Genomic DNA, 70,485 nt, shown 5'->3' on the forward strand with positions numbered 1-70,485 from the left:
AAATATTTGGCAAATCCCACTTCATTCTAACACATCTTATGCAAATGTAGGATGAATCAAACCTTGACAAAATATATATATTGTAATTTACTAGGCGATTATGGACCATCCATTAGGATGGACTTATAATACAATTGGCAAAATCAATAATACCACAACCTTGAACAATTAACTGTATTGGTGAATATTGTGGAAAATTAAGACACTTCCTTAAATGCTAGGCAAATTGGGTCCTCATGCAAATTGAACTGTTGATGGCTATTGGTGAATATGGTGGTGAATTAAGGTACACCTCCGAAATTGTAGGAAATATTAAATAGAACATTGTAAAAACATAGGCTCTATTGGCAAAACATTTAAATGGTTACAAAAAATTAATAAAAATGAAGGCGAGTTGAAATGCATTTGACTGAAAATTGATAATTGGGGCGATCTGGCCACCCCGTTCAGTCCAACTTATTTGCCAATTTTGAAATGGCTGATACAAAATATTCACTAATTGGCGAATATTCGCCACTAAAGTTTTCATTGAAGAAGATTCTAATGATTGTTCATTGGGTGGATACTTCAATTGTCCCAAATCCTTCTTCATTAACCTCGGGTCCTTCATCTCCTGCTTCATGAATTTCCAACTTAGAAAAGGCTCTTCATGGTCGGGTTAGGCTATTTTAGTTTGTCTTTCTTTCTCTGTATAAGTTTACTAAAGTTCTATGGTTATTTGTCGGACTCTTTGTTTTGAGGAAAGTTTTTTGGTTTAGGCCCCTATTGATTTCTGGGCAATTCTTGTATATTTTAATTTGGGCACGTTTTAGCAAACTACTTTATAACTTTTATTATGTATATTCTGCTTATTCTAATATAATATTTCCGACCTCTACTCTTTGTTAATCAAAAAAATAAAATAAATAAATAATTGCATGCATCTATATCTCAACTTGTTAGTGTAGAATATATTCTACCTAGAATATTCCTTTAGATGAATTTGCTAGTTGTTAAGAGATAGGATTATGAATGGTTAGTTGTGCAATCTTGCATGGAGATTTTTAATCTTACATAAAGAGCTAGAAGCCTTTTTCTAGTTGGTTGTTGCCATTTTAGACGGATCTTCTTCTACTTTATATATTGTAGTTTATACTCATTCCTAAGTGAATCAAGCAGTTATTCACAATTTTTTACTTCTTCTCAATTATGCAATTATGTAATTTGCAGCTCTACCACTATTATTGGTTTTCACAAGTTCAACAAATATTTTTACATGGTATCAGAGCTTAGTTTGGTATGAGTGCAAATAGTTTTACATGGTATCAAAGCACACAGGTGCTAGAAAGAAGAAGCACTAACAATCTTTTGCAGTCTTTGAAAATTAGAGTTGTTTTAGAATGGGATTTTTCATTGTCTTGGGAGTTGTTTATTAATTTTGTTTATGTATTCATAAACTGAAATAAAGTTCCAAAAGGGGGTAATTTAAGTCTAGGATGGGAATTAAATATCATCCATCTGTCATCACTTTTGAAGAAGGAAACTACAAGTCTTGGTGTGATGGAATCTTAAAGCATTGTCAATGGATTCATCTATTGCCACATTTGTATGGACTTATTCCTGAACCAAGTACGTGTTGGAAAAAATATTCTTGGGAAAATATAAATGATCATGTGTTAGGATTAATTGGTTTAAGTGTTGGGGACCACAAATCATGGGCTCTATCACACATCAAGTGCCCTCGCACTCTTTGGGCCACTTTATGGGAAATGTATGGAGATCCCATTGAACCTCCATTCCCAGATGATCTGACTATAGACATGCTTCTCTCCCTTGATAATGATGATGATCCTATGTATGATGATGAAACTGAAGAGGAAATTGCTTATTGGAAGAGCCTTGATTGTCTTGATTACACAGAGACATCTCCTTTTGATTCTCCTCTTTCTACACCTCTAGTATTGGCAGTGATTCAACCACCTCCACCTACCAGTTTGATAGAGATTTTGGCTTCTCCAAATGCTCCCTCAGATTCTCTTCTGTAGGTTCATTCTTGCCCTACTGATGAGAGAGATATCGGGTCAGTGCAAGAAGATGAGTCCACTTTTTGGCCAAAAAGTGGAAGTGTTTTCCCTGTTTTTCAGATTTTGTCTCACTTGAGCTTAAATTTTGAAACACTTAGAGATTGAATCTTGAAAAAAGTCAGTACTATAAAAGATAGCTCTCTGAGTGTACTTTTCAAATATGTAATTTATTTTAATACCCACATAATAAAAAATAACTTTTTGAATGAAGTTCTAAAAACTATGTTTTAAAAATGCCTGTTTCAGGACCATACCATGCATGTGTATGACCCACACTTTTTGACACAATTAAAATTATTTTCTCAAACCATTTTGGGAAATGGTTTGTAACACACTCAAGATTGATGAGCATATTTTTCTGTATTTTTTTTTCAAATATTTTTTTTTTAATTAATTTTTTAATGACCGTAATTATCTTTTTAAAAATTTGACGTGTACGACCCACATAATTTGACGTAAACTTAGTATTTTTTGAATTTTTTTTTTTTAAATTGAAAAGAATTTTGTGTAGATTGATGACATATAATTTTTTTTTCAAAATTCATTAAAATAAATAAGTTATTAAATTAAGAAAACTAGTTAATATTTCAAATTTATGACCCTGATTTAGTATAAATTAAATGAAAAATATTTAAAATAATCAATTTTTAAATTAATTTACATATTTAGAATCTAGACAGTATAATCTGAAATGGGTTTCAATTTCGTATAAAAATTCTTTGATTAAAGGCACGTAAACTATTTCATTTCATCATATTTGTGCTTTCATTCATGGAGCTTTGAATTTGCAGGTTCATGTCTCAGGTGTGGCCATCCCAGGCCTATCCCGGGCCTAATCCCGAGGTAAGTGGCGGGTTGTGAATTCAAATTTTACATAACGGGCCCCCGTTTTATAAACGGGGGCCCGTTTCATTTTCTGCCCGTTGGATTTAACAACGGGCCCCCGTTTTAATAACGGGCCCCCGTTATTTAAATAACCGTTGCTGTAAAAAAAAAAGATTGCATAGATTTACTAAAATATCATTGAAATCCGTACTGACAAAGATTTTTTACATCATTTGGCAGTACTTTTTAATATTTTTTACGCGATTTTTTGAAGACAAGTTTGTAAAAATAGGTTCTAAGCAACGTCAAAAGAAAAAAAAGAAGACAATGACAGTGGACGAAATTCAAGCACAAAGAGAGGAGGCAAAACGCCAAAGAGATCGAAGATCACAACAACGGCAATTGAATAACACTTTTGAAGCATCTAGTTCAGTGCCCGTTGTAGATGAGACCATTGAAGACATCATGATGGATGCAAAAAATATAGAACCACACACGGGTATGACTGTTGATGCAAATGTTGATGTGGATGTGAATCCTGGTATGTTTTTAAATCCTGATGACTATGATGCCAATCAAATTGCTGATTTAAATGAAGCTGGATATAAATTTCATACACCAATACGAAAAGAAATAAAAATTGAAAATATTACACCACCATCTCTAAAAGAAAATGAATGTAATTTGTTTACTATTGATAGCAATGTGCTAGATAATCTTAATGGGTTAGTTTCTTGGAGACAAATCAGAACACATGCAAACAGATTATATAAACAATTTTTCTATAATAAAAAGTTAGGATTCCAATGTCAATTAATGCTACAATTAATAAAAATGTTAAAAATGCGTAAAGTCATGAAAAAAATAGGTATTTATGCAAAACCAAAAAGAAAAGATGAATCATATAAGTAATTTGTATCTACTGTTGCCAGTGCCATCGATTCTATAGGAAAAACAAGTCGATCTAAAGATAAGAATGCAGCACGTAGAGTTATAACGACTGCTATAGTTGACAAAATGATTGTTAATAAAAGAATGTTAAGTGATATAAGTGGCTATTTGAACTTACATCGTAGAACCTTGTCAAGAGCGGCCAAAAGAAGAGACACAATTGAAATTGATCCACTAAACCATTGTTGGAGTTTTAGTGGTAGACTTCAAAGGTCAGACATGAAATTAAATGATGAAACTAAACAATTAATTACAAAATTTTGGCATGATAACACTAGAGTTTCATCAAATGTTAGAGATGTTTTAAAGTTAAGGGTGGGATCAAAAATTCGTGATCCTCATCCAAAACATCTTCTTGACATGACTCAAACTGAATTCTTTAAAAATTTTAGTGATGAATCTGTGTTAATGAATTTACGAATTAGTCAAAGATCATTTGAAAAATGCAAACCCTGGTATGTTAAAATCAATAAACAAAGAATATCTTGTTGTTGTAAAACTCATGTCCAGTTTCGTTACTATTATGATGTTTTTCGATATATTCGTTGTATGTTGCATGGTAATGATCTTGTGCAGGATTGTGGTGTTTATGTTCCACCTGAAACTATAAAAGATTTTATTGGAAGTTTATTTTGTAAACCACCTAATGAACAATTATTTCTTTCCAGTTCATGCATTTATGGTCTTTGCAATTTATGTGGGAACTATTCTTCGATAGGTGAATGTTTGCATGAACATGTTTCATCTGAGTTTGGACAAAAAATGGTTGATGTTAGGAGATTTAAAAATATAGAATACCCTCTAAAGGATGGAAAGATGGGGAAATGTTTAGAATTGATTACAGAACAGAATAGTGTGAATGCATTTATTAGTGAGTTTAAAACTCATATTGTTCCAAAATATGTGAAACATTCCCAACATGCCCGATGACTTGATGGACAGTTTCGCATATGCAAGAACACATTTCCAATTGGAACAATAGTATCAGTTGTGGATTTTGCAGAAAATTATACTCTAAAACCACAAGAGGAAACTCAATCACAATACTACAACTCAGTGCAAGTGGCCATATTTGTGCACATTATATATAGACATGACCATGACAGTACAGAAGATAACAGAAAATTTTTGAGGGAGTATCATTTCTATGTTAGTGATAATCGATTACACTCTTCAGAGTTTGTCCAACATTGTTTCGAGGTATTTTATGATAATCTTAAGGAAAGAGAAATTGACATGAAACAACATATTATATGGTCAGATAACTGCACTGGACAATTCAAAAATGCAAGAATGTTTTATTGGCTATGCAAAGTTCACAAGATAACCAATGTCCAACATTTATGGAGTTTTTTTGAAGCGGGACATGGTAAGGGGGAACACGATGGAGCCGGTGCCTGTATAAAAAGAGCTCTTGCTAGAGAACAATTGAAATTCGAGGATGCAGTGAAATTCAGAGATGCTCGTGCAGTTGTAGATTGGTGCAATTCAAAGTTGTCAAAAGGATCAACTGAAAAATCTGCAATTCGACGTTTCTTCTGGTTGATAGAGGAAGATAGTATTCCTATTCGGCATGATTGTAATACCATCATTGGATCAGCTAAATGGCATTCATTTAAGAGTTCTAATTCAAACACATGGACTATATTCACAAGGCAACTTGCTTGCTTTTGTCAGTTTTGTGTTTCCGGAGATTGGGAATTTTGTGAGAATAAAGAATGGGTTGAAGAATGGCAACAAAGATCATTGACACCCATAGATGCAAATGATCCGCATGAAAGAACTGATGAAGATATGGATCAAATGTTTGCATCAAATGACTATGATCGCATTTCAGATCTTATACAACAAGGTAAAATTATTTTTGAAATTTGTTTTGATTTATTAAATAGTACATAAATTTATGAAATCTTACAGTGTATATTTTTGTTTTTATTTCTCATTAAATATTAAAATAAAATTGTTTTGTGCACAGGACATGTCTATGCTGTTGTTGCATCAGAGGACAATGAAGAGGGGACAGAGTATTGGTTGGCTCGATGTGTAGAGCCAAAACATAAGCTAACTACTCCTCGAGTAGATGATGATGGTTATGACTATCCAACAGGATCTGTGGTTGTTGTTGGCACTTGGCTACGCAAATATCTAACAAGAAAGAATGGATTGCCCGCATTTGAAGATTATGAATTAGAGAAAAAGATTATACATTACTCACATTTGGTAGTGGCAACTAATATAAAATTGGATAGATATCGTGGCAGGCCTGCTAATAAACAATTATGGACTCTCTCTATGGAAGAGCACGAGACAATTATAGATGCTTTGCAAAAGAGAGAGGATGCAGATGGTATAATAGAATGAATATCAAGTAAGTTATAATTTGAACCCTTAATCCACCTCCCTTTTAAAAGTCGCGATGCATATTATATATAGTATTTTAAATCATGAATCATAATTACAAAATCTAATCTACTAAAATTTTGTTTCAGGTCTACCACAAGTAGAAGGCATCAATGAAAACAAAGTTATTTGTGCATACTTTATGTTTCATTTTGAATAATTACAAGTAAGTTAAATTTTTGTACCCTTAAGGCAAATCCATTTGTATTTTAAATTCAATGTATTCTGATTATAAAAACTAATCATATGTATTTACTTTTTCTAGGTCTCTCAGAGTAGACTTGGCCTCAATGACTACTATATTGTTTGTGCATACTTTATGTTGTATTTTAAATTCAATGCATCCTGATTATAAAAACTAATCATATGTATTTTTTTTTCTATGTCTCTCAGAGTAGACTTGCCCTCAATGACTACTATTGTTTGTGCATACTTTATGTTGTATTTTGAGAGATATAAATCCTTATTATTATAATTTAAATAGACTGTTTATTTTATTTTAGATATGTCTTCTTGATTACATTTTGTGTACAATATACATAAATGAGAGACTACTGGTCAAATTTATGAATGAGATAATTATGTTTTAATCAAGTTCTATTCATTATATTTGTTAAATGATACTTTTTGATTTAGAATATGTTATAATTATAAGATATGTTTCGATACTTAGTTCATGATGTATGCACATGTAGTTTATCTAATCACAAGAACTATTTAAATAAAATTCCAAAAATAAAATTACAAGTCCACATAATGCCTATAAAGTTGTTTAAGCACAACTTCCATAAATAAAATTTCAAGTCCACATAATATATAAAGTATGCGCAAAATTTCAAGTCCACATAATTTCAAGTCAATATATATGATCTAATGTGCACATAATTTCAAGTCCACATAATATCTAATGCGCACAATACACATAAAGTATGCACATAATATATATGATCTAATCCTATTATGAAACTATCCATATATATAAAGTATGTGTGTGCACGTGTAAACAAATATGTAAAGCCCGTAAAATAGTACATATCAGAGCCAAATAAATAGTAAAATTTCAAGTCCACATAATCCATATAATATCTAATCCATATATATGTCTAGATGGTAACATGATGTTCACTCCACATAATATCTAATGTGCACAAAATATATAAAGTATGCACAAAATATATATGATCTAATCCTATTATGCAACTATCCATATATATAAAGTATGTGCACGTGTAAACAAATGTGTAAAGTCCATAAAAAAGTACATATCAAAGCCAAATAAATAGTAAAATATAAGTGCTATCATCAATAACATCTCGTGGTCTCTTGTCCCCAGGACGTGGTCCAGATCCACCTGTCTCATGCTGTACAATAAAAAAATAATATTAAAATATTACTTGAAATTAACTATTAAAAGAATCATTTATCAAATATAGTAGAATTCGTAAATTAAGTTACAAACTTACCATATGCTCATCAGATCCTGTAGCAGTATCTCTCTTGTCCCCAGGACATGGTCCAGATCCACCTGTCTCATGCTGTACAATAAAAAAATAATATTAAAATATTACTTGAAATTAACTATTAAAAGAATCATTTATCAAATATAGTAGAATTCGTAAATTAAGTTACAAACTTACCATATGCTCATCAGATCCTATAGCAGTATCTCTCTTGTCCCCGGGACGTGGTCCAGATCCACCTGTCTCATGCTGTACAATAAAAAAATAATATTAAAATATTACTTGAAATTAACTATTAATAGAATCATTTATCAAATATAGTAGAATTCATAAATTAAGTTACAAACTTACCATATGCTCATCAGATCCTGTAGCAGTATCTCCTCTAGCAGTATCTTGTGCAGTATCAACACCAAATGCAGTGCTAGCTAACTCCTGTACAAGGTCAAATTCAAAGTGTCCAATTAAATCTTAAATTAAGAGTCAAAATAAGATCAAATTAAGTATTACATATTAATACCTCAAAGGATGTCGATGTGCGTTCAAATTGGCTCTGATCAAAATTATGAGGATAACCTATCCTAATGGTAGTGTCCACCTGCATACATGCATTTAATGAAATCATATTTAGTGAACATATATATGTGTACTAAATAATTTCAAGTAAAGTTACAATATTGTAAGAGTTCATATTTAAGTTAAGAATTATAAGATACATACCATAGATGGTGTCACAATAGTCAGACCCTCTTCTCGATGTGATGTAGAGGGTCCCTCATGACCTGAATCCTGGAGAAAGAAGCATTCAATGTATCAACATGAAAATTTATATAATATACGACGATAGCATATTAACTTAAAAAGATCTAGTACAATGTCTAGATAGAAATTTATACTATACCCCATAAGGTGTGCCGAGTTGTCTTCCAGTAGATGCAATATTAACTCTAATATTAGGCGTAGTCCTTATCTACATAAACAAAATTTATTTAATGAAGTATTAGATTGTATAAAAAAAGAGATGCACTTAGTTTATACCTATATTTAATAAAGTACATAAAAACATTGACATGTACATGTATATTATATATATCTATACCTGGTCAAGATGAACATCCGAGCAAAGAAAATCCATATAAGATGTCATCATACTATCATCTGCTGCATCATGCTCATCTGGAACTGAAGTAGATCCTGCAGCAGTAGTAGGACCTACACACGTCTCATGACAACTCGAACACATATGTGGCATCCATCGAGGAGCAGATGCCATGTGAGCAGCTTGCTCACTCAGGTTCCCTGTGAGGGAAGTCAAAGCATCTAATGTCAAAATGAATGATGTATTTTGGACATCTGCAGGAATCGATGGAGCAACAAGTGGAACTATGGGTGGATCCGGTAGGGGATTATTACTCCGTGCCCCTAATCTATGCTGTGGCATTCCACGACCAACACCCTGGAATGACTTAATATCAAAATAATTTGGTTTTTGGTTCATTACAAACTCACAGTATAATTTCTTCAAAAAATAAAAAGGGACCTCATAATTACGATGTGGTGGATAATCAAAAACCATCCACCATCTATCCCAAAAGTATCTAGCCATTTCTGGATGCACACACCACCTAATTGAAATTCTTTTCTGGTTAGGTTGCATTGGTTCTCTTGTTTTTGGGTTGGTAAAATATGGACATAAATGAGCTTTGGTTATTTTCAAATCTGTGATTTGTCTATAAGTTAAACCATCGGCATAAAAATCACGCAACTCTTGTCGTCGTCTATGAAATTGATCTAATTGAGAATCAACAGATCTAACTGACTCGACAACAGTTTGCATTGATTTTGCAAACTCTACAAGATTGGGTGGCGTGACTTGCTCATTTTGGATAGCAGCAATGTTTTGTTCAATCACTTGTAGGTTTTCATTAATTCGTTCTCTTAAACGAATTTCATCCAATCTAGGGGGTTGTGGTGGTGGTGGTGGTGGTGGAGGAGGAGGAGGAGGAGGAGGGGGTTGTGGTGGGGGATTTTCACCTAATAGTTCATCTATGTCAAAAACATCCATGATGGCAAAGAACTCCTGCATATATAAAGATATACATGAATTATATACAACTCTATGTCAAAGAAGAATCTATTTTACTAAATTAAAAAAAAACATTTATAAATAGTAACATTTCTATGTTGTTGAATGAGATACACATGAAATATATAATATAATATTGAACTTAAAAAAATATACATGTACATACTATTGAATCTTGAAATATAAAATTTGAGCATAAAACTTAATAAAAACTTTCAATGAAACATCATAAATCTATTAGAATTCAATTACGTAGTTTTGAGATAATTGTCATCAATTCATATTACATTGATTAGTCTTCAAACAATCTTAAAAAAAAACTAATCTCCCATGACTATAAATGACATACTTAAAACATATTATATTCTAAGTGGTTGTCATGTAAAGACAAAACATCAAAACTTTTGAAGAGTTAAGCATATTTCACCATTAAATTTCTCCCATAATCAAATCTACACAAGATTATAATTTACAAAAGGTCTTCAAAAAATATTATTTCCTATAAATCATTTATTATAAAACTCCGCAATCATTTGTTTTCATATATAATCTTTCTATAAAATTTAAGATATCAATCCATACACAAATTCTCTTATAAAGTTGAATAAGAAATGAAGGATAGAGGATTAAATACTAAGATTGTTTTGAGAGATCAATGGAGTAGATTGATTGAAAGGATTGTGTGCATTAGAAGCTTCCAAGTGGCAACTTAAATGTTTGGTGCACATGAGGAGTTCATGATCCAAGAAAGTTTTGAGGAAAAGGTCTTCTTAGGGGCGTATACACCAAGATGTTGTAAAAAAAGGTAGCCAAATGACCAAAAAAAGATAAACACGAGTGCGTTATTGGGAAATTCATTTAACGCATTTGAGGTCTTTTTTGTAGTGTTTTTTTCTTACACTATACTAGGCTTGTTTACACTATCGTAGGTTCATTAGGACTATCCTAGGTTCATTAGGATTGGCCCAAGTTCATTATTGCTTTCTTAGGCTCATTAGGACTTTCTTAGGTTCATTAAGACTGCCCTACATTCATTAGGATCATTTGAGGCTCATTGGGACTTTCAAAGAAATGTTGCTCTCTCATTAGGCAAGGAGGATATAGACCCTTTAGGTTCTCTCATGTTTTATAGACATTTGATAGGTTTTAAATTCGAAATATTCATTAATGGAGTTAGTCTAGTGTTTCTTGGTCAGTGAGGAGGATCAGTAGATGTACATCATTAAAGTTTACATAAGGGTTGCATTCAAGTCTTGAAATATTCCATCTCTTGTTCAAATATATGTAAGAAGGGGAGAACATTGGATATATTACATCATTAGATAGTGGATATAACCATTGAGTTTTAAAATTAATTAGCCTCAATAAAAAAATCTCAATTTCTATATATTTCATAAATGCATAATTAGATAAATTATTACTTATAAATAAATCAATATGCATTTCTTTCAAAGAAACAAGAAACATACAAATAATAATAAGTTGTGATCTATATATCTAAATATGAAAATAATTCCATTAAAACTTTTACCTAGGTTAAGCATAAAAGTGATAATAAAACATAATCACCATGTTTTATTTCAACCTTAAAAGTAAAAGAACTCTACATATCCTAAAATTAGGACTTAATCACATCAAATAATTCTAATATAACTCAAAATACTCCTTCAACATATAAGATGATCTATGCTAGATGGCCATGTCTTACTTTCATTCCATTTATGGATTTCTTACATAGTAATACAAAAAATAACTTTCATCGAAATTAAGCATCTTTAACCATGAGATTATATATATCCTCAATTGTATATTCAAAATACTTCTTGGGAATTATATTTTTCAAATCTTTCAGATGTATATATAATTAGCACCCCATTTAGAAAACTCATTATCAATCAACATTATAAATCAAGAATATTTTTTATTTTGTATTAATGAATTATATATTTGGCATATTAGCTTCCTTTATGAACCTATGTAAACCAAACTCCAATTTTAGTAACTTATCTAGTTTTGCTCTAAAATTGTGTCCATAATTGATCCTTTTATACCATCACATGACATAATAGGACCTTTATGCCATGACATGGCATAAACCTAAGCCTAAACTTTCATATCTTAAATTTGAAAAACTTAATGTTAATTACTTTTAAGGTTATACTAATTTAGTGGTAACTTTTGTATTGCCTAATGAGGATTAAGAACAATTTAGGTACATATGTTCGGTTTTATGTCAATTTCATTTTCGAACATTTTTGTTTTTGTTTCCATTTCATTTTTGGTTTTTTGTTTGTGTCGATTTCATTTTCGAACGTTTTTGTTTTTGTTTCCATTTCATTTTCGGTTTTTTGTTTGTGTTGATTTCATTTTCGAACGTTTTTGTTTTTGTTCCCATTTCATTTTTGGTTTTTTGTTTGTGTCGATTTCATTTTGTTAATTATCTAGGTTTGGTTTTGGTTTCTAAATTTGTTGATTACGGTTTAGGGTTAACTGTTCAAAAATATTTTACATCAAAATCAAGAATTTACAAATATAAAAAATAATTTATTTATATGCTACTATTAAAAAAAACTAAAATAATAAAAAAAAAACTAAATAATACACCAAAAAAAGAGAAAAATATACAAGAAAATTATGAACTGTGAAAATAGGTGACAGAATGTGCACCTAGGATAGTGGTGGAGGTTTGAAGTGGAAACCACAGCACAGGGGCCCGTTTTCGATATCTTCTTGTGCAACAGTAAAATGAAAAATTATCCAAAAAAAAGGGTAAAAATAGCTTTTCAAAACGGGCCCCCGTTTTTTAAAAACGGGCCCCCGTTTTGTTTAAAAACGGGGGCCCGTTTTGTTTACAAACGGGGGCCCGTTTTGTTTACAAACGGGGGCCCGTTTATTAAAAAATGGGGGCCCGTTTTATCTGGCTTCGGCACCCCGTGACCTTTCGGCTCGGGAGCCCGAACCATTAACGGGCCCCCGTTTTTTATAATGGGCCCCCGTTTTTTAAAAACGGGGGCCCGTTTTGCGGAGCGCATTTTCCAACGTGCAGACTTCCGCGAATTTGTGACTCATTAGCTTGCACATACCCTATCATCCTATCAGACATTTATCATTTCTTTGTTGAATCTCTCCTTGATCATGATGACAACATTGAGGACACATACCATCTCCCCAATGTCAACTCACATCAAGATGCACATTCTTTTGGTTTGAATTCTCTTGTTCTCTCTTTGCCACTGCATGCTACTATCTCGACACATCTTGAACCATATATGAATAGATCTCACACTTCAGTGTTCATTGTTATTGAATCTTGTATGGTAGAGTTGTCTTTCAACATTAGATTGGAGAAATATGAGTATTTTTTAGAACCATTCATCTTGATTCCTTCATATATTTCTGCACAATCATATCTTCATGCCTTTAGACTATCAGTTTCTATATTCAAAGACCGTGTACATGTATGTTTATCCATTTGAGCAGTCCAAAATATGTACAACTGCATCTCGTGCAATGGTTTATGCAACTCTAATACAATGTTATTGTAGTGTGGATTCATTTGCAGTTCTGCAATTCTTTATTGGTAGTTGTAGCTTTCTTCTTTAGTTTGAATAAATGGTTAGGAGTTTTCCTCACTTGGGTTTTCTCTATTCCTCTTTGTAATTGGGTTCCTGATCATAGCTTTGTTGATGGGACTCATATCTCTTTATTCAACTAGCTACACTTAAGGGGGGGTGTTAGTGTAGAATATTCTTACTAGAATATTCCTTTAGATAAGTTTGCTAGTTGTTAAGAGATAGGATTATGGTTGCTTAGTCGTGCAATCTTGGATAGAGTTTTTTAATCTTGCATAAAGCTAAAACCCTATTTTTTAGTTGATTGTTGCCATTTTAGATGGATTTTCTCATACTTTATATATTGTACTCATTTTTAAGTCAATCAAACAGAATGATTATGTACTTTGCAGCTCTACCAGTATTCTTGGTTTTTCCAGGTTTAACAAATATTTTTACATCCATCTATATCTCAATTCTATATTATTTATAGCATATATAAAGAATTAACTAAGTAAAACATATAAACCATTTAAATTCAATTGACTTTAATATTATCATTCTTCCCCATAATAACTATTGAGAAGTAGTTAAATGTCTTAATATATTCTGAAAGTATCTACTATTTAATCCTACATTATACAATATGCGAAGTACATTTAACTCCATATCTAGTTAAATTCAAGATTTGATTCCATGGAGCTTCTTCCAGAGATCTGATCCCATAGAGCTTCTCTGGAATCCAACGCAAAGGGCGAAGAATAACAAACTAGCATGCCACTTGAACTACGGCAACAATGGGCATAACCATAAGAGTGCAAGATCGACATCTCTCAGCAAGACATCGAGATAGTGGCCAGCTGGAATAAACAGGTATTGTTTTCCTGCTAGTGACATTGCTCTTATCCCTAAAGGAAGAAAGCACACCATAACCCACACAAGCACAGCCAACCACAAACACTTTGATGCCACAACCAGATGTATTGCTGCGCCAAATGTTATTGATAATGATACCAGTGCTATATATAACGCTTCCAAACTGACCTGAGTCATGAACGGATCTTCAACTTGGGTAACAAAATATGCAAAATTAAGGAGGATTGAAGAACCAATGGAAAAACAAAAAGCCAGCGTGTCAAATATCACAAACACCTTGAAGAGAAAAGTGTTCATTAATAGAGGATAGAGGGATTCCTTGACCTTGTTCTTGAGTGTCAATACCTCCTGGCAATGTGAAAACAACAGCAAAAGCAACTGTTGCAATTAGGGCTGCACTTACAATGACCTCTGGTTTCCACACTATTTTTTTGGCCTTAGTTGTTGAAGTCGTATCAGTTGATGGGGTGGTTGCAGAACTAGAATTTGATGGTCACCTTTATCTGTCATATGAATTTTTTATGATGGTTTAGTCATTTCAATGTCTTTCATTTGATGTATTAAGAGAAATATTAAGTGTCAAAAAATATAAAAGTAGAAGACTGAAGCCACACCAAAATGCAATGCACATCTTTCTTGGAAGAAATGAAAATCATTGTCTTAATGAAAAAATAATGATAAATTAGTAATATATGCAAAAATCTTAAATTTACTAAATAAGTTTCTAATTTATTATATATTAACTTTAAATGATAATCAATTAATAATTACTAATTTAGTAATAATAAACATTAAAATTATATATATTATGACAAGTTTCTATAACAATCTTATTAAATATATTTAAGAAATTAAATTGACTAAGTTTCTAAATTCATAAATAAAAAATAGAATATATTGTAAAAATTCATATTAAAATATTTTATCAATTATATTCTATCATTTCAAATATGACAAGTTTCTAAATTCATATGAAAAAATAGAACTATTTTTTTATATTAATTATAGATTAGTCAAAAAAGGTAAGAAACAGTACGAAGAGTTCACAAGAAGACACCAACTCCGGAGGCAAGCCTCACACGGAGAGAGAGTCACAACCAAAAAGGACCGAGTATAAAAAAAAATATTACATACGGAAACACAATTTACATAGGATCGGTAAACTGTAAGGAATTAATGAGGTAAATCCTCAAACTGCTCAACCCAAGCAGTCCATCCAAGAGGCCCTTCCATCCAAGCGATGCTTTTGTTGGCTTGTATCTGAGCAATCATTTTTATCTGATCATCAGTCGCATTTTTATTTTTGGTAATCTCCTTGTGCAGTTTTTTCACTGTTTTGTTGAAGAGTGCCATGTTGTTCATGTGTCTACGGTAGTCGTACCCGTCCTTCATTTCAAACACGAACATTGTTGAGTGTCCCATTTTGAGGATTCTGCTAAGTTTTCCTCTTTCGAACATCATTGTGATATAAACCTGCGAAGAAATTTTAAGAAGTGTGAGTTTTAAGTACAACTCAGTAAGAGATCTATGCACACCTTGAAATCTTTCTTCGTTTCTACATTTCCAAAGCTACCAAAGAATGTTAGAGGAGATAATGAACCATAACATATTAGCATCATTTTTAAGACCATGTATATATCCAGTAGCAATTTCAAATACATCAATGTATTTAGGGTAAGTAATTCCACATAAGGCCCAAATCTTTTTTGCAAATTTACATTCAAGGAATATGTGTCTAATAGATTCAGGTTTATTACAAATATAACAGAGATCATTAGACATCAAGTACCTGTTTATGGGGAGTCTGTTATTCATCAGAAGCCATTTAAAACATCTGATCTTGGGATCAATAGGATATTTCCAGATTCTATTAAAGATTTTACTCCAATCCATCATCTCCAGATCAGTATACCACAAGTTATTCACATGTTTTATAATATCAGGGTTATAATTCAAGTAGTTATATATATTTTTAGCTTTGACTTTATAAAGTAAGGTACCATCAGTGCACTTGCTATTGCTGTATCTATGTGAGTCAATGAAACATCTGGAAGGGATATTCGAGCAAGCTCTAGTTAACATGCAGTAAGTTTTTTTATGAGCTGCCGGAAGATTGTACTTATTTTTTAACTCTTCCCAACTGACCAGGCAGTCATTTTCAAATAAATCAATGAATGTGGAAATTCCTGCTTCATTCCAGAATTTAGCCGAGCAGCCTTGAGTCAGGGCAAGAGGCTTTCCTTGATGGTACAGATTCCACCATATGGATCTCTCACCATGAAGAAGGTTGTCCGTGTGGAAGGAGTTATCAGAGATACAGTGTCTCGAGGACTCCCAAGCTTTCCATATGGTTTTAAAGACAGCAGAACCATGAACAAATGTTGGTAATTTTCCAAATAAAATATCAGCAAATGGTAATTTTTTCCAAGATTTAGCTTTTTTTGGGTATCCCCTCAAAATGTTGTTTTTGACAAGCACTTTCCAGGGAACATCACCTTCCACACAGTGAGAGACCCATTTGGTGGCAAGTGCAATACCCTGGAGCCTGAGGTCTTTCAGTCCAAGACCTCCATATTTTTTATCAGTGCAGCACCATTCCCATTTAACCGCGTGATGCTTTTTGTTTCCTTTACCGTCAGACCAAAGGAAGTTCCTTATGGTCTTCTGGATTTCCAATATTTGGTAGTTGTTAAACATCCAAGCTGAAGCGTAATATATGTTGTATGAAGATAGTATTTTTTGACATACTTGAAGTCTTCCAGCAAGAGACAATGAACGGTTGTACCAATTATTAAGTTTTTTGGTAATTTTGGTCTTAACCCAAATCCACATATCCTTAATAGAAGGATCAACAGCAAAAGGGATACCCAGATATTTGACAATATAGTTGGGGCCCCCCCATTGGTATCCATATTTCAATAGCCAACCCGGAGGTTGCTCATTCCAGCCAAGACAAATGCATTTGGCTTGCGAGAGCCTAGCACTTGAAATCTTGTAGAAAATTTCTAGCTTTTTGGTAAGATAACTAAAGTTATTATCATCCATTTTGACAAATAAACTAGTATCATCAGCGAATTGGCAGATGTTCAATTCTTCATTGTTAGGTAATGTGATGCCTTTGACAGCCGGGGATATAGTATTGTCAGTAAGAATATAAGATAAGGCTTCTGAGGCTATAACAAAGAGAGCAGGGGCAAGAGGACATCCCTGCCTGATAGATCGGGTCAGAGGAAAAGGATCAGATAGGGATCCATTAATTTCAACTTGAGCCATAGCATCTTTCAGAAGGATCTTTATGTAGTTACAGAAGATGATAGGGAAACCAAAAGCCTTGAGCATAACATCGATGAAACTCCATTCAATTCTATCATATGCTTTCTCAAAGTCTAAGAGAAATGTAGCAGCATTCTGATTGGAAGACTTAGCCCAATGCATTGCTTCCCAGCTGGTTATGAGATTTTCCAAGATATACCTACCTTTAATGAATCCAGTCTGAGTGGATCCAACAAATTTAGGCAATATGCTTTCCAATCTGCGAGCTAATACTTTGGCAAGTATTTTGTAAGAGACATTCAATAAGGTAATTGGTCTCCAATTTTTTATATTTGTCTTGTCTCCCTCTTTAGGGATGAGCTTGATAATACCTCTGTTGATAATACTGCCCAAAGAACCTTTATTAAAGGCTTCATTATAAAGGTCAAGGAGCTCCGAGCTTATCCATCCAATATTTGCTTGATAAAACTCAGCCGGGATCCCGTCAGGACCAGGAGTTTTATCTTTCTTAAGAGAAGAGATAGCATTAATAAGTTCTTGTTTAGTTATATTTTGGCCAAGAATGTTTGAATCGGTCTGTGATAGTTTTTTGGGGATAATGGAACAAATTGTGTTCCTGAGAGCAGAGGATTCTTTGTTATCCTCTGAAGTAAATAAAGTACAGTAATAATTAGAAAAGGTTTTCTTAATATCATTAGGATCAACTAACTCCTTGTTATCAACATAAATGCTAGTAATGTTTTCGTTGATATGTTTTTGTTTTAGGTAGTTAAAAAAGAATTTGGAGCCTTTATCTCTGAATTGAAGCCAATGTGCCCTGCATCTTAATTTGGCACCATTGACAAGTTTTTGTTGATATAAGTGAAGGTGATCCCTAGCGGCCGAAACAATAGGTATCAGATTGTGATTGGAAGGGTTATTCTGCAAAAGAGTTTCAGCATAATTCAGCTTATCAGCGAGATTCTTCTCAGCCATTCTATAATTCTTGGCCTCTTTTTTTCCAAGAGTTTGAAGTAGGGCTTTCCAGGCCAGCATATTTTTTTGCCATCTATCACAGCATGAAAGGGTCGGGTATCCATTCTTGTTGACCGAACTAATGAGTTGGATAGCAATCAAGATGTCATCATCTTTTAGCAGAGAGGTATTGAGGATGTATCTGGTGTTACCATTTCGAGGAGTTTGAGGATTACCAGTGAGTTGGATACTGGCAGATATGGGATGATGATCAGAGAGGGCCGTCGGATGAACTGAAACAACATTTCCAAATTTGTCAGGGACAAAAGAGAAACTATTCGATTGAGCATAGAATCGATCAAGTCTAGCATATATGCGGGAGGAGCCTTGCTGAAAATTACACCATGTGTATCTAATAGTAGGAGAGTTATTACCATTGTTTTTAATAGGATCGAAGAGTTTTTTACAATGGATCATATTATTCCAAGGATCAATTTCAGCCGGCTTCTAGTTAAAGGGTCTGCCACCTGATTTATCAATTGGTGCTTCAACCATGTTGAAGTCACCTCCCACAATCCATGGGATATCAGGAAGGGACTTTAACCAAATCCAAACCTTAGCCCTCTCCATAGGGTCATTAGGTGCATATACAGAACAGATACCAAAGGATACATTATTGATACAGATAGATACCCATACAGCACTATTACATGGTGATCTACCTTTATCAATAATGTATTTGGCCCATTTCGGATTGATAAGCAGAGCAGTGCCACCCCTACCTTTTGAGTGAGTTGTACAAATTTTTAGGGAGTCTTTCCAAATAATGTCAAGACTACAATCAAGCATGAAATCAACTGCTTTGAGTTCTTGTAACATAATGAAGTCTTTGTTCTTAATGGTGTCAACAAAATGCTTAACAATATATTTCCTATTCGGGGATTCAAGTCCCCTTACATTCCATGAGATAAAATTCATTCAAAATTGTTGTTAGTGGGGACGCCTATAAGTTCCATGGACCCCTCTGTCCTGTTAGAAATGTTTGGAGATGATAGTTCTTCAGTCCTGAACCCTCCAAGACTTTTGTTTTTTGAGCCCGACGGTCTACCCCTTCTCTTAGATCTGGGGAAGTCTTTCTGCCATTCTAAGTCATCCTCATCCGCTTCAGAGTTCTTAGAGCAGATATTCGCATTTTCAGACCTAAGCGTCAGAGCAGACATATTATTATCTTTTGCGGGTTCGGTTGGTATAATTATCTTGTTAGTTTTAACGGCTAGCACTATTTCCAGATAATATCCTTCCTCAATTTCTTTGAAGGTTTTAGCTTCAGCGGGGGTAGGATTAATATCAACATGTGTGGGAGGATCATAGGTCGTAGGAGTCACGGGTGGAATATTAGCTTTGTTAGTTATATTACCACGAGCTTCCGAGTTTTCAGTTTTTCTTCTCCTTTTCTTGTCTGATTTCTTTTTTACTTCCTGAAACCCATCTAACATATTAACATCTATAGTAGGTTCGGCTATTTTGGTAGATGTTTGTTCATTTATGAGTGTAACAGGTGTGGGAGAAAGCACAGGAGATACCACATCGGTATTAGCAGGAGGAGCTGTGTTTTTCTTGGTAGCTAATTCACCAGATTTAGGATTAGGGTTGGCCTCATTTTTTTTATTATTATTTTTATTGATAATGGGGCAATCACGGCGGAGATGTCCTTCTTTTTTACATAAAAAACAAGCATTCAGACCCCCAAGGATTTCCAGGGGACAAGAAATGACCTCTCCAAGAATGTTGATCTCAAGAGTCGAAGGTATTTCTATACCAGGTTTAATCGAAACTAAAGCCCTGGCATCCATGTGAGGAACTAACCTAGAAGATTCATCAAATCTAATGACTTTACCAAGTGGTTCGAGGAGTTGAGTAATAAAACGCCAGAGATATGGGGGCAAACTTTTGACAATGATCCATCTTGGTGCTGATAATGCAAGCACCTCTTCATGGATGGCTTCCGGAGTCCATGCCAACGCACGAAAGGTAGTATTACCAACATTCCAATATTGTCGTTTGAGAACAGCTTCCTGTGCTTCTGCCATTTTAAAGAATATGACAAATAAACCCTTCTGCAACTGTCTACAGAAGGATATGCTATGCCCTAATTTTAGATTCCAATAATTGTAAAACCAATGATCAAGAAACTTCCTAGCAGGGCATCTATCGATATCAACAGCAGCAAAGAAAATGGTATAGTTTTTTAATCTGCTTTTTTCCTTCTCAATTTCCCCAAGCATTTCCGGATTAGGCGAAATGGAAAAAGACTTCAAAGTATCCATAGAACCCTTACCTGGTTCGGCGTTTTCATGTTGAAGCGAAAGACAGAACTTAGCCGAAGCCGCGATCGTGGTGTTAGCCACCGCTTCAGAGAAAGTTTTAGCAGATGAAAAAACATTATGTTTACCATTTTCGCTGTTAGTTGGTTTAGATGCAGGGGAGACTACGGATTCATTAATGGGCGTAATGGCAGGAGTAAAGACTTCCGCAGAAGGTAATAAAGGCGGTCCAGACATATTATAATTTTAAAACAACATATGCTAAAAGGAACGTGCACACCTGTAACATTGGGGGAGGAGCGTAGAAGATGTGGATGCCACGATGCACCGCATAGTCAGCCGCAGATCAGATCAATCATAATAAGTATCACTTCAATGAAAAGTTATCAAAATAGAACTATTCTAAAAAAATCATATTAAAATATTATAAAATTAGAAACAACTACATCTTCTATATTCTAAATCCTTCCATTTCAAAATATTTTAAATAAATTTTTATTTTTATAATAAACATTCTAAACTAATATATATATTATCTATTATATTTTTTTACGGTTTATTTATAATTTGAAGTGTCATGTGTATGGTTTTAAAAAAAAATAGTATGTCAATGCATACATTCTACTAATTTTTTAAGCTGTCAAATATGATTCAAAAGTGAAATAAATGTCTTTTAATCTGCAACAAGATCAGTGAGTTTTAAATTGAATCTTGAATAATAATAAACATTTCAAAATATAAATAATATAATAAAAAGTAATAATGAATATATTCTATTTTATAGCTACAAGTGGTTACCACAATTTAAGCACCTATAATAAAGTTGTGGATCTTCATTCTCCTTTTCTTTTGCAATATCCAATGTCGTTCTTCCCTCCTTATAAATGCAATTAATAATTCTTTGAGACGTTACCGATAATATTATACTTCTCACAAGTCTGAAATTTGACGGTCACCTCTGCCTGTTATTTGATTTTTTTATGACCGTTTAGTCATTATAATGCCTTTCATTTTACGTTAATATAAATTCTTTAACTTCACAGAATTAAGTTTTATTGTATTTAAATAATATAAAATTAGAAACAATTATATCTTAATCTGTCATATATTTATAATAAAAATTAAAAAATATATATATATAATATATATTACCTATTATAATTTTTTAAACCTGTGGAATTCCAGACCTGCTTCTCAGACCATATCCAACTCTCTCAAATGTTTGAGCTGCATTATCCATAGCCACATGCAAAGCATTTCTCTCATCGTTGTCTACCATTTCTATAAGCATCTCATCACTTTCTATAAGCATCTCTCCAATCTGGCGAATGCTTGTTCTGGTCTACCATGTAACAAGAAAGCTCATCACTTTCTATAAGCATCTCTCCAATCTGGTGAATTTTCTTGACATCTGGTAGAAAAAAGAAAACCAACACATTTGGAATCAACGCAGCCATATGCGCCAACGGAGTTCTCTGAAATTTATCTACTTGTGTGGCAAGCTCATGTTTGTCGCGTAAAAGGACCTCAATTAAATCTGCACAGCTAAATATTGGGTTTGTTAACGAAAACAAAGACACCCAATCTCTTGCATCCCTTAGTTATTCCTAGTCAATATTGGGAAGAGGTCTCCATGGAATTCATCACGAAATTACAAGATCTAAAGGTAAGAATGTCATCATGGGGTTGTGGATCACCTCACTAAATAAATACATTTATTTGCACTATCACATCCATTTACAACAAGTATAATGGTAAAAAAAAGTTTTAATAATATAAAAAATACAAGGTAAAACTAATATTCTTACAATTAATTTTTGGGTGGATTAATTCTCACATCTAGGTATTCAATTGGCTCATATTACTTTATAACATCCTCAATTAGATGATAAAACTAAAGTTGTTGATAAGTGTCTAAAACTAAAGTTGTTGATAAGTGTTTGGAAGGATATATACATTGTTTCACTTAGATAAGTAGTTTTTAATGGGTAGATTGTCTACCACTAGCACAATGGTGGTATAATAATTATTTCATAGTTTATAAAAAAGATCTCCATTTATGGTACTATATGGATATCATCCTCCTTCCATCACATCATCATTGAGGGTGTCACCAAGAGTTCAAGTCATGGAGGACCACATACTTCATCAACAACAAGTACATTTAGGACTCAAAGAGAACCTGACCATGACATGAAATTGAATAAAGTAGCAAGAAAACCAGAACCCTAGAGAAAGAAGCTTTGAAGTTGGGGAGTATTTTTTCTTGACATTGTAACCTTACAAGCAAATTTCATAAAAGAAACAAAAAAAAGAACAACTTTCTTCTAAAATATTATGACCTATAACAAATCATGCAAAAGATGGGCATTGTCCCTACAAGATTGAGTTGCCATCAACAACAAAGATATGTGCAATTTTAATGTTTCTTGTTTGAAGAAATTAATTGAGTGTAATATCAATACAAAAATAATACTACTAAAGCTCGACGAAGAAGGAAGAATCATATTTGAACCAAAGTTCATTCTTCAAAATACAAAAAAAATTTAAGGAGTAGAACACTCACCAATTATCTCATTCAATGTAAGAATTTATCAATTGAAGATACCTAATGTGAAGATGAAGAGTTAATTTAGAAGCATCCACACTTGATTATCATTGAGGACAATGCTTCTTTGAAAAGGGGGGCATGCTATGCCATTAATCCTAGAGTATAAATAGAGTTATGTGTAGTTAGCTTGTGACTACATTAACTCTTAAATAAGTCATATTATCATTATCATATTGTTCTATAGTTATTTAGGCCGACCTAGGACTTAAATGTGGTCATCTAAGTCAGATTGGGTGATATCTTAGGCATAAATATGGTATATATAGGAGGTACTTGTCTCATTTTATCACCAATTATGAATTGTATTCTTATTCAATATATTTAGCACGTTGTAGGCCCTAAGTTTATTGCTTTTTGTTATTTTACAATTTTAAGTTAATTGATTTTTATAATTTTATATTAATGTGGGTTGGACTTCTTCTATTTATCATTCTTATTAGGCTGAGAGGCATAACACTACAATGACACCCACTCATCTTTTTTATCTTTGTAATTTTAGTGACTAGAAATTTAAAAATATTTTAAAGATTAAAATCTAAATTAAAAAAAAAACTTTCTATTATTATTTATTATGACTAGACAACGGATAATTTAAAAAGAAGGTAAAGACTAAAATCTAAACTAAAAAGCAACTTTCTATTATTATTATTATTTATTAAATACAAAAAAATTATATCTACATTTAAAAGAAACAAATAACAACTTATTATTATTATTTATTAAATGTAAAAAAAAGTTATGTTTTTAAATCTACATTTTAAAAAACTTCTAATTTAAAAAATTATGTTTTTAAATCTAGATTTAAAAGAAACTTCTATTTATTTATGTTTTGTATGGTTAATTTAGAGTAGATGAATGTTAAGGATGAAGAGAGAGAGAGAGATGTGACACTAAGAACAATAGAGGAATAGAGAGATAGAGATAAGTATATATGTTGATTGTGGAGGAAGCCCATTTGATTAAACACATTTCTATAAAAACTACAAGTTTTTATTACATAAAATTTATATTTTATATCAAGTATATGAAAAGTTGTTAGATATGATGAGTTGTATAATATTTATGAGAAGTTATATATATATATATATATAATGTTTAATCTTTAAAAAAACAATTCAACTATATGTTTTTTATTAAAATGTTTTTATAGATATTAAGATCATTTTGCAAAAGGGTTTATGGTGAGTGGTTGGCATCACTATCTTGTACATTCACTCACCGTAGTGTAGTCTACCAAGTAAAGCATATAATTTAATTTCAAAATAATAGATCAATTGTAGTTTTATAACTTTTTATTTGAATCTTTATACATAACGAAAAAACAAGAAAAAAATCAAAATTGCAATTAGATAGTAGGAACCTCTTAAGATTTAGGAAATAAAGAAGTAGTTAAGCATTATAATACTGAAATATAGTTTTGAAGAGTAAATAGTGCATAATAAAAAATTGACAGGGCAAATTTCAATGACTGGGAAAAAAAGCCTAAGGGTGAATCCTACTGAAAGAAGTATATGAAGGAATAAACAACCATGACAGGAAAAAAAAAAACCTAAGAAGTATATGAAAGAAAAAAAAAGTCTAAAAGTGAATCCCAATGATAGGTAAAAAAAAGCCTAAGAGTGAATCCCAATGACAGGTAAAAAGAAAAGCCTAAGAAGTATATGAAACTTTTATTTAAAATGTTGAAAGACTAAACCAGAAGTTGCACATTAGATAGTATTTTTTAAAAAGAAATTGGTTGTCAAGTACAATGACTAATAACTATTTAATCTATAATAAGATTATATTCTAATAAATATTAACCATATGAAATTAATAATCTAATAAATATTAACCATACCTCTATATAAATTTTATTTATAAAATATAAATATGCTAATTAAATAAAAATATATAAATATGCTAAACTTGATGTACCATTTAACTTTATAACTATAATTTTATGAAAGAATTTTTAAAAATAATAATTTTTTAATTAAAATGACAGTGTTATGCTAAACTTAAAAAGTGTAATAATACATTCCAAATTATAAATATATGTGATTTTATAAAAATATATCATACTTTATGATCAACACATGAATAACAAATGGATGTCTCCATCTCCGACCAGCTCTTTCGGTCTTCTCTTTATTAAACTTTGTGCCCACTGCTTTAAATATAATCCTCGCATATTTTTAAGGCAAGTTTGATTTTATTCTCCCTTTAACAAGAGATGACGGGGAATAAACAAAGTAATGTGAAATTTACCTTATTCTTAAGCGTTAAAATCGAAGAGGCTTTTAACTTTGGATCCAATTCTTTTCTTATTAGCTATGGCCATTCACATTCGCATTTATTTTAGGTCCAATTTTCTTTCTTTAATTGAAAAGAATAAAAAGAAAATGAATGATTCAATTAAAGTAATTACTCCAGTTCATACTTTTTGTAAACCAATAGCTTTTGTTCAGATGTTCTGAAACTTCTATTTGACTTAAGCATATTTAGTGTTCCCAGAATTTTATTTTTTCTGTTTGACTGAAGCATATTTAGTGTCCCCATAATTTTTTTTAAATTTTTTTAATTTTTTTTTTAAATTAATGATCTATTTTAAGTCCAACTTTAACTTTATTCTTTCCTTAATTGAAAAGAATAAAAAGAACAATATGTAGTCATGAATGATTCAACTAAAGTAATTGTTCCAGCTCATGCTTTTTGTGAACGAATAACTTCTTGTTGAGATGTTCTGAAACTTCTATTTGACTAAAGCATATTTAGTGTCCCCAGAATTATTTTTTCTGTTTGACTGAAGCATATTTAGTGTCCCCATAATTTTTTTTTTTTAAATGAATGATTTATTTTAAGTCCAATTGTAACTTTATTCTTTCCTTAATTCAAAAGAATAAAAAGAACAATATGTAGTCATGAATAGGGTGGTCTAGAGTGAGCGACTTTAAGTCTGTTTATAGGTGTGGGCAATCGGAGATAAAGCGGTGGAAGGTTCCTAATGAATGGCCCGTTGTTGATATGGAGGAAGACTGTGCTGAGCTTCATGCCATTTTGGCTAGTAGACACTATAGTTCCCTTAAGGATAGGGATAAACTTGCTTGGTCCCCGAATCCTAAGGGTGTTTTTATTGTTGCCAGTGAGTACAAAGAGTTGTTGTTCCGTCGTTTGGAGGGGAGGGAGGTGCACTGGTGGAAATATGTTTTGAACAATTTCTCTTGGCTGAAGTGTAACTATTTTGCTTAGACTTTGGCTTTGAATAGGTGTCTTACCTGTGACAATATTCAAAAGTGTGGGTTCCATGGGCCTTCCATCTATTTTTTGTGTGGTACTGGAGATGAGGACTCCTCTCACCTGTTCTTCAGATGCCATTTCTCGTTGCTTCTCTGGCATTACTAGTGGGGGGTGTGGAAGCACCCTTGTGTTCATGCAGATTCTTTGGTGGAGTTTTGGAGTAGTTTGGGCAGGCCTCATATTTTGTCCTCTTTTCTCTAGACAGTCTAGCACATTGAGCTCATTTTTATACTTTGGCAAATCTAGTTAGAGAGGAATAGGAGGATCTTTAGGGATGTTAGACTGTAGGTTCAACAAGTGTGGAATAGCATCATTGGCATGGTCCAGGAGACGATGGAAGCTAAATGTGAGGTGAATTTTCCTTAGGATAGAGGAGAGGCTGATATTGTGAGTAGGTTGGGTTTACAGAAGATGTCTCCTATCTCATCTTGTGTCAGGAGAGGTAGAGGTGCTAAGCAGAAGGTTCAAAGGGTGGGAACTTGGTTGCCCCCTCAGGATGATTTCATTAAGATTAACACCGATCGCTTCTCTCAGGGTAATCCAGGTCCTGCTAGGATTGGGGGGGTTGGTAGGGATTGTATGGGGGCTGTAGCCTTCTTCTTTTCAGTTCATAAAGGGCAGCAGTCTAATAATTTTATGTAGGTACTTGCAATCAAAAGACAAAAAACCCCAAACTGGCAGCTACAGGAAATTCTAGACAGTATATCAGAAAACTTGGCAAAACTAGAGCAATATGAGGCAAAACATATTTTGAGATAAGCGAACATAGAGGCAGATGCCCTCTCAAAAGCTGCAGCAGAGGGCACTTATATTCATTGGTGCGATCAAGGAGGCATTTAGCAAGGCTAGCTATTTTCAAAGAAGCGAACACAGAGGCAGATACCCTACCAAGAGTCTTTGGGAGGCTTACCAGCAGAGTTAGGAATACCCAGGTAAGTCAAGGGAAGAGACTTGGCCTGGAACCTCAATATATGAGCAATCCTCAACTGAATAGTTCTAGGTGTGTTGAAGAAGATAATGGAATATTTATCCTTATTGATCAACTGGCCAGAAGCCCCAAGATAGACATCCAAGGTTTTACGCAGATTTATAGCTTCTTTGATTCTAGCCAGTCCCATCAAGTTCCTATCATCCACAAACTGCAAATGGGATTGAGGAGGTATGTCATTACCCCAACTCCAACCATTAATAGTACCCAGTCCCACATTATGCTTAATCAATCTCCCTAGACCCTCAGAAAGAATAATGAATAAGTACGAGGAAAGAGGGCCCCCCTGACGAAGGCCCCTGGATGCACCAAACAACTCAATATGATCTCCATTAATTAGCATAGAGAATGAGATAGATGAAATACAACTCATAACCCATTGGATCCATTCATCAGCAAAACCAAAAGCCCTAAGAATCTTCTTGAGAAAGGACCATCAGACTCTATCATAAGCCTTTTCCATGTCCAGCTTGATAAACATAGCTTTTTCCTTGGAAGTTGCCATAGAATGAATGGTCTCAGTAGCGATGAACACTCCAACCAAGATTTGATGGCCCTGCACAAACCCACTCTACTCTTCAGAAATGATCCCCCCAAGCCAATTCTTCAACATTTCTGCTATCAGCTTAGAAATAATCATATAAATCACATTACAAAGAGAAATAGGATGAAATTGGCCTAACTAGTCAGCTCCATCACACTTCGGGATGAGCACAATGAAATTCACATTCAAAGCCCGAAGCATCCACTTACTCCTCTGGGACTCTTGGACCACCTCCAATAAGTCCAATTCGATAATATCCCAGAATTCTTGATAGAACTCATTGAAAACCCATCTGGTCCAGGTGCCTTCCCCTTCTTCATGTGAAAAGAAATCCTCTCAAGTTCGTCCAACAAAGTAGGTCCCATAAGCTGCTCATTCATCTCCCTAGTAACTAGAGAAGGGATGCAAGCAAGAACTTGATTTTCCCCTTTCGATTCCCCCTAAAAATCCTCACTTAAAAGGGATTGGAATATTGCAAAGACTCCATAGTCCATAGAAATCTCCTTGAAGGATAAATACTGCTCACCTCTATCATTAACCAGAATATGGATAGAATTGCCATGCCTTCTTGCTTTCACTGAATTGAAAAAGAACTCAGTATTCTTATCCCCTGCTTGAAGCCAATCAATACGAGCTCTCTATTTCTAGTAGATTTCCTCCCTAAGCTCCCATTCCTCTAAAACCTTGAATACCCTGACTTCCTCCCTAAGCAAGGTTTTTGACAATTCATGCTCTATAATCTCTCTAGTAATTCCATTCAACTCTAATTGAGTGGTTGTTTTGGCATAGAAGATATTACCAAAACACTAATGATTCCACCGCTTAAGTTGGAACTTAACAAATTGCAGTTGCTTGGCAAAAGTGTACATGGTAGTGCCAAAGGCTGACCTCCCTTTCTTCCACCACTCTGCAACATGAACCTGTAAAGAAGAATCTCGCAACCACATAAGATGGAATTTTAATGAAGGAGAGCGAGTGACCCAAGCAGAAGAGGACGCCAACTTGATGGGCCAGTGGTCCGAACCTTTCTAATCTAAAATCTTGGAGCATGTGGACAATCCCCCACAAATCCAAAAACTAGAAACCAGAAAGTGATCTAGCCTCTCCACAATCCAATACTCCCCTAGTCTCTTATTGTTCCAATTGGATAGACCATTATGAGGCTTGATGTCAACCAGATTCAAGGTTGATATACTACCCTGAAGAAGGAAGGAAGAAGGCTCCAACTGCATAACACCACCCTTCTTCTCACTCAACTCTAAGATGGCATTGAAATCACATGCCATAATCCACTGATGAAAAGGAAAAAACCCATGCATAAAAGAAATATGAGACCATAAATTCTGCTTACCTTGAAGATCACTGGGGGCATAAATGTTAGTAAGCAAGATATATTCCCTAGTCTCAAGACTAGAGACAACCTTGGATAAAAATGATTTGAAAGAAACCCACCATATAGGGTGAATCCTCAAGGGGTTCCAAAGACAAGCCACACCTCCAAAGGACCCAAATACCCCAATACACTGACATTCGCCTCTCCCCCATAGCTTAGGCACTAGACCCAACATACTTTCCATGGATAGTTTAGTTTCCTGCAAGAAAAGGCCATCATGAGAATGACTCCTAATCAATTCCCAAATAATTTTGTGTATAGGGCCACTGTTCAAGCCCCTCACATTCCATGAAAGCACAATCATTTCGAGGGATTAGAAAAATGAGAATCTAGAGACTTTACTAACCCTGACTCAACCAAGTTCTTCCCCATCAATTTAATCTTATCCAAGTCCTTTCTGTCAACCTTGGAAATCTTCTTTGTTGCACCTTTCTTGATGTCTTTCTGAAGAAGACCCAAATATAAAGAGATCTTATTACGTTTAACCCCAGCGAAGTCCAATTTTTGTGTTGCAGGAGAAACATCCCCACAAGCTATCTTCATTTTAGAACTAGAGATGGATCCCATCTGAGCCAATACCTGTTGATCCATCTCCATCTATTGACTTCCAACCTCCTGCAAACCCTGGGTAGGATCCAAGTTCACACTATCTGACACCAACCCTACTACACTATGATCCAAAGGAATCATCCTTGGATTCACCTCTTGTTGACTAAGATCATCCAAGGATTCAAATCTATTAAAGGTATCCTCCTCCTGACTTTTCTGCAAAGACCTCTTTTGACCTCGGTTCCTACTCTTTGTCTTAACTGGGACAAAACCATCAACACCCACAACCACACCAAACATGGGAACTTTTCCTTTATCAACCTCATCAAGGTTATGGGATGGTTGTTGAGGCTAATGCACAACTGGTTTAGACCTAGGGCACTTGTGCTGCAAATGACCATACTCAAGACATAGACAACACCGAAATGGTAAAGTTTCATAATCCAACAGTTAGATCTAAGAATAAGAGCCCATACACATATCTATAGCATCTAGAAAAGGCTTACTAAGATCAATTTCAACACAGATACGAGCGAAAGTCATTACCTTTCTCCCCAAGGTTTGCGATGAAGCTCTAATAGGCTTCCCAAGCAATGAAGCGAGCATCTACAACACATCTTCCGGACAACATTCCACCAGAAAATGAAGTAAACAAACCCACACTGGAACCCGATTTAGGAGTTCCTCTGAAGGGTTAAATCTCGCATGCCAAGGTTTGATGAACAACCCCACCTAGTTATAAAAGTATGGGCCTCCTTCAAAGACCCTATTGCGATCCTCCATGAAATTGAATGTAACCTTGAAGTAATTGTTAGCAAGCAACATGATATCCATTTTCCCTTCTGGCACCCAATTCTCCAAAAACTACAATGAGTTCCTCATACCCAAAAACTTTCAATACAAAGAATTCTTCGAATAGTATTCCACATCCTCAACGATCATTTCTAGAGGGATCACCAATCTTGGCCTCTCTTTACACTTCTCCAGACACCCATTAATTTTTGTGACCCTAGCACCACCCGACAAGCCGGCATCCGTATTACCTTCACCCAAAGCAAAAAAACTATTATTTAAAACCTTAGTACTTTGAATAGAGGTCTTCGAACCAACAGTTGTTCGAAAGTCCAGGTTCGGAGAAGCACGAGATGGATCTCCACACGACATGGCCATTTGAGCCCCCACGCCTTGCATGCAGAGCAAAACCCCAAAAGAGATTAAGGGTGAGCACCCCCCTAGCCCCACCCAACCACCACTCACCGATAGCACCAAGCTTGCACTTTGCTCCAAAGAAAACTTTGAGCAACCCCTCAATGTCGCACCCTCCCAAATGGCCAAACATTGCCCCCATAGGCCATAGCACCCACGACCAAGGAGGCGAACAAGGACAGAGTCGCGCACCCTCACCACTCCCAACAGCGACAAAGAACCAAAACATCGAAAGGCGGCAGCATAGAACAAACAAAGAGGAAGAAAGTGAAAAAGATGACCCCCCAAAATGGAACAGACCCCCCCATAGTGCACAACAGAGAACATCAACCATGAACTAGGACGTGGGTGCCCTAGCTCGAAATCATTCAAATCTTCACTTTGCATTTCTCCTATCTCTCATTTACAACAAGGGAATAGAAACCCTAAGAGGTAATCCTTGGCTCTCTATTCCTTATAAGAAGTAGCCGAAGTGCGTTACCTCCCTAGGCTCTTTCGTATTCCACGAGTGTGTACATGAGAGTGGGATTAGGGTTTGTTCACTTAGTCTCACTTTCCCCACTACACAGTGGGATGTATGTTTTGGCATTTAAATGGTGTTCATGTATAGATAGTGTCACCACCTTGTGTAAACTTAAAACATGAATGTTTTGGCATTTAAATGGTGTTCATGTATAGATAGTGTCACCACCTTGTGTAAACTTAAGACATACAGGAAAAGATACATGTCTTAAGACACTTTCCTAAACGATTAAAATTTTAAAATTTTAAATTCATTTATATAACTTACAATGAAAATAAAATACATTAGAAAATAGTTATAATTTTTATCTTAGACTACATAATTTGATTGGAAGTGAAATTTTTTTAATCTTTTACAAATAAAAATTGAAATTTTCAAAGAGGAAAACCCAAGAGTTGAATAAAAATTTTATATAAAAATAATTTGAAAAAAAACTTTAAGATAACAAAATGACAATTTTCCAAAAACAATTGATGTCCTTGAAATGAAGACTAATAAACACATTTTAATGTATGATCTCCATTCTTCTAATTGAAAGATATTATGCAACAATGCAAGAAACACAAGATAATGTCAAAAGTGAAATAAAAAATGTGTCAGTGAGCAATCCATGGACAAATTTCCACAAAACTTGGTTTGAATTTTATTATATATTTTTTTAACTATTATTCATCAGTCTTTTATCTTTTTTGAACTCTTTTCTCATTCCATGATAAATCAGGGAGTGTGATTTGAAATTTGATGAAATTTTTTTTTTTTTTTTAGATAATCTAATTCAAACATCAAAAGAATTATAAAATAGTTTGTAACTTTAAGCAAATATAAAAAACAAAATATACCGTCTTGGAAAACTTTTCCTTTATATTTTCCTCATTCGGTCTTCAGAAAACTATATTTTACAGTACTAAAAAACTGTATATCTACATTCATGCCAACATCGAATTGAACCCATCATAGTACAAGGAATAAGCAGTAGGAAACACTATCAGAACTCTATGTAGAATCCCGATTTAAAAACATTGAATGGTCTTTTCACCTTCTTTATTTTAAATTATGCGGATGGACCACTTGAGTGGTGCTACAGTTCCTGCTGCCTCCTAAACATGGATGATTTTATCTTTTATTTTTCGAAAGCATCCAATCTCTAATGGCACTCTGAATAAGTTCTGCAGAAAGACAACACTCACATGTTTTTGTAAAAACAAAGTGGTTCTACCTCCGAGAAGTTTCCATCTTCCCATTAAAAAAACGCGTTTGCCTTAAGCCCAAGCCTATAGTCTTTTTGGCCAAGCTCGATGGATCAAAGTGGGTATGTCTGCAAAGGAATGAACAGAAGGTTCTTGGAAGCAGCCAAATCAGGGAACGTCCAAGTGCTTAATGAGATTGAGGAGCTGCAACGCGTTACTAATGAGGTAACGCCAGGGGAAAACACGGTGCTACATATTGCCGCCTATCATGGCTCTCTGCAATTCGTTCAAAAGTTGCTTCAACTCTCAAATGCCAATCCAGAGGATGGGATGACATTTTTAAAAGCTAAAAATATGGAGGGAAACACAGCGTTACACGAAGGGGCGTTGGGAGGAAATGAGCAAGTCGTGGAAGATTTATTGAAGTCATGCCCAGATTTGGTGAATGAGATTAACAAAGCAGGTGAAACGGCTCTCTTTAAAGCTTGTGAGGGAGGTCATCTCAAGATTGTTGAAATGTTGTGCTGTAGGACTTCAAGAGAGTACTACAAGAGATTTGATGGACAAACGGTTTTACATCTTGCAGTCTCTAAATTAAGTACAGGTGCGTTGTTCTTTGGGTTTTGGTTGATCTAATTTTCAAAACAACAGAGGTTTTCATGAAAATTGAATGTTTTGTAAACTTTAGCGATCCATAGGTTTTTGGTTGATCTAATTTTCAATACAATAGAGGTTTTCAAGAAAATTGAAAGTTTTGTAAACTTGAGCGATCCATAAACAATGGAAATATTGCACTTTCCTTTTATTATTAGGATTTTTCATAGGTTTGTCAATTTATGAAGGAGGTCTTTTACGCAATAAGAGTGATCAAAAGGGGAAGTCTGCCCCATATCAATAAAAAATAATAAAGATCAAAACTTATTTTATAAAGAATGATCCAGAATTGCTAAGAAACCGTACCGTATTCAAAAGGGTCTGTACATAATTTTCATGATTAGAGAAAGGTCCTTTGTCATAATTGCAACCTTTAATAACCCCTGAATTTCTATTTTTGCTGAGCCCACTTCTTAAATACATTTATATTTGGCGTAGCTCTAAAGAATTTTTAAAAAGGTGAGTTTTCTAACTCGGAAGCTGATCTATCTACTGTTGAATCACAAATACAGAACAAAAACCCCTTACCAACCACAGACGGAGCCAGAAACAGTAGGGTGAGAAGTGGCCAGGTCTCTAATAGCATCAGCTCCTAAAAAATCTGCTGTCTTAGACACAAGGCTAGCCTCCCTGAGCAATTTGAAAACGTATGTTTGAAAGTTTTTTAATGAAATGTATCCTTAATAACTATTGTAGGCTAATTTAAAATAAAAAAAACTTACTAGTCGAATAATTGTGCAATTTTCAAGAAAATAAAATAGTAACCAGATTATCATCAATTGAAGGAACACAGAGCTTGTATTTAAGAAACAGTGGCCATACTTTTTAAGATGGGAAGCTTTAAATAGTTGTAGCAGTTTATTTGTTGGGGATAAGACGGAAAAAATAGAACTGAATACATAAAAGTCTATGGACTGTTTTCCTATTAACTTGTAAGGGCTTGTAAGGGTTCGAATGGTATGAAGAATGGCATAAAATTTAAAATAGAAGAGAATATTAGAAATATATTTGAATACATTTTATTTTCCATCGCTCTTCAATCTCTACATATAATTAGTATTATAGCTTAAAAGTATGATTAAGCTATACCGGTAATTTAGTTTGAGCTGCTTTATTTAGAAACTTTTATTAACACAGTCTTTAATCGAAAATCAGATCTATATTAAAATAGTTTGAATTACAACAATCATATCACCTTGATACGGATATAGATTCAGTTAAAATGCAAAGAAAAACTCTGCTCTGAATTTTGATTCTACTTTTTTTGGTTGTGCAGATGTAATTAAGAAGCTTTTAGAAAATGAACCTGAACTTGCCACAGAAGTAGACACTTTCAACCGAACTCCGTTGCACATGGCTGCCTTATATCAATTTCCAGTTGCGATGTTTCCATGTTTTTCAATGAATCCGAAGAAACTTCGCCGGATTGGAAGATGCTTATCAAAAATGGTAATGGACTTTCTTGTTACAAAGTGGACCAAAACAAGCAGTCTGCACTTCACGTTGCAGCCAAAGAGGGGAACGCAACTCTAGTGAAAGTGATATTGAATTACGGCAGCGACTGTCTGGAAATGGTAGACAAAGATGGTAGAAATGCCTTCCATCTGGCTGTGAACAATGCTGTTGTAATATTTAGGAGAGTTGGAAAAATTCTGAGATGGATAATATCCTCGGTAATGTCAGAAAGACTGATTAATTGCATTGATAATAATGGGCAAACGGCATTAGATATTGCACTAAAGAAATGCAACGAAGACCCACAACTTTATGGGGCTGTAAGTAACTTGGTTCTCAATGAACTCAAACTGTTGGCTTTTCTTTACGTTATTTTAAAACATTAATATAATTGATAGTTTAAATGATTTTTTATCAATTAGCAGAGCAGGAAATGATGCCATGAAACTGTAATTCAATATGATAACATTAGAAAAAAGCTGTATAAACTACGAACCTTGTGCAATGAAGTCTGTAAAGTGTGCCTGCCTCTGCTGAGATCCGAAATGGCTCTACGGATATTGGATAAAGGATTGTTATCTTAAATATTTTTTCTATTAAATATGGAGTAGTCGAAAGATAAAGTACAAAACAGTCATCAGCTCATTGTTTTGTCAGTTTAGACAGCTGTACTAGCTGCAAGATTTGACCAAAAAGCTGCATACTAGTAACAAAGTATTAATTTATAACAGACCTATTACATCATATACCAGCATATCGCATTGTACTAATTACATCTTAGAGCTGTATATATAGCTATCCTAGTAAGAAAAAAGTGCAGCCTGGAGTGCAGTCCACCATTGTCTTCAGTTATTTCTTCTTTCACTGCCTTCAATCCTCAGCTTCTAGCCTTTTAGATACAGGCTCTGCAATTACCAAGCTAGTTTTCTTTCTCTTATTTTCTTAAAGAAACTTAATCTTCCTTTGCCCAAGGGGATCACATTCCCTTTCTTTTTATTTTTGGGGACAAGAGGAGAAAAAACCTTATGAGCCTCCTGCCCATCTCTGGTAATCTTATTTATTAATGATCTATTTAAATAAAAGTTTTGAAAAGATACTAATTTAATCTTATCTTGGACTGTTTAGGTCTTACGAGGACACATTTTTTTATTTTGCATTTCGAGCTGGCGGAGAAGCGGATAACATCTTAACTAATATGAGCTTGCATGCGTTATATATAGCACTGGTATCATTATCATTAACATTTGGCGCAGCAATGCATCTGGTTGTGGCATCGAAGTGTTGGTGGTTGGCTGTGCTTGTGTGGGTTATGGTGTGCCTTCTTCCAATATGCATAAGGGCAATGTCACTACGTGGAAAACAATACCTGTTCACTCCACTTGACCAACATATCAAATTAGTGCTGCTTGTTTTCGGTCTTGTACTCGCTTCGTTTGCTCCCTTGGTTGTGATAGCCATTGCGGTTTTCTATGGAATATATCACCCTTTGCGTAGGGTTTGGAAGAAGCTCCATGGAATCAAATCTAAAGTTCACTAGATATGCAGTTAAATGTATTTCGTGTGGTGTTAAAAAGCAGATATCTTTGAAAAAGTTTATAGCTATTAGAAGGTTCAAATAGTGGGAGATTTAAGGTCAAGATCATTCCAAAAGTTATTATGTGGAGACTGATTAGCATTAATGTCTATTGGATTTAATTGGTTTAATAAGTCTTTTTTAGCTTTTATATATGTAATAAATGACATTGTGGAGATATAAGTGAATGTCATTATATTTTTGTTATACCCATTAATAATTTCAATTTTGATATGATAGATTTTTTCCCTCCATTTTATGAAGAGAGTTGAGATTCTTTTATATTTGTTGTTTAATTTGTGACATTAGATTATTAATGTCAATTTATTCCTCTTTTTTTATATTCGTTAATGTAGTATTAGAATTAGTTTGTTTAAAAAGATGTAATGTGTAAGGAAGATAAGTGAGAGGAAAGACTAAGAGGAATTGTTTTAGATTGATTGAAAGGATGAAATGTACAATAGTATAGGGTTATCACAATATAGTGTATTTCATTTGTGAAACATCTCCACCTTTTTTTAAATAATGTATTTTTTAGAAAAATACACAATTTAATTCTATTGGAATTACATTTAAGTAGTTTTCATTAAAGGAAAATAGATCAAACCCATTAAATATAACCTCACTAAGCTTAAATCAAACCTTTATGAGAGGGTTCTCCTTACCTATCAAAATGTTGACATAAAAATATAAAAAATTGCTCCACCTTTTGAAAGATCAAAATAAGTCATTTGAAATGCAATTTCTTAAATATTTATCCTTTAATGTTAACTTTTTAAAATTTTAATATGCCTTTTTTTTTTTTTTCTAACATTACATATTTAAAATATTATAATGAATGTATGTCTATTGTAAAAAAAAATGACCATTTTTAAATACACTCAAAAAAATAATTAGCATTGTTAGAAAAATATCAAAGAAATGCACTACACTCCACATGGATGTACTTTCAATGAAAAGGTAATCTCTATATATATACTATGAGAAATGTGTTATGAAACATACAAGTCTAATTTGTTTTATAATATTAATTCAAAAATCAATATCCAAAAATTGTTGATTTTTTAATTTTTAGTTATAGTTGTGTGATATGAGAAAGTACCACTCAACAAAAATAATAGAAAAAGATAAAATTTAATTGAAATGATAATAAGAAGAATGATTCTTTAATTTTTAAAATTACACCTTATTCTACATAGAAAATGTCACAATTTAATGGTTTACATTATTCTTAAATTATTTTTAAAAATATGATGTATTGCCATAGCTCCTCTAAACAAATCTCTGAAGTCATTTACTATGATTTTAAGTGAGGAAGTTCTGGAAAACCAATATAGTGAATATGATTAATTTATTCTTCTATTTAGATGCACCAATGTGTAGAGTGCAATAGAAGTAAGGGAAGAGGATTAATGTCATGTAGGGTGTTTCAATAATTGTGATATTACTCATTGATTTAATGTCTAATATTTTTGAACATACAACATTACATCAATAATTGTGACTTTAAAGTTGTTATTACTAATGATAACTATCCATAATTGAATGAATCTATCCCTTAGATATAAAAAACAACAAATCATGCAATGCCACATCAACGCACTAACAAAACATGACTTCATGCATAAATATCAATCTCACTTCTTTCAATGCTTTTATGGATACCTTGATTAAAAACATGCTAATGTGGCATCATATTTGATGATATGACCTGATAACAGAGACTCCCAAAAAAATTAAAAATGATTTAAATTTCCTAAGATTTTGAAACAATTTTGTTATTATTATTTTTTTTTGAAAAAATGTTAAAAAAAAAGGAAGACAAGGAAGCCATGATAACCCAAAAAAAATGTGTCACAATCAGAAGCCTCCCCCTTACCCTTGAGTGCTATCTTCGCCGCAACTATAACTATAATCATAGCCTTAGAAGGAGATTAAAATAAACCTCCATGAAATCGTCTGTTCCATTAGGTTTCGATTATACCCTTCACCTCCCCTCCGCCATTTGAAATATCAGCATTTTCACTTGGCAACGAAGCATCAACTCTTCATTTCTCCTATCATCTACGACCCCTTTGTGAGCCATGCACAGCTCTGCAGAAGGAAGGGATTTACCAAACAAATAAATAATTAAACCAAAATTAGAAATCTAGTGGCGAACTGTAGTCTATACTGGAACTCACGAGTCCCTTACCCATATCCTCTGTTGCAGCCTTGCACCTTTGCTTCTATACAGTGAGACCAAAAATAAAATGTTAGTGAAATGAAGAAGAATATGTACAAAAATGTAGGTAAAATTGTTGAATTTTGAATTCCTGATGATGTGGTAGATTGTATAGTTGAGTATCAGACCTGTGATTTTATTTTTCTTAAGAAGAATTCTATTTGAAAGTTAAATTCAATTGAGAAAATAGGGGTTGGAATATTGACACCTTGAGGGGGCTTGGGAGAGGGTATGTTACTTGCATGTTTAGATTTACTAATCATGCTCATGTTTTCCTTTAATAAGGCACCTAGGTTATATGTGGGAAGTTTTGCTACTTAAAGGCATGGACTCTTGACATTCATTCTGAAGGGCCTTTTAGGTTAAAATATCCTATGTGGATTGAGTTACCTTTTTTAAACCTCGCCTTTTGACCTTTTTTAAGGGAAAAGGTATCACAACTCAAAAGGGTTTTGTCATGTAAAAATAATATAGATAAATTTGTCAACATTAGGGTTCATCCTAGAGCATGTATTGAGATGGACTTAACTATTCAATTACCTAATAGTATCAAACTAACAATTCTAGGGTTTGAGTTTACTATCTAATTGTTTTTCATTAAGGAAAACAAGTTTTTAAGGGACCAGAAACCCTGTACAAGACAGGTTTTAGAAGCACCTGCAACCCGAACCGAAAGATAAACTTGAAAGTCCACTCAAAGTAACAAAACAAAAAAGAGACACGGCACAGCCAAACACAAAAGGGGGAACAGCACAAAGGGACCTCCAACAAAACCCAGCGGGCTGCAAAAGAAAGCAGCCCCAACCCAATCAGGACGAATCAAGAATTTGATCTGCCCTTGTGGGATTGAAGTGTCATATAAAAAGAGGACTGGGACAATTTAGATTTTTTGCTTTTAATAGTAATCCATCCCTCCTCAACCCTAGCAGCAGCCTTTTGCCAAGAGGATGGGTTCAGAATAGAGGACCTCCCATCACCAGGAGGAATAGAGCCAACATCCAAAGAGGCAGGGACAGTTTACCATCTAATTGTTATTTGAACAAGCCTAATGCATTTTTTTGGTCGACAAGAAGGGCATCTTATTAGAGAGTGCCCCATAAGAACTAATAGATACTCCCAAGTACAAATGGCTGCTGATGTTAGCATGCCTTCTGTTCAAAATAATAATCAAATTTTTGCTATGCCTACAAAACCTTAGGTGAAGCATGATATTTCAAATGCAAACATGAACAATGATAATATTCCCCCTAATAAAGATGCCATAATGTCTAGTGTCTAGAGAATGGCTAGAAAAAGAAAAAGAACATTCAAGGTCTTTTAATCCTCGTAATGGTTAGATTCTTTCTTAGAAGAACACCACACCACCAATAAGAAATGATGATTATGAGTCTCAACCCTCTCATGCAAGACCAAGGCCTTTTTCTCCATCTTTATATTAAGGGGCTTCACCATCTTCTATGAGATAGAGATCAAGGTCTCCACCTACTTCAAGGGAGAATAATTCTTCCAAACAAGTTATTATATCTACCAATCATTTTGATATTCTACCATAAGATGAAGATCTTTATAATTTTCCTAATCATGAAGCATAAAGTGCTTTCTTAGAATGTAAGAGAGATCTCTCTCCCACATTACAAACATGAGGTCAAGGAAGCTATTACCAAATGGAAACCTAACATTGTTTGTTTCCCAGAAGTCAAGTTGAATGGACCTTGACTTAGTTATTCTCTATCTAACATCAGGAAATATGCTACCTTTTTACATACATCTCATAGAGAAGGAAGGGGGGGTGTTATGATTGGCTTAGCTCCTTGGGAAAGTAGGTTTGTCATTGATAGAGGAGAGGACCCTTCTCATAGTTGTGTGTGGTATCAAAGATCAACCTATTGGTTTCTACTATATATATGTTCCTAACATTGTCAAACAGATCTATGACTTATGGAAATGGATGACCTCAAATTCACCTCATGTTGATTGGATTTTGGTGGTGAATTCAACATGGTTGAACACCACTTAGATCATAGTTGATCTTATTGTGCTAAAATGAGCAATAAAGAAGTTGATAAATGATTGTTCTAACAAAATTCTTTAGGACTTTTGGGTCCTATTCATAAAAAAAAATACAACAATAATTTATATTTGTTCACTTCTAGTCTAATTGTAGATTGGGGGTTGATAGGAAACTTAGTAGGCTTGATAGGTTTTACATCTCTCCCAAGTTGCAACTATTCCAAGTTTTCAATGTGTGTTGGGTGAAAGTTTACTATTCCACCCTTCTTTTTGATAATTTTCCTAACAAATATCTTGAATGAGGAAGCTAATGAAAAGGATTACATGTTTCTTTTCAAACATAATACCTCTCATCTTAAAATTCCTTCCTACATAGCTTCTTTGGTTAGGGTTTAGAATTCCATTCTAAAACCAAAAGAAGGTAAGCTTCATGGAGATAGGTGGTAGACCACTATCTCTCAAGGTGCTCTATTTTTATGTCCTTTGGGAAAAGCATTTCTTGGTACAGAGATGTAAAGAAAAATCTCTTAAAGATAATGCAAGAAAAATCTACTCATTTCTAGCTCTAGTGACTTATCTACACAAACTTCTATTGCAACCATTGAATTTGAGCTTTGTAATCTTGAATTGTATAGAGAGAAAGGGCTAAAATCATGGCTAGATTACATTGTATTAAGTTTAAAGAAATTGAGACCAAATATTTCTTCGACTTAGAGTGAAAAAGAGTCTATGTTTGTTGATGAGAATGTGTTTTTGTTCTCTTGGTTTGTCTAGGCTTTCAAAGAGTAATGCAAAGTGTTGCATTGAGTATGCTTCTAAGGTGATTATTGCTCCTTTTACGGAGGGAGATATGGATGTTTCCTCTCTCAAGGTGTTAAAGAATGCTTCTAAAGGTACCTAAAAATGTGATGGATAGTCATGTGTCAGAGTCTATGTTAGCAAAAGGGGTGATTGTCCCTTCTCCTCCTACTATAGATCTTGTGGATGTTCCTAGAGTTTCCTTTGAGTTGGTGTTGGAACATATGGTCTAATTTTATATACTTGATTTTGTGTATGCAAATGCCACTATATAGTTTTCAAAGTCTCTTTTTGGGAGATTTTGTTGTAACCACCCCAACATTGACTAGATCAAAAAATGGGTGCTGCAAAGTTGGAAAATTTCAAGTGGTATTGAGGTAACATCAATGTTGAGTTATTTTTCCCTCTTACCATCTTCTAATCTGGAGGATTGCGTATTTCTTTGAAAATTTCTAATAATATTATTTTTTCCTAGTGTCTTTAATAGAGCTCATATTTTTTCCCAATGGACATATATTCCTTATGATATTAAAATATATATAATATTAAAAAAAGAACAATACATATTTGTAAACAAAACAAAGCTAACACTAAGGCTACATACTTACAAAATAGAAATTTTAAATGACTTCATTTGATCCCCCAAAAGGTGAAGTGAAAAATGTTTTTTTGTCAATATTTCTAGAGGTACGGAGGAAGATGTTTAATTTAAGCTTACACAAGTTCTATCCAAGAGTTTGATTTAACTCCATTTCATCAAACCCTCTTACGTGTAACCCCAAAAAAACTTAAATTGTACCTTTTTTTAAAATATAGACAATCTCAAGATAAGTGAAGATGCCCTCCACTATGATAACCCTATGATGCTTATTCATTGCATCCTTTCATACCCTTGAACAAATTCTATTAGCTTCCTCTCATCATTTACATGACATTTTCTTAGTCAAACTAGTTCTAACACTAGATGAAGAAATATGAAACAAATAAAATGACAATAATGATTTCATAGTCACAAATTAATCAAATATGCAAATGTCCTAATTATGATAATAATAAAAAAAACAAAGATGCAGAAATTGTAGACAAACATTCACACAATATAATTGTGTTCACCTATATTTCAATTATGTCATTTATAACGTATATATCACAAATAAATCAAACAAACTCAACAAACATTAATAATAGGATTCTTGAAATAGATGTTAGTATATGAACCGTGTACTAGCTCAAAGCTTTTTGAAGATATCTACTATTGAATCATCCATTATACACTAAACCAAATACTTTTAACTGCATATCTAGTTAAATTCTAGAATTGATCTCATGAAGCTTCTTCCAAAGATTGATTACATTGATCTTCTTTCGAAGCCAACACCATGAAGGATGAAAAAGAAGAATACCACCCAAACTGCCCAAGCGATGGAGATAAACACAGAGTATACAAGACCCAAACCTTCCGCTAAGATATAGCGGTCACGTGGAAACAAGTGTGCTTTTCCTGCTATTGACATTGCCCTTATCCATATAGGAAGAAGGGACACCATTACCCACACCAGCACAGCCAACCACAGACACTTTGATGCGACCACCAAATGTTATTGATAATGATACCAGTGCTACCCATAACGCATTCGAACTGATCTCAGATATGACCGGATCTTCTACTTGGCTACCAAATGTATTGCTGCACCAAATTCACGGCCAGATGCAAAGCATTTCTACCATCCTTGTCTACCATTTGACTGCAACGTGAAGTGCAGACTGCTTGTTCTGGTCAACTTTGTAACAAGAAAGCTTATTTTCTCTTATAAGCATCTCTCCAATTAAGGGAAGTTTCTTCCGATCCCTTGAGAAGGATGGAATTATCGCAACTGGAAATTGAAATAATGCAGCCATATGCAACGGAGTTCTGTGAAATTTATCTACTTCTGTGGCAAGTTCAGGTTTGTGGCGTAAAGGCACCTCAATTACATCTGTACAACCAAAAAAATAGAAATAAAATTCAGAGCAGAGCTTGTACTTGTCTTTTAACAGTATTTATATCAATGTGGCATAATGACAGTTTTATTTCGTTGTATTTTAATCTAGTCCTGATTTTCAATTCAAGCCCGTATAAATTAAAGTTGCTACAGCTAAATAACTGGTATAGCTTTATCATACTTTTTAACTATAAGAGTCAAAACTCATTATATGTAGAGATTGAAGAGCAGGGAAAATTTAAGTATATTCATATCTCTTGTCAATATACTCTTCTTCTGTTTTAAATTTTATGGCATTCATTCATATTTTTTTGAACCCTTCCAATTTAAAAGAAAAACAGTCGATAGACAATATATTTACATTAATTTTTTTCTTCTTATTCCCAACGAATAAACTGCTACAACTATTTAAGAAAGACATGCAGACGTCAGCAATTATGTAATGGCTTCAAATATTAAAATGTATGACTCTTGGTTATGTTGTTTTTTTTCTTATATTGAAGCTGACTGTTCCTTCAATTGATGATAATTTTAATATGTAATAAAATGTCAGGAGAAGTTAATCATAGGTTCTAACTTTTGATCTAGAGAAAGAATGCATCAGTAAGGTTTTTATATGGGTTGTTGAATTGAAATATTGGAGAGGAGATTTCAAAGGGTATTGCTAATTCTTTTGGATTGTTTTTATAGAGAATGTGATCATCAAATTAAAAAAAATGTTTTTTTTTAATCAAATTTTATATTTTTGTGCTGGTGGATAAGGATACTCCTTCATTACTCACCTTATCTTTAAACCAAGTGATTGAGTATAGAAAATAGCTTAGATTCCTCCCTAGATGTTTTCCATAAATGCCTCATAGTTGGGCATGCAAGGGCAAGATGCACGAGTAATTAAAAAATCTAAAATTTCTAAAATAATAAAATCATGTGATGCCTTCACATCCTCTTGAGCCCTTGGTGGGTAATGGTGAGAAGAGCAACCCTTCTTTACTTAGAATTCATGATGTAAACAAGTCCCTCCTAGAAGCAACACCAAAGGAGGGATGCAAGGAGAAGACATTTGAATAGAGTAGGGGTTTGACGAAGATCAAAAGATATCAATCCATTCAGAACTTTGAATAAAACATGGTTTTTGCCCAAATCATATAAAGCAAAATAGGATGCTAGAATTAGGAGAGGGACTCTCTTGTTGCCCAGCTTCATTATTTTTTATTCAAGAGTCGCAATTATAAAAGGAAAACCAGCTAAGAAAAATTACTTGTTTCAAGGAGTTGTCACAAGAAGATGTTCAATGCTCCCTAGAACATTTTGACTTCAAACGGTCTTGATTTAATTGAGCTTTTAGAGTTTTGGGGTAGTATGCTCCGACATGTTTTCAAAACCTTTGGTTATGATGTTGTTTTATAGTCCTGTACTAATTAATCTTTGTAAATTTTTCTTGACATAGATTAAATTTCATTGTTTTATCATTGTTATATAAAATAATTAAAACCTTTTCACAAACCTTATATATTAAAAATTTATATTACTTCAACTATTAAAAATCTCGGAAAAAAAAGTGGAACATTTCCATTTCGCCTGAATTTACAAAATTTCCTATTAAAAAAACTAAAAAATAACGTACCTTTACAAGATGTAAAATTGTTTGACCATCAAATCTCTTGTAGTACTCCATACTCAGGTGTTGGACGACACAACATTTCAACTATCTTCGCATGATAGGCGGTAATATGCAGCGTCGTGTTTCCCATGGCGTTACCTCATTAAGCCATTCCTTTGGAGACATACCCAGTTTGATCCATCAATCTTGGGAACAAAGACACGAAGCTCAAGGTAAAAGTGGTTTTTCAATGGGAAGATCATAACCTCCCTATTTATCATTCAAATTAGGAGTCACAATTGCGAGTTGCTGATGGCCATTCTCATTATCATTATGTGTGGACGTCACTAATGACGTGCATCTTATTATATTTATAGATGACAGAACTGCGTGGAAAAATTGCAACATGAGGATCACGGGGTACCATTTATTTTTATATTATACGAAACTAGCAATTGCACTTTTGGTGTGTAATGGGTATGTTGAAGATGTTTGGAAGGTTAATTAGGGAATATTTTGGTCTATTTTTTACATACTTTTGTGTACTACATGAAGTTAATTAGGAGGCTCTTTCGTAAATGATGACGTTTGTGCAACAAAGGTATCAATGAAGAAGTGATAGCTTCAAACAAATTATGCATCCACTTATAGAGATCCAAACATGATTGAAAGGATAATTAGGGTCCACTACCAATGAGCTCATACTATGTTTGCAATAGAAAGGGAGGGAGAGAGAAAGAAAGAGTTGGGAAAGAGAGAGAGAGTAGGTTAAGAAGATAGAGATGGAGAAAAAGATAGAGATTTAGACAGAGGAGAGGGATATGGTGAGGAGATGGAGATAGGTAGATATGGAAGATATATAGAGAGAGAGAAAGAGAGGGAGAGATAAAAAGATAAAGATAGAGATAAGAAGTGATATAGAGAGAGATAGAGAGGGAGTGATATATATATATATATATATATAGAGAGAGAGAGAGAGAGAGAGAGAGAGAGAGAGAGGTGGACATGAAGATAGAGGGGAAGAGGGGAAGAGAGAGACAAGTACATGGAGATATAGAGAGAGAAGTATAGGGAGAAATCAATATAGAGGGATAGAGAGATATACAAATATACATCAAGAGAGAGATATAGAGGTATAGAGGAAGTAAGAGATATGGAGATAGAGAGATATAAATGGTGAGATATAGGGGGAGAGATAGGTAGAGGATTGGGAGATGTCTCAATATTTAGAGAGGCAGAGGGAGAGGGGGAGAGATATAGATAGAGGGAGATATAGAGAGATAGGAAGACATATAATTATAGGTATACAAATAGAGGTAGAAAAAGGTGCAATAGAGAGAGAGAGAGAGGGGTGGCGGGGGGGGCTTAAGACACTAATACATTTGGCCTAAAATTCCGACGGAAGTTTTTGATGAAGAAGGTATATAGTGACCAAATTTGATTTTTTTTTGAAAAAATGCTCGAATTCATTGGAATTTCGACAATAATTCCCTCTGGCAACCTTACGTGTGATCTCCTAAAAGGTTAGGCTCTACTTCATATGAATTTTTATTTTAAATTAAATCTTCTTATGCTTTAAGCTTTCTATCTTGAATGTACAAACCTTGGTGCCCAATTGCTCAATCTAGCTACATCCACCTACCATGGCTTCATCTGATACACCCACCTTAATAGATGCCTCCACCAATATAGTGGATTGAAATCAATGAAAGAGGGGAAGAGTGGATAGAGATATTGCTGGAAGAGATCAGGCTATGGTGATCATGAGTCCTTAAGAGGGAAGAGGAGAAGAGAGCACACTTGATGGAGGAGGTCGGCAAGTATCCCAACTAAGTGTTAGAAGAGGCAAAGGAAGAAGACTTTTGATGCACCTAAACTAGTAATGGGGTTAGTGTAGATTGTTTAGAACCTAGAAGAGTAGTTCAACTATTTAACCCTATTTTGTCAGTGTATGCTCACAAATTTGCCTACCCGTCGTGTCTGGTCTAGGATCACCTGAGGAAAAAAAAGCAATTGGCACCACCCAAAAATGATTTCCATTTGTTTTGAATTGTTTTGGTTTTGTGGTTTTATCATCTTTCTTTAACTTTCAAAGCTTCTTGAAAGCGTGATTAATACAAGAAATTCAAACTACAATGATTAAATCCACACAACCCTTATTTGTTGGAATTGCCATTGTTTATAGACTTTGTTTATCTCTTTCTCACAAGATTGGGAGCTTTCATATAGGGTATGATCATTTGTCGAAACATCAAAGAGAAGGTATTTAGCTGGTATTGTAATTGCACCTACATTATTGACATGTCTGTAAAATATGAAAGAAAATATATGGCATGGAGGTTTCTCATGTTGTTGGTGTAAATAATTATTCATCTTGGATATTATTACACCTTAAGTTTACTTAGGAAATGCATTTCATAGTAGTTTGGGTATGAGACACTTGGGTGTTTGTGCCACATTGGGATAGTGTGTGTAGGATAATTTCCACCTTTTATGGTGTGATCTTGTTACTACTCTATCATATCCACTTATTGTGGAGTGATAATTCCACCTTTAGTGGGTGATCCACCTCATGTGGAATATTTTATTATTTCTCCTACCTACCACACCTATTTCCTACCTATCCTTGTTTCTTATTGAGCCACATGTTATGTTTGTGTTCTCACATATCCATATAGCCTTGCCTATATATGCAGGCTCATTTCATTGTATGAATAACTATTGATCTTTTGATCATCTATCTATTGATGACAATATAGTTTATTCTTGTCCTATATTTTGTCTCTCTACTTTGTAATTTTCATTGAGCTCTTGATCTTGGCAAAATCTCACATGGTATCAGAGCCATTATAGCATCATTGATTCATCCTTGAGAGGCATTATTGCGACGTTAAGAGGCAGATTTGAGGAGAAACATCTTTTGGAGGTGTCCTAGACTAGATCCGACCTCACCAATGCGTCTGGGTGGTTGTTTCCATGAATTTTAAGTATAAATTTGGCCTATTTTGGTGAAAATAAGATTTCGGGCTTGGAGGAAAGTGATTGCCCAATTTGGATAGTACGATACGGATTTTCAAAAAAAAATTACGAAAAAAAGAATATATATATTTTCTTTCATATTTTAAAAAAAATTCATTTTTCCCCAGTTTTTTTTGAAAGTTTTCAAATATATATATATATATATATATAAATCAAAAAATATATTGTGCGAGGTGGTCTGCAGACCACCCCGCCCACTATACTCTATAGTTTTTTTTGTAGAGTCGTCCACGTGCTCCGGCCACTACACCCATATCGTTGGTCATGCGCTTATCTCCATTAGGCTCCTGACGACTTGCACTCTCAATCACCTCCCAATCGTCAGTGATCGCTGCTCTGTCGACTTCCTTTTCATCACCGACCCTGCTATAACCGTCCCTGCTCCACCAGCAGCCTCTCCAACTGTGCTGCTCCTGTCGTCGCTGCATCTTGATTGTCTGACGACCACCCTCTGGTTGCAGTGACCGTTGTGCATCCTCTTGTTATGTCGTGCTTCTGTTGCAGCTCCCGTCTGGCCTGCCAACGTACCTCCACTACCATATCTGCTGCCTCTCGTTGGTGACTCATCCCTCCCACCCAGTCCCACCATTGCACCACATCACAGTAGCACAGTCAACCTGCCACCTGTCATGCCACATCAGCACACAGCAGGCCACCACGTGGGAGCCCAATCACTGAACCATACCTTCTATGTTAGCACCACCTCATCAGCAACCGTACAATCACATAGATAGCCCTACACTACCACATCAGTAGGACATGTAATCATGTGTACGACTAGTCACTTGCCACATCAGCAGTTTGTACTGTACGGATGCCCAGTCAATAGGGAGGAAAAGTTTTTACAATGACCATACAATCATCAAATTTAAGCTCATGAATTACTAACGTCAATGCTAGATCAGCATTTAACGATAAAATTACCCCCTTCTCATTGAGATTTTTAGTTTTGTAGTTCAAATTTGGAAGGCCATATCTTGTTCATTTTTACTCCTTTTTGGGTGCAATTTTTTTTGAAATGGGCTAATGTTTCGTGTACTTTCTCATGGTGGAATTATTTTCTAATTTTTATGGACAAATATTTCAAAAATATTAGTTTTTGGTGACATAACTGTCCAATCCCCATTTCTGCAACTTTTGGGACTCTGTTTGGGCTCATATGAACTCCTTTTCAAGTGCTGTTTTTTTTGAAAGTGCATAATTGTTTGTCTAGTCTCATAATATGCTATCATTTTGTAGTGATTTTAGGTAGAAATTATACTTTCAGCATTCTTTTTTGGCCAATTTGGCACTTGTATTGCATACATCTATCTTGTTGGTCTTTTGCATTGTAGTTCTCAGCCTATTGGGGTAGTTGTAAAACAAAATCAGAAGTCCACCTTTCCATTATTTGCAAGTGGCCTATTGTACATGCATTACATATAAAGTGCTAAAATCATCATTTTGGGGGGTACTTTGATTGATTGAATTTGGGGGGGTGTCTCTTGTGCTTTTGTGCTCTTGTGTTCTTTCTATTTTTCTTCTATGGGTTCTCCTAAGTTTCCTCTCTTAACTCCTCATAATTATGCTACTTGGAAAATTGATGCATGGAGTAAACTTATGGAAAAAGGACTAACTCATTATATTGATGGAACTATTGTTGCTCCTGTTGATCCTAAAGTTGATCCTGTTGGTCATTTGGATTGGCTCACTAAAAATATCATGGCAATTGGTACCTTAAGAAAGTATGTATCAAAGGATCTCATTTTTCATATTGAGAAACATACTCTAATCAAGGATGCTTGGCAAAAGTTTGAAGACTTGTAAGGTCAAGTTGATGAGATTAGGGGATATCAGATTGATAGTGAGCTCACCATGTTGGATCCCAAGAACTTTGATACTATAGAAGATTATGTCACTAAGGCAAAAGAGTTGAGGGTAAAACTCAAGGATTGTGACATTGATAAGAAGGATACTCAATTGATCTTCAATTTGATGAGAAAACTTCCACATGAATATGCAGCATTTGTTTCTAGTTTCCAAACCCATAGGATGATAATGGCGTTCAAACTAAACAATGCCTACATTTGATGCTTTCGTCGAAATATTGATGATGGGACAAACTAAGTTGGTAAGAATGGGCATTCTTAAGGCTTCTAAGTCTCTAGCATTAGTGGAAAATAAAGGGAACAAAGGAAATCAAGGAAAGGACAACTCAAACAAGAAGAAATGGCAATCAAAGCCTAAGGACAGAGCACCATCATCTCCACAACAAGGAGATTCATCCTCTTCCAAGAGGGACAATTCACCAAAGAGATAGAGACCTACTTGTGCCTATTGTAAAAAGGTTGGTCATGAGGAGTATTGTTGCCATTCTAAGAAGACTGATGCACTCTCACACATCCTCAACAAGCACAACATTGATTTGCCTAATGCCTACAAGAAGGATGACTCATCAACTTCCACTTCCACACATTCAAAAGGAAAAGGGAAAGCATTCATGGCTTCTACATGTGGGAAGACTCACTCTTTTGGGACAAGAAAAGGAAAATCTCTTTGTGCTACTACAAGTCATGATTCAGGGAGTTGGCTTCTAGATTCAGGGGCTTCTCATTGTATGGCATCTTCGCAGTCTATGTTCTCTATATTTGAGCTTTGCACCATGCCACAGATTTTGATGGGAAATCATACATACATGGATGTGATTGGGAAAGGATCTATTGTCATTGGGGATAACTCCTTCAATGATGTGTTGTGTGTACCCCATTTGACAAACAATCTCCTTTCCATCTATCAAATCACACAGCACAACTAAGATAATTATGGAGTTCACACCTGAGTCAATTTTCATTGGAGACTTGGAGACTAGAGCTATCAATGCGATTAGGGTGGTTGACCATGCATCTCGGTTATACTCCTTTTCAGATTTTGTTGATGATGATGATTTCACATATGATGATTCTACACATGATAATCACACTTCTTGTGATGATTCAAATTTTGAGGAGAACTTTGGGTACTTGAACTTGTGGATTCTCACATGTGACCCCATTCTTGAGCCTTGTGTTTCATCTCCTCCTATTGATATCACATCACTTATTGCACCTGATGATGTAGCTAGTGTGACAATTTTGCCTTCTTGTGATTTAGTGCAGTAGGATATTTCATGTCTTCCAGCTACAGTTTCATGGGATGCCTACTTGACATACATTGTAGGTTTGTTTATGGAATCCTACATTTCAGATTTGGGAGACATCATTGATTATATTCATCTTCTCTTCGATGAAGATGATCCTTCTTCGATTGTTGTGAGCGAACACTCTGACCCTCTTGTTCATTCTCTATATGATTATTCTTTCAAGGTTGATATGATTGTGGATACTTATGTACAACAGTTGGAGGAGGTCTCTTTATGTTTAGAGGAGACATGTGAGTCTTTGGGACATGTTCTATATTCATCTCTACTAGATCTTGGAGTACCTTTTTCAGTAGAGTGGAGCAGTTCACCACCTTTGGAGGGGGTATCTTTCAGCATCGACATGGGGACACTTGATTAGTTTTTAGAGATTCCTTTCATCATGATTTTTTTTCATACATCTTCCCTTCATGATTGGGGAGACTTCATGGATACACCTTTGGTTTTGTTTCTTCCTAAGGGGAGGAATGTTGTTCGACGTTCATGGAGCAGTTCTTCATACATCTTCTAGCTTCTATCATTGGTGCATAATCTACATTGAGGGTGGGCTGCCTAGCTTCTCTTCTTCTCTCATATGGGGAGGACTTTTTCCTCACATGGGGTTTTGTTCCTCACATGCTTCTATGAGAGTTCTCTTGTATAACTTTCATCTCTCTTTCGGGGGAGGGTTTTTTCCCATTGGGTTTTTCTCTCTTTCCCCACTTTGTGAGAGATTTCATTGCATTGGTTTGTATGCATTTGCATTTGTACATGGGTACCTAACATGGACTCGTAGCCGGGACCCATCTTGCATTGCTTAGTTGCATTGTAGACTTGAGTGCATTCCCCTAAGTTTCACTTAAGGGGGGTGTTGGTGTAAATAATTATTCGTCTTGGATATTATTACACCTTACTTAAGTTTACTTAGGAAATGCATTTCATAGTAGTTTTGGTATAAGACACTTGGGTGTTTATGCCACATTGGGATACTGTGTGGAGGAGAATTTTCACCTTTTATGGTGTGATCTTGTTACTACTCTATCATATCCACTTATTGTGGAGTGATAATTCCACCTTTGGTGGGTGATCCACCTCATGTGGAATATTTTATTGATTCTCCTACCTACCACACCTATTTCCTACCTATCCTTGTTTCTTATTAAGCCACATGTCATGTTTGTGTGCTCACATATCCATATAGCCTCGCCTATATATGCAAGCTCATTTCATTGTATGAATAACTATTGATCTTTTGATCATCTATCTATTGATGAGAATATAGTTTATTCTTGTCCTATTTTTTGTCTCTCTATTTTGTACTTTTCATTGAGCTCTTGATCTTTGCAAAATATCACACATGTAATGCCTTCAAAGAAATATCTTTCAAGATTGCAGGATATGCACAAGATGGAATGACAATTGGTAGATGTAAAAGCCATATTCCACAACCTTTGCTAATTTTGTGTTAGTGCCAAAATGTGAGGTTTGTAACAGTATGTGACATCCATCAAAGCATCATAGAGAGGAGATTTATAACAATATGGCAAATCAAACAATGTAGGAAAGCATCGATTAAAAAAAAAACAAGATTGCAGTTTATAGAGTCTAGTAAAAGGGGCAATGAACAAACATAACACTACTTTGGAAGGCTGCAGAGATGGTGCATGGCACAATATAGAGACAATCTATGCAAGAAACAAGAATAGAAAAGATGCAAGGTTGAGCCATAGAGTAGGGTATGATATCCATCAAAGCGTAAAGGCTTTTGAAACTCTACCATAAATATAATTTTCATGTGTTTGATCAAATCAATAACTATCTAAAAAATTGAAACTCTAGGGAGAGACATTAAATGTGAAGACAAAAAGCAACTGAAAAGGCATCGAAGGTGAAATGAACCAATAGAGTAATTATTGTAATTCAAAACATGAAAGGGTATCAAATTGGAGTTTCAAAGATACAATATAAGAAGTATCAACCAAGGATGTGGAGGTGTGTGGGCATCAGCCAAGATTGGCCAAGAGAGATAGAGGTATTGTTGAGAGGATTGATGTGCATGGAGATTGTTAATTGCATATTTCAATAAATATTTTGTAATCTTTATGTCAATTCAATTTGTGTGCAAAGAATCTATACATTTGTGCTAACTATTATTTAGTTTCTAAGTTAGATAGATGAATATTTATGTTCTTGCATCAAATGGTATAAGAGATTGAGATCTTGAGTGTGTAGATAACATCGAATGTCACAACTTATATTTTCCAAATTTCCTAGCAAATCCCTACAAACAAACCTAGGTTAATCTTTGTCAAAGGTCTCAGGAGATGTGACCTACACAAAATTATCGAGAGATATATACATGCACCATTGGAGGAAATCAACCACAATAGTATTGAGCCACTCCGAGGAGAGATCTTGAAAAGAAATAATGAGTATAAACCAAAATATGCAAGGGTTGCAGAGAAGAAGCTTGATGTCTTTAAGTATTTCTTGGACTTCACCCAAGAACATGAGTGAGTCTGCCTGTTTCTAAGTCACCTACATGATAAATTCCTATACCTAGACAAACCATATAAGATCACAATGAAATATAGTCAAGAGATCATTGGGTTGACTGCAAGAATTGTTGTTGGCTCTACTCAAACAACAACAAGCAACCAACAAAGGGAGTTTCAACTATTTTTTCTACAATAACATATTAGTACACAAAAACACTCTTCATAATGATAACCATAAAATTACAAGGGTGAATTCACAAAACTGGTTCCCACTTTTGCCAACGAAAGAATTTGGCGAAAGTGGGAATTTCGGATTTGACAATGTTCGAGCGAAACACAAATGTTCGCTCGGACTGCCCGTGGGAGTCCGAGCGAACCAAACGGTTCAGCTGGGTTCGAGCGAACACGGTGGTCCAAGTGAACCCATTAAAATATCGATATTTAATGGGTTCGCTCGAACCCCCCATTCGCTCGAACCCTTGGCAGTTAGGGTTTTTTTTTAAATTTTATAAATATTGAAAATGATAGTTAAAAGGTCATTGTTACATTTGACTTTTTCTGTCTGGTGGGGGTTGGATCGAACCAATCGTCAGCATCATGTCATCGAGCCTTGTCTGCAGCAGTTAGCATCTTTCTTATTTCAGTTTTCGACCCTTGTTATATCAGGTGCACAAAATAACCCTTTGTTTGGTTTAATAATGTCTTTTTTTATTAAATTTGTAAATAATTTATTTGTTAATTTAATTTTTTAATTAAATAATTATATATAGTTATTGGTTTTGAACATTTTAGAAAAATGTTTGATAATTTATTGTTTTTCATTATTTTAGAAAAATGTTTGATAATTTAATATTTTGATTGAAATGTGTAAATTTGTTTTTAAAATTACGTAATTGTATAGATGTATATTTTTTTCAACATTTTAAAAAATTGTTATGAAAAACATAGAAAACTACCCTGTAGTAAATCAGATCTTAGAAAAACATTAGCAAAAAAAGAAAAACGTTAAAAAAATTAATTTAAATAAACATTAGAAAATTTAGATACCAAATTTAAACAAATTAGACAAAATAAATTTCCTCTACAATGTGACCTATTTTCACATCCTATTACACGCACAACATGACCCCTTAAGACCACATATGACACTATACGTTCTCTTAGGAGGTCATAGAGGATCACATATAATATAATAGTGTACATGTATGACATTCCCTTTAGGATCACATCTAGTGTCCTAAGGGGTCATACGTGGTTCTAAGGGGTCACACGTGTTATAACACATGCGGGACCCCTTAGAATCGCATATGACCCCTTATAAAATTGTAGGGTGAATGACATACCCCTTAGTCCATCAAATAGTGTCTTAACACATACGTGACCCATTAAAATCGCATATGACCCTTTATAAAATCAATCTTAGTGTGAACGACATATCCCAAAACCCATCACATAGCGTCTTAAGGGGTCGTATGTGGTCCTAAGGGGTCACGCATGCTTTAACACATGCGTGACACCTTAGTAGGTCACATAGGACCCCTTATAACATCCTACTATACATATTACATTCCCCTTAGGATCACATAGTGTCATAAGGGGTCATATGTGGTTCTGAGGGGTCATGCATTTGTTATAACATATGCATGACCCCTTAGAACTGCATATGACCCCTTATAAAATCCTAGTGTGAACGACATACCCCTTAGTCCATCACATAGTGTCTTAAGGGGTCCTATGTTGTCCTAAGGGGTCACGTATGCATTAACACATGTGTGACCCCTTAGTAGGTCACATATGTCCCCTTATAACATCCTACTGTACATATGACATTCCCCTTAGGATCATATAGTGTCCTAAGGGGTCATATGTGGTTAGACCCACATATGACCCCTTATAAAATCCTATAACCACATATGACCCCTTATAAAATCCTAGTGTGAACGACATACCCTTTAGTTCATCACATAGCGTCTTAAGGGTCGTATGTGGTCCTAGGGGCCACACATGCATTGACACATACGTGACCCCTTAGTAGGTCACATGTATGACCCCTAATAACATCCTACTGTACATATGACATTTCCTATGTGTCCTAAGGGGTTGAATATGTGGTCCTAAGGGCTCATGCATGCATTAACACATGCGTGACCCCTTATAGAGTCCTAGTGTGAACGACATACCCCTTAGTCCATCACATACTATCTTAAGGGGTCGTATGTGGTCCTAAGGGGTCAACATGCATTAACACATGCGTGACCCCCTTATAACATCCTACTGTACATATGACATTCCCCTTAGGATCATATAGTGTCCTAAGGGGTCATATGTGGTTAGACCCACATATGACCCCTTATAAAATCCTATAACCACATATGACCCCTTATAAAATCCTAGTGTGAACGACATACCCCTTAGCCCATCACATAGCGTCTTAAGGGGTCATATGTGGTCCTAAGGGGCCACGCATGCATTGACACATGCGTGACACCTTAGTAGGTCACATAGGACCCCTTATAACATCCTACTATACATATGACATTCCCCTTAGGATCACATAGTGTCATAAGGGGTCATATGTGGTTCTGAGGGGTCATGCATTTGTTATAACATATGCATGACCCCTTAGAACTGCATATGACCCCTTATAAAATCCTAGTGTGAACGACATACCCCTTAGTCCATCACATAGTGTCTTAAGGGGTCCTATGTTGTCCTAAGGGGTCACGCATGCATTAACACATGTGTGACCCCTTAGTAGGTCACATATGACCCCTTATAACATCCTATTGTACATATGACATTCCCCTTAGGATCATATAGTGTCCTAAGGGGTCATATGTTGTCCTAAGGGGTCACGCATGCATTAACACATGTGTGACCCCTTAGTAGGTCACATATAACCCCTTATAACATCCTACTGTACATATGACATTCCCCTTAGGATCATATAGTGTCCTAAGGGGTCATATGTGGTTAGACCCACATATGACCCCTTATAAAATCCTATAACCACATATGACCCCTTATAAAATCCTAGTGTGAACGACATACCCTTTAGTTCATCACATAGCGTCTTAAGGGTCGTATGTGGTCCTAGGGGCCACGCATGTATTGACACATACGTGACCCCTTAGTAGGTCACATGTATGACCCCTAATAACATCCTACTGTACATATGACATTTCCTATGTGTCCTAAGGGGTTGAATATGTGGTCCTAAGGGCTCACACATGCATTAACACATGCGTGACCCCTTATAACATCCTATTGTACATATGACATTCCCCTTAGGATCATATAGTGTCCTAAGGGGTCATATGTGGTTAGACCCACATATGACCCCTTATAAAATCCTATAACCACATATGACCCCTTATAAAATCCTAGTGTGAATGACATACCCCTTAGTTCATCACATAGCGTCTTAAGGGGTCATATGTGGTCCTAGGGGGCCACGCATGCATTGACACATACGTGACCCCTTAGTAGGTCACACATGACCCCTAATAACATCCTACTGTACATATGAAATTTCCTATGTGTCCTAAGGGGTTGAATATGTGGTCCTAAGGGCTCACGCATGCATTAACACATGCGTGACCCTTTATAGAATCCTAGTGTGAACGACATACCCCTTAGTCCATCACATACTATCTTAAGGGGTCGTATGTGGTCCTAAGGGGTCAACATGCATTAACACATGCGTGACCCCTTATAACATCCTACTATACATATGACATTCCCCTTAGGATCATATAGTGTCCTAAGGGGTCATATGTGGTTAGACCCAAATATGACCCCTTATAACATCCTACTGTACATATGACATTCCCCTTAGGATCATATAGTGTCCTAAGGGGTCATATGTGGTTAGACCCACATATGACCCCTTATAACATCCTACTATACATATGACATTCCCCTTAGGATCATATAGTGTCCTAACATACATATGACGTGTTAGATCTCTCTATTCTTGAATTTTTTATGTATGTCAAAGATTTAAATATGTACATGTACATTAGATCTCTCTATCTCTCTGAAATATATGTTATCTCTAGATCTGAAATATATGAACTCTCTCTCTCTCTCACTGAAATATTTGAAATTTTTACATGTATTTTTTGAAAATGAAAATGATCTCTCTCTCTCTGTCATGAAGATTTATATGTATATAATCTCTCTCTCTCTCTCTCTCTCATGAAAATGATCTCTCTCTCTCTCTCTCATGAAAATGATCTCTCTCTCTCTACTTATGTATTTATTTTAACTTTATGACATGTACCTAGATAGATGGCATCCCAGGATATACCTTCGCAGGCTCCTGATCAGGATCCACCTTTGCAGGCTCCTGATCAGGATCCACCTTCACAGGCTCCTGATCAGGATCCACCTGTGCAGGCTCCACATCAGGAGCCACCACAGGAGGATCCTCCACAGCAGGATCCCCCCTTGCCCGATATTGCCACTATTTTTCATTACAGTGATCGAGAGCTGCATAGGTTGAGGGCCATACTAGATGACCCTCGTACTGATGGCGTGTACAAGAGTACATGCACGTCCATTTTTGACAGTTTGCAGACATTGAGGGACCGCTTAGTATCTCATACCTCATTCTCACCTAAGGTTATAGAGGATATATATAGACAGTTGAGGAGTGAGGTGAGGGGTCCTCATTCTTTTGCTGATGTGGTGGGGGTGGTCTCGAAGGAGACCATCAAGGAGAGATGCTTCCCACAATATCAAGAGAAGAGTAAGGTGAGGGGATATCAGGTTACCAGATGTATTGACCCACAGGTTGCATCACTGATTTACCCACGATTCTTAGCAGCCCATGGTCGTTATCCTAATAACGACCAGATTCCATTATACTTTGCACAACAGGTATTTGCTGAGGTTCATTGTCAGATGAAACCAAACTACCTTGATATTCTGGGATATTATGGACAGGGGAGGGGCAGGATTGCTGATAGAGATGCATATCGTAGGCGTGATAGAGCTCCGCCTAGACACAGGGACCTTGTTGGCTAGAGATTTCCTACAGTAGTCCTAGCCATGGCACCCATAGCAGATCACGTTGTGATTGCTTCTCAGAGAGAAGCAATTGATAGGATTGGACATATTGCATCAGCAGCAGCCACCATATCTTTTGACAGGGTGGGTAGATATATGATGACTCGACCACGTTCGCGATCATCCATAGATCATGCATCTTCTAGTCATGGGGGGGCTTCAGATTCAGATGATCGGTATATTTCTGCTGGCATCCCCTCCCCAGATGAGGTAGCAGCTATAGTCGGAGGTAGTAGACATGTACAGATGTCGCAGTATTTAGTCGAGGACCTACTACATGCTTATAGTTTTATTTCATCTCGACTTGGGATACCATTGGGTGATGTTAGAGAGGAGATTCTCAGAGATGTTCAGGCTACAGCGGCATCGATGCATACCCCGAGGCAGTCACAGCATTCTCATCACTCTACGCATGCTCCAGGCACTGACCCACCTACAGATCACTCTGTTGCTGCAGAGGAGGAGCTACGAGCTGATGAGCTCCATATCACAGATGAGGGCCGGTTGGATTCATGTGAGGAGATACGACCTGATCAGGTACATATCACAGATGAGGGTTTGGACTCATTTGAGGATCAGCTGAGAGATTTGAGCCATATTGGATTTATGGACATGCTACTACAGTCAGACACTTCATCCACGATGCCCACTCATCTAGTTAGCCCCTTGCACTCCTCAGTGATACGTACAGCTAGAGAGAGATATGCTAGCATGAGTGATGTTGTTGATATGATTACGGGACAGGATCAGTCTACTATACAGCCTACTCCAGGTGATACACAGGTATGTACATGTACATGTGCGTTTAAAATTTTAGAAGATATGTATACTTACATTGCAAATTTGTACCTAATAAATCTATATATATATAGATCTCATGTTTAATTTAAATCATCTAGAACTTTCTAAGTTTTAATTTGTAGATCATTTAAATTGATTGTGGACTAATCCTTAAATTGACAGTTAGCTCATGTCACTCCTTCCTTGAGCTCTGAGCATGTGCGTAGGAGAGATTCTTTAGATGCTGACATTAGTGTACAGGTTAGTTATGGTTTTTGGTATATATATATTTGATGTACATGCACGTCGAGAGAGATCTATATATATTATATTTAATATTTAAATAAATTCTACTTTTGCAGGACTCCCCCTCAGATGGTCGCTCAGTTCATAGCCGACATGATGATCCCCAGTGTTGATTTGCTCCAGACTTTATAGCTCATTTACATTTATCTTTTTATATACTTTCATATTATATATATATATTCATGCACGTACATGGAGTTTAGACTCTAGATTATACTTTATACCTGGTTTATGTTTGACTCTGGATTATACTTTATACTTTATACATGGAGTTTAGACTCTAGATTATACTTTATACCTAGTTTGTGTTTTACTAGAGCTAGATTATACTTTATACATGGAGTTTAGACTATAGATTATACATGTTATAAGTTTTATACATGTTTGATTATATTATATTTATACACATGTTTGATTATATTCTAGATTTATATACATGATGTTTGATTAAATTAGATTTAAATACATGATTGATTAGATTGTATATTTCATGCATGTGTACAACGACTTGTTTAGACTCTAGATTATACTTTATACCTGGTTTGTGTTTGATCAAGATCTATTATACATGTTTGATTATATTAGATTTATACACATGTTTGATTAAAGATTAGATTTAAATTCATGTTCAAGATTAGATTGTATATTTCATGCATGTACAACGACTTGTTTAGACTCTAGATTATACTTTATACCTGGTTTGTGTTTGATTGATCTATTATACATGTTTGATTATATTAGATTTATACACATGTTTGATTAAAGATTAGATTTAAATTCATGTTTGATTAGATTGTATATTTCATGCATGTACAACGACTTGTTTAGACTCTAGATTATTCTGTATACCTGGTTTGTGTTTGATCATCTATTATACATGTTTGATTATATTAGATTTATACATGTTTGATTAGATTAGATTTAAATACATGTTTGATTTTCAAACAAACTTGATTTAAATGTATTCAATTATACATGTTTGATTTTCAAACAAAAGAGTATGTATGAAATGAACAAACTAAACTAAGATAGGTCATGTATTGAATAGTTCACATCCAGTACATGTATATTACATAGGTATGTATATTTGTAGGTATGTGAGCTTCTAGGTATGTATATTGTAGTTAAATAGTTCACAACATGTACATGTCCTAATTCCATATTAAATATATCAATTTTACAAATGTACATATTACATTCTAATTTAAATATGCATTTTTTAATTAAATACAAATACAATTACATACAATTAAACACGTGCACATTTAAATACATCCTAATTTGATATAATGTATAAATAAACTTAAAAAAATATTTATCCTAAATAGTTTCAAAACAAGTTACTTGAGATGTAGAATTTATCTTGAACTTTTACATTAAAATTCAATTCAAGTGGATTACTAAATTATGTATATATAGTTCATACCACATCAAGTGGTTCACAATGCTCTTCAATAACACTTAATATTTTGTCATGATCTTCACTATCTAGTCTCCACTTTTGAGTCCGCCCTCGACGTGGAACTGTTTGAAGAATTAGGCCAACAGCAATGACCAAGTGACTATACTGATATACCTTGTTATCAATTTGGTATTCAGTGAAATGAATCCCATGTTGAACAATTTTAACTTGTTTGAAATATGTCCCTTGCACTACAACTGATCCTGCATGTACATGTATATAAGAAACATGAGAAATTAAAAAAATTCACACAAGCGATTTGTATGTATGTACATATTCAAATCAGAACTCAAACCTGTGGGAAATGACATTCCATCACTCATCTCAGATTTTGATAACTTCTTTCTCTCTTCTGTGCAACGCAATAAATAATAACTAACACCTTCTATATTTCCATCTTCTGCTATGACTGCAAAAATATCTCCTGCAATTTGACACAAGTTAAATAAATTCTAAGTTATATGTCATTTTTAAGGAAATGTTTACATGTGTACGTCATGTACATACATACCTTTTTTAATCAATCCTAAAATATGATTGTAATCACCAGAAATCAAAGGAATGTCTTCAAAGTTTTCATCCTCATTTGAATCCTCGTATGTGTCAGAAACATCTAGTGGCACCATTTTCCATTCACTAACATATCCAAGCTCTTGGTTCTTGCAATCAACATAGTTTTCGAAAATGCATTCAGAACAAAAACATGAATAATCTCTAGTGTATAATATCCATGGGCGATTATCTATACTCATGACACAATGCAAAGATCTTGTCCTCTCCACACTCTTGCATCCATGCATTAATTTTCTATCCACATCTGTAAAATGTACATGTGTACAAGAATACATACATGTAGATCAAGTTGTTAAATTAAAAAAAAATAGAATAAAATACTAAAAGAGAACACGTACCGGTTATCTCCCAAAACACTCTATATGGAATGGGCTTATATGTTCTTGATGATGATTCCCCAGGATAATTAGGTTGTTCAAAGTGTTTCTTACACCATTCAACAACATCATGTGCATTTTCTATACGTTCTCCTGTGTACTTTATTTGATGCTTTCTTATAGCACGTTTGATACAAGCTCCTGCACAATCATGTTCACCCTTTCCATGACCACTCTCAAAAAAACTCCAAACATGTGGTATTTTGTCATTTCGATGATATCTACATAGTGCATAAAATGGCCTCGAAGATTTGAATTGTGCCGCACATCCATCAGACCAAACAAAATGTTTAACTATTGTTATGCCTCTATCTTTCAAATATTCAAAAAACTTCTTAAAGCAATGTTGTACAAAAAGTGTGTCATGCTCCTTATCATCACTGATATAGAAGTGGTACTCTTTCTTAATGACACGATTTTCAAATGTACTATCAACACCATCTAAATTCATCTGTGCATGTCGATAACACACATGCACGAAAATAGTGATTTGCTTTGAAAAATAATACTCTGATTGAATCTCTTTTTGATGCACAAAAGAGTAATTCTCTGCGAAGTCAACTACAGATAAAATAGTTCCAAGTGGGAAAGTGTCTCTTAATCTTTTAAATTGTTCTGCTTGCCACTTGGCAAAAAAACCATGGCATATGTATGGTTTTATCAACTTACGAAAATTTTCCATAAATGTTCCAATAGATATTTCTTCTTCTACATAATCTAGTCTTGTAGATTCCTTTCCAAATTTTGTTTCAATTTTTTTGTACTTATAACTCTTGCAATTTACCATCTTCCTCATGTCAGTATCTTCATCTCTCAAAGGCAATTTAGCCAAGTCCCCGCATGTTCCACAAATTCCTCTTATGCAATTTATTTGACCGGTTGCATTATCATCTGATTTATCACATAAGATGGATGCTATGAATTGACTTGTTCATTTAGGAGGAGCATTTTCATAACCATCATTATCTTCTCTAATCTTTCGAAACACCTGATAGTACAAGTCAAATTCGATGTGATAACGACAACAACAAGTTTTGAAAACTTTGTTTAACTTCACATAATATGGCCTTAACCGTTCAAACATGGTTTGTCCAATCTTTATATGAGGGTTTGTTTTAGTAAACAATACATACAATTCATGTTTTGTTGTGTCTAGCCAATGTTTTACATGGAGATCATAACGATCAGGACCAATCCTTTGCTTGATAACATCTCTACTATTTGATGAAGGGCGAGTATTATCATTCCAAAAACTTGTCACAAAGTTCCTAACAACATCTTCAATTCTATCAGAACGAGGAGCTATACACATAATTGCCCAATTCCCTTCTGAGGTAGTATCATCCAAAATCTTTCTCCTTTTAACATATTTAGATATTGTCCTTCTACTAAAACCAAACTCAGATGACAGTGAAGAGATTTGTCTTTTTTGAGGCAATCTTTCATTTACTAAAGATGTCAACATCACTCTTCTTGAAATGGTCTTATCTAGTTTTCGAGATTTTTTACCAATGTTCACCAAACCTTTCTTAACATTATCAACAATAGATTTTTGTAGCTGAGAATATTTCCTCTTTTGATTTGTTGTATCTATACCCAACAATTTCATTGGATCTATTAAGTCTTTATGAGTAAGTACAATTGATAACAATTGAGCTTTTTCTAGTGTAGTATCAAGATTGTTGAAATGCGACATTATTTCTTTTGCACTTTTATTCATTGACCTCCTTTTAGTATGTCTAGGTTCTTCACTGAGACGTTTCAACTCATCCACATCCATTTCAAGTAAATGATCTAAATTTTTATAAGAAATATTTCTCTTCACCTGTTTAGCTAGATCCACAATATGCTCATCCATATCAGTGGTAGGAGGTAAGGAGCCTAACCCCTCTCCTTCAAAGGTCTCCATTGGTTCAACTTGGACAATCTCCTCCCTATGTTCATCAACTATATTGTGTTCTTCAACAGGTTCATTTGCCCGTTCTGCACATAATTTAAGAGTTTGTGTAAGGTTCTTGAATTAATCAGAGATTATTCAATTAGGATTAAGAATAGGGGTGAATTTGGCTTAAAGCTTTACATGTTAAAATTAAAGCCCATTCAATTTGGTTTATTAAATTTAAATACTTTTTTAAGACCTTATTGTTATAACTCTAATTAAATTACTTGTTTAGGTTTAAAGTTCAATTTGTTCTCAGGTTAGGATTAAAGTTCAATCTCTAATTTTGAGCACTAATTTAACACATAAAATAAAATTTTGATAAATTAGAAATTCCAATTTTGAAAATTAAAAGTACAAATATTTTGATGCATGCATACGATAACTTAGGTGACCTCATATTAATTTGTTATGGACCATAATGTAAGTGGACTATAATTTGTCACATGTGAGTATATTTAAGACCTATTATTGCATAATAGACCTCCTAATCTGAAATGTTTTTGCATGTACGTGAAGTTGAATATAAATAGTTCACCTAAATTATTCAACATGTTTAATAGGAGAAAAATGCAATTACACAACAAGCAAGTTGATGGAAATTGAAATTTGCAAATACACATGTATTATCTCAAATTAATTATGTTTTTCAATTAAAACAAAATTATTTTTAATCCTATTAAAAATATTAGATAAAAAATATTGAATTCTAATTAATTGATACGTAATACATATTAAATTAAATATCTTCTTTGTTATAAATTTATGTCACATTTAAGAACTATAATCAATGTAATAGTCCTAATAGGCCTTATTATTAAAATCAATATGACCACATTTGAAAAAACATTTCACAAAATTAATATACTTAACTACCCTTAAGACAAATATATTATGTGATATTAAAGGACCTATCACATGAAATTACTTGTACATGTAGATTAAATATTCAATATATATAATTTAGAACCTAAAAATTATGACATAATAGGTCTTATCTATTATAAATGAACTTAATTATATAGGAGAAAAATGCAATTACACAACAAGCAAGTTGATGGAAATTGAAATTTGCAAATACACATGTATTATCTCAAATTAATTATGTTTTCCAATTAAAACAAAATTATTTTTAATCCTATTAAAAATATTAGATAAAAAATATTGAATTCTAATTAATTGATACGTAATACATATTAAATTAAATATCTTCTTTGTTATAAATTTATGTTACATTTAAGAACTATAATCAATGTAATAGTCCTAATAGGCCTTATTATTAAAATCAATATGACCATATTTGAAAAAACATTTCACAAAATTAATATGCTTAACTACCCTTAAGACAAATATATAATGTGATATTAAAGGACCTATCACATGAAATTACTTGTACATGTAGATTAAATATTCAATATATATAATTTAGAACCTAAAAATTATGACATAATAGGTCTTATCTATTATAAATGAACTTAATTATATAGGAGAAAAATGCAATTACACAACAAGCAAGTTGATGGAAATTGAAATTTGCAAATACACATGTATTATCTCAAATTAATTATGTTTTCCAATTAAAACAAAATTATTTTTAATCCTATTAAAAATATTAGATAAAAAATATTGAATTCTAATTAATTGATACGTAATACATATTAAATTAAATAGAAATAAAATTAAAAATACATACTTGCATCATGATATCTTTGTCTTCTTTGTTCTCGATATCTTTCTTCCGTTTCGGGAGAATAATTCCTTGCAGTCTTATTTTGCCTTCTCTTCTTGTTCCCCATGCTTTTACAAAAAACCTTCAAATTATTCGCTTTCAAAATAATTTTCAAATATCTTCTCTCATCCAAAAGTGCGAATTATTTTAATCATTTGAGTGATAAAAAGCGAAAAAAAATTATAGATATTTATACGATTCCACAAATGAAAAAAAAAACAAAAAATGCGTCGGCCCGTGTTCGAACGAAAGCCGACAGTTAAAAATTGTTGGGTTCACTCGAACATGGCAGTTACCAAAAAATGTGTGCCGAAATTTAGCTCGTGGGTTCGAGCGAATGGGGGTTCGCTCGAACCCACTTTGGTTCGAGTGAACCCAATCCGATCGAACATGTGTTCGATCGAAACCCCAAAATTGGAAGTTTCTCCCAAAAAATTTCAGAGTTCTGAAGAATTAATGACTTCGGAGCTCTGGTTCAGTACACGAATGAAATAATCTTCATAACCCAAAAATATTAGATGGTAGTACTCGAAACAAGCTTTCCAACGGATATAATTTTGTTATATTTTGAATTTATTATGTTCTTGATTTTTTAATTTTATTAAAAGTTGGTTTTTAACCGAACATGAACTTCTCTGTTCAACGCATTGGGAAAAATAAGAAACTAATTCAAAAAAATTTTGAAAAATATCTATACCCTTGGTATTGATGTCTTCTTTCTAACAAAAAAAATAAAATTGAATTTCGATTTATATAGAACAAGTTATGTGTTCAAACGTAAACCTATGTTTGAATTATGACTAGTCGGACTTCAAAACTTTATAAAATGAAAAATATTGAACATATCACTATAAAACCAAATGCATGCCCTGGATATTGATGTTACAAACCAAAATTTGAAAGAATTGAGTTTTTATCATTTATAGAAAAAAAGTTATGCGTTACGGAAGGCACATCACTCTTAAAAAATGTAGTTTGTTGTAAAAAACTACTTTTCGAGGGAGATGGAAAATTTTTTAAAAAATCTTTCAAAAAAATTTGAAAAAAATGTATATAGAATCTACAAACAAAATGCTAGAAATCACTAATTTACATCATCTTCAAATTTTTAATAGTTTAAAAGTTATAGTTCTCGGAAGTTGAAGATTATTTTAAAAATGTACATCTCAGTGTCAAAAGTGGCAAAAAAGTGGGAACCATTATTGTGAGTTCACCCACAACACATTTTCACACATAACTATGCAAATGTATACTATCTATAATTCATAAGATGACATACTTTAGTACTTATAAAATAGTCTTATTGGTTAGAAAGTATAATAGTTTTAGAGTAAAAATTTGTGGTAACTAGAGTATAAAATTCTATCAAGCCAAATAAAAGAGTCATTAAAATAGGCTCATAAAATTGATCATGTGTTTCTCTATATGATTGTGATTGAAATGTGGTGTTATATTGCAGAGTCAATATGTCAAACAATGGTATGCTTGTGATGGACACACTAACTAAATTTGTTTGGCTAGATGTACTAAAATGTATGAGATCTTGTTCCTTGTGGATAGGGAGAGTAAAACTAGAGGTAAATTGTCACCCTTGGTAAGTAGAGACTAAAGATAATAATTAGGATTTGAATCAAGGAACATTTTAATTACTTGCATCCCTTTAGTATATTATACAAATTCATATATGTTTTCCAATATAGCAACTTAATGAAGATCTTTTATCAGCACCTTTAAAGATGAAAATAAAATATTTTGAGATTCCTCTAGAGATAGTAAATGTGAAGGCATTCCACACTTAAATTCCTCTTGACTTACCTACAAGTTTTTCTTATGTTTTAATTGTGTGGTCGTCAAGTATAAATTTCAAGTTTGCAAGTTTGAAGTTTGTTTCCAAGTGTCATTTCAAGTCTAGTTTGTCCAAAAGTTTCCTATTTTATAGGTGTGAAGTCATGATTGTGTGTCTGATTTGGAAGTTTTCTAAAAAAGAATGATATTGAACAAAAGCACCCCTAATTCTTAAGAAGGTCAATGAATTTAGGATCCCTCCACCACATGCTCTAAAATTTAAAATAATTTTTGTTCTTGGGAGACTCATGGTTGATAGACAAAGTAACAGGTAGATGATCTGATCTAGCTTGTGGAATAATGTTAGTGTCAATGGAGAAACTGGCATTAATCCACTATTCCCCCACAAATAAATGATCCAATCTTTCAGAAATTTTTGAGAAATTAAGTCTTCTGTTAGTCCAAGTGAACTTACCATTTTTGGGAATGACATCCACCACTTGGCAGTTCGAAATGAATTCTCTGAAGCCTTCCATTACTTTTGTGCTCTTTCTGAGGCCTCCTTCTTTGTCATCAATATCTAGAATTGTGCTGAAATCCCCAACCAAAATTACTTTGTGCATCTCCAGAAATTGCAATTAATCATATATCTCCGACCACACTCTTAGTTTTTCATCAGTCTTAATCAACCCATAGATGTTAAACAGGGGAAAATGAATACCTCTAGATTTACATATAATGTTGCACGCCATCCAAAACGCGTTGGATGCAATTGGAACCACCTTGAAGACCTCATAGTTCCACAAAATTCTGAGACCCCCAGAGGTACCTTTGGTATCTTGAAATGGTCCCTCCTATTTATAAAAATACTTAATGAATTTAGACACCTTTTCGCCTCTCAATTTTGTTTCCTGAAGTAAAAACATATCAGACCAGAGCTTGGTCAAAGATCTTTTGACCAAGCGTCTCTTGTCAGGGGCAGATAGGCCCCTGACATTCCACGATGTGATTCTCATTTCTTCCCAAGGGAGGGGTTGCCTCCCTTGGAGCTCTTTATGAATTCCAGAACACTGACAATACCTTTTTCCGTTTCTTTTTCTTCTCTTATCTGCCTGTTGCTTTTTCTACCTTTAACCCCTTTTGCTCTACCCAAAAGAGTATTAGTAGATTGACTAATGCATCTAGGGTCTAGGTTGTTTAAAACATCTTCCTCATCTTCTAGGTCTGAATTGCTTGTATCAATTTCAACTATGCAATCACCAATAGCGTTAGCAGTCTAAGAGCCCACCGGAGATGACAAGATCAGATTTGGAATAACCACTCTATCTGGATTGTCCATTTCTGGATCCATCTGATAGGGTTGGGAGTTAGGTTCAGAATGTGTCCTGCCAAACGATTGTGTTACATTTGTCACTGGAGACAATCGAGTCATTTCATTCATTTTCTTTAACCAAACCATTTTTTCTTTCCTTTGATCATTATTATATGCCCTTCGCACAAAGATTTTGCAATTTTTGGTTTGATGAGTTTTGCTTCCACATTTTTGACATACATGGATTTCTTTCTCAATTTCAATGTTTTGCTTCCAAATCCCATTTGTCATTAATAAATTTATATGAGAAGGGATCTACTTGACTGCAGCGATTTTCATCCTCACATACACATATGAGTCATTTTCAACAATATCATCATCAATCTCCAAAAGAGTTCCAAGTGATCAGCCAATTTTCTAAAGACACGGGCAGGGATAACCTTAAGAAACCACCCCCTAGGCAACTGAGTAAAATCTTGGCGAATCAGACATTATTTTCGGGGGTAAATTTTCATATGGATGGCAAAAAAAAAATTTTAAATGGGGAAAAAGATATTTTGTATTGGCGAATTTTTTCTAGGGTACGAAAATTCCATAAATTTTTGGCGAATAGTACCTTATTCTATGGGGAAAATATTTATTGTGGGAGGCAAATAATTTTTGTTTAAAGGAACAAATATATAATTGTATGAGCGAAAATGTTTACTCCGAAGGAAAAATTATTTAAATGTATTGGCAATTTTTATCCACCGCTTGAAAATTATTTAAATGTATTGGCGATTTTTATCCACCACTTGAAAATTATTTAGTTTGTTTTGTAGAATATTTTGTTATTTATGGTACAATATATAATTTATTGGTGATTTCATGAAATCATTGCCATTAATAGACAATGCACATCACATAATACATTGAGTCCGGACTCTGCACTATGTATCAATAAGAGCGACCTCTTTGACAAGTGAAGGGTGACACATACCTAAAATCTATCAATGATCTTAAACCGTTCGATGATCATAGATCAATGGCTGAAGTTTAATTTCAGCCCAATTTTCTGAAGAGAACATAGCTCACCAGAAAGTGCTTGAAATGGAGTTGGATTCAATAGACACGTATCAA

General features: G+C 34.3%; 1 protein-coding gene across 2 annotated transcripts; it reads left to right on the top strand.

The window, feature by feature from the left end:
• The first annotated feature begins 32,929 nt into the window (after positions 1 to 32,929).
• LOC131874780 (uncharacterized) lies at positions 32,930 to 36,810 on the top strand. 2 transcript variants are annotated; one of them, XR_009372154.1, is made up of 3 exons: positions 32,930 to 33,647; positions 34,974 to 35,472; positions 36,278 to 36,810. XR_009372154.1 is itself a non-coding variant. In XM_059218702.1 (2 exons), exons 1-2 carry the CDS (start codon positions 33,152 to 33,154, stop codon positions 35,228 to 35,230), a joined length of 753 nt encoding a protein of 250 aa, XP_059074685.1. In that variant the 5' UTR covers positions 32,930 to 33,151; the 3' UTR covers positions 35,231 to 35,570. The 2 variants fall into 2 exon arrangements, 1 of the variants encoding a protein (XP_059074685.1); XM_059218702.1 differs by lacking the exon at positions 36,278 to 36,810 and having other exon boundaries at positions 34,974 to 35,570.
• Positions 36,811 to 70,485: the final 33,675 nt, after the last annotated feature.

This window comes from Cryptomeria japonica, chromosome 4 (genome assembly GCF_030272615.1).
Source record: "Cryptomeria japonica chromosome 4, Sugi_1.0, whole genome shotgun sequence".
NCBI lineage: Eukaryota > Viridiplantae > Streptophyta > Pinopsida > Cupressales > Cupressaceae > Cryptomeria > Cryptomeria japonica.

Coding starts and splice junctions, on each gene's coding strand:
- LOC131874780 (XM_059218702.1), top strand. CDS start 33,152: ATGGATCAAAGTGGGTATGTCTGCAAAGGAATGAACAGAAGGTTCTTG. Junction 33,648..34,973: donor AGTCTCTAAATTAAGTACAG/GTGCGTTGTTCT, acceptor TTGGTTGTGCAG/ATGTAATTAAGAAGCTTTTA.